Source organism: Pempheris klunzingeri, chromosome 19 (assembly GCF_042242105.1).
Source record: "Pempheris klunzingeri isolate RE-2024b chromosome 19, fPemKlu1.hap1, whole genome shotgun sequence".
Lineage (NCBI taxonomy): Eukaryota > Metazoa > Chordata > Actinopteri > Acropomatiformes > Pempheridae > Pempheris > Pempheris klunzingeri.
The window spans coordinates 19,312,615-19,364,970 of record NC_092030.1 but is presented as its reverse complement, the minus strand read 5'-3'; the positions used below and the strand labels follow the sequence as shown (position 1 = coordinate 19,364,970).

The window sequence follows — 52,356 nt, the reverse complement described above, 5'->3', positions numbered from 1 at the left end:
TTGCTTCACTTGAGTTTTTCCATTTCATGCTACTTTATGCAGCTATGTCACTACATACCAGAGAGAAATGCTATACCTCTTACTCCGCCACATTTATTTAAGAGGAATGTGGGACTTTAACTTTTTTTACTCTGGTACTGCCACTTTTACTTAAGTAAAGCATCTGCGCACTTCAGCACTGGCTGTATTTCCATTTTATGCTATTTTAAGCCCTTCACTACTACCCCACTACATTTCAGAGGTAGATATACTATTATCTTATAAAGTACAATACATTTTTGCAGATTAAATTTGTGGTTCTTCAACCAAAAGCAATGTGTAACGGCCTTTTGTCACAAGCTCCACCAAAGAGTCACTTCAGTATGCAGTGTTGTGCAGTATCTTATGGAAAAAACTTAGATTATTGGTCGCAGTATTTAGCATTTAGCACACAACATAATGCCATACTTAGACACTACTGTATTAGTGTTAACAAGCATCAGTTATCTGGGTACAGCACAGAATTCTTCTCTTTAATTTCATCATACAGGCAGTTCAGTTTTGATGAAGACCTTTTTAAACGGTCCCACTTTAACTGAATGATGTCATAGCAGATAATAGATTTACTGCTCAGGTGTTACATGTGATTCATTTTCACTCAAACTTTTTATTACAACAGTGATCATGCAGGGGCACATTTTATGCTACTGATGATTGCCATCTTGTGGACATTTATTGATACAGCCAGTAATGATGTAAACAGCAAAGAGTAGAAATACTCTTCAAGTAAAGGTCCCGCATTCAATGTTAACTACTTAAAACTTAAAACACTAACTGACTGTTGTAATTTTAAACATTAGTAGTATTTCTGATATGATGTTTAATGTGCGAGTAGCATTTTATCTCATATTATCTTCTGCTCATTCTGCTACAAAGTAGTTTGAGAGGGATAAGCTTATGGGTAGCTTCCCATGTAAGAGCTGATAAACAGCGGTGGAGGACGTTGGACTAATATGATGTTTATTTCATCCAATAATCCACTTCAGTTTTCTAAAAATCTGACAATAATGAGAAAGTGTCCTTAAATTTATAAAAATTATTAAAGAAAAGCACCAAACTCTCATATTTGAGGAGGTGGAACCATGAAATGTTTCACATGAAAAAATTACTCATGTTTCAGCTGTACTTGTACAGTTACATGGATTTATGACAAAACAACATATTCTCAAGTTTTATATATTTTGTGCAAAATACTTACTTTTTAAAGTGACTAAAGCTGCCAAATAATTGTAGTGAAATAACAATTACATTCCCCTCTGAAATGTAGTGGAGTAGAAGTAGAAAGATGCATGAAAAGACCTCAAATTTGAACTTACAATACTTGAGTAATTGTACTTAGTTCCATTCCAGCACAGGTAAAACCTTTGTGTTAGTGAATGAGTGTTTACTGTCCAGTACTACTTTAGTGCAATACGATGTGTGATACATAAGCTGATTAAGGGAAAAGCACATGAATAATACGAGTACATTTTTACCCTTTTTGTCATGTCCATTTGTGTGAGTTCATGATTTACAGAGGGTAAAATAAACTAGCTTCACCATGAGGGCAGCTTTAGCCCAGATACAACCTGTTGACTATAAGCAGCTCCTCCAGTCTTTCATTTCCCATGTAGTATCCCTGTCACGCTGCAAGACGGACATAAACAGCTGTGAGGCTGACATTTTCAGGGAAGCGTGGATCAAGAGTGAAGAAATATTGCAGCGTATTGTGTTTCTAAACACAATATGCTGAATTTATTTGTATTATTTGTACTTAAAGTAGCACATTAGCCCATAAATAGTGGTTATTGTTATTTTCAAGTTTCCTCATTAGTTCAGTGTCAACTATTAAAGCTTGATATCGAATATTTGTTTGATACTTTTGATTGATAAAAATGAAACTAAACTAAACACAACAATCTTCTCTGCCTGTGACAGACTTACAGACAGACTCATGACATTGGACTTAAGCTACAGCAAAATATTATATTTCAATCTGGCAAGAGAAATGAAGTATTTACTTGATGTTGCTGCATTATTTACAGTTAAAAATTCAACACAAAATACAACTAACTAACCCAGGACAACCTATTCATTGTATATGCCAAATGCAAGGGTTCAGCCCGTGTGAACAGATGACAACTTAACTTCCCTACATGTTGCAAATGCTTCACATGAAACACTGGAAGAGCAGTTTTCTATTTCAAGATTACGCTGAGCCTGAAAACTCAACTCAAGCACGCTTGCTGAGAATGTGATCAACAGAGCAGCGCTGGGTTGTGCTGAGAGGCTAAAGCAAAACCATAAACATAAACATATTACAACAATGGACGCCTTGACAGAGGATTTGGCACGGTCGGATGTGGACACTGAGATGACGGTGCTGACACCTGAGGATATTACTGAACAAAACCTCGAGGCCAGCGATGAAGTGGAGCACCTTCGAAACAGGTACAAACCAGGAATTGTAATATAATTGTAATATATGGATAAATACAAGGTTTTCTGTGTTATGAGGTTTGATTTATTGTTTTCAGAACAGTAGAAAAACAAACATTTTCAACAAATCCAAAGTCGCTCATAGACAGCAGTTTATTTCATGGTAACAAACGTGAATTAATGGAGGAAATTCAATTTGTGGCACAAACCAGTGCATGTGTTTATAGGTGTGTCTGTGAGAGTTGTTGTACACATATAGACACACACAAATGCCAGTTTATTAGGTACACCAAGCTAAAACTAATGCAGTGTAACACAGCACTTATGCAATAAATCCTCCCTTCATGAAGAAGAGGTGCTGATTTAACTTCATGATCAAACCAGCACCACAAATTATGTCCTAAAAAAGGATCTCTCTAAAACAGTTTGAACAAAAACTGAACATCTTAACCTTCATGAAGGCAAAGTTTGTTACAGGACTGTTGTATTGGACTGCATTGCTTTTAGCTAAGTGTACCTAATAAATTGGTATGTAATGGTACTTTTTTTGTAAATACATTTTGTGTATTTTGTTCTGCACAGAAAACAAACAAAAAAAACTTAAATGTCAGAAAAGCTAAACCAGAAGGGTTTGAAGACACGTGATAAAACTGAGACTTAAAGCTGCCTCTTGGGGCTGCTGTCTTGGCAGATGCTGTGTAGTTTTATCTGACTGCCATATTGTTTCTCTGTCTCCCTGCTTTCAGTTTACGTGAAGCTGTCCATGATGAGAACGTCCGGCCTAAGATGCAGTGCCTGATGATGGACTCCTCCTTCTCCATGGTGACTATGCAAGGCGAGGACAGCGGGATCGCGTGGGAGACGACCCCTAGTCGCTGCACCACGCCGTGGGCATCTGAAGCTGGAACCCCAACTGTGGATCTCAGCTCTCCAGTTGCAATACAACCTGCAACACCTGGATCTGTTCCAGCAGGAAAGATTATCTTTTTCATGGACGAGGAGCTGATGGTGAGACGGAAAAAACCTAAAGGCCCGAAGAGTAAGGCAGGCAAACAAGTCCTGGTAGAAAGTTCAGAGGACATCTCAGGAAGGCCGGAGTTAGTAGAAGTGTCACAGCCAAACATGAGAAGCGAGGGAGAAGGAGACGAAGAGGAAGTGACTGATCCTCTGGTAGATAGAGAGCAACAGCTATTCAGCTTAGTCTCTGAGGGCTCTGAAATCCTCAACATTGTTGTTCCCCCCAAAATGGCTACTGTGGATGAAGAGGAGAGCAAAGAAATGGTGGACAACCTCTCTTACCTGGAGGAGAGCCTTGTTCCTAAAGCCAGTGAAGAGACCCATGATTACGAGATGGTGAACTCAACAGCAGGATCAGATGCAGCGAGGGGTGAGCAGGTCAAGCCTGCACCTTCAAATGTAATGGATCCTCCAGGGGCTCCAGTGGCAAGACCTCCAGGCAGCGGAGCAGCTGGCCATGTGGACTACTTTGAGGCGTTCACCCTGATTGATGCTCAGGCTCCAGGAGGTCCAGGAACTGCTGTGACCGCACAGGGACAGGTGGAGGAAGAGGCAGAGGTTGCCACTGAGAGCCAGGACATTGAGAAACCTGCGCAGTCCAAAGACACAACAACGATTGTGGATAACGACAAGTCAGACACAATCAGTTTAGAGGAAATCACCAGCGAACTTCTAGATGAAGTCTTCTACGGCAGTACAGACAACTACCTCATGAAAGATCTGGACAGCGAGGCCGGAGGGGCTGAAGGTGTGCCCTCTAGGCTCCCTTCAAAACCCAGCGGTTCCACTTTGTTTGGAAGCCAGGAGGACATCCTGACTCCAATCTTTCTACCGGAGGGACCTCCCAAAATTATCGACCCCATTTTGCTGGAGGAGCCCAAAGCCATGGCCTTCCTTTACACGGACCTGTATGAGGAAGCAGTCGGCTGTCGGAAGAAAGAAGAAGATACAGAAAGCATGACCTCTGAGAAGTCTTTCCACAGCAGGCATTCAGACCGGGAGGCCAGAGGATATTTGGAGAAATATGTCCTTATAGATGAGACTCCTGCAGTGGATGTGGAACAAACTGATGAAGAAAAATGCCCTGTGGAAGGTCCTCGGATACTCTCCCAAGATTTGAATGATTTGGGCGATTTGCTGTCCAAGCCTGAAAAAGTCGAGATGCCAAATTCAGAGGAGGAAATCACAGACTTCTTCAGGTCCAGTGCCAATTCATCCCCATGTGATATAGAGCCTTTCCCTCGATCACTCGAAGAGGATGAAACCCAACCAAGCACAGAGACTAAAAAGAAAAATGTCTGCATCAAGGTAGAGAAGGTTGCTGAAATCCCAGTAGATCCGCTCAGCATCTCCGACTTCGAGTTTCCCTCAGAGGAACCTGACTGGGGAATCTTAGACGACCATCCTGCAGCTCTGGACGATAAAGATGTCAGTGTGCCTGCAGAGCAGGAATTGTGGAAGCACGATTGGGAAGTGCAAAAACCAATTGCCCCTCCCAGGAAAAAGGCAACCACCTCTCCCAAGGCATCCCTGGACCTCACACCTCTGACTCCAGTTGACTTAACTGTACAGGAAACAGAAGAGGCTGGTGGAAAGGAACAGAGGGAGGAGGAGAAAGAGACGGCATCACCAGCAGAGACTGCAGACGAGGGAGACGGAGATGGAGAGGAGACGATGCAGGCCTCTTTAAATGCTGCTCTGTCTGAGAGTGCGATAGCTGCAGTGAAGTCCCCACAAACTGAGAGTGTGACAGGTAGCAACGAAATAACTGTTACAGACGCAACGCCAGCTGTGGCTGAGGGGAAAGACACTAAAACAGTAGAGGAGGAGGAAACAAGCCAAGCTGAAGCAGCAACAAAGCAAACCGAACCAGAGGAGGGAGATAATAAGGCACCAGAATCGGCTAAAACTGAGGTTAATCCAGAGAAGCAAGATAGTTCAGCTGCTATTCCAGTTGTACCAGCTAAAGACAAAGGACAGTGTATAATACTTTAACTGAATTTAATGTCATGTGCCTTGCTGATGTGTCCTTGTTTAAGGTCTTAAAGTTACAGTAGAATTAGTCTACAATCAACATTTACTATATAAAGAGTGCAAAATATTGTGCTCATACAGCATGAATTCAACAATCAAATTTACAGAGGAGGATGTTTTCCTATGTTTCTCTAGGTTAACCAACTCTCTCCAGAGTGGACGGGTGGTAATAGTGCATGAATCATCGTGTCTTTGAAGGTCGCATGTGTGAATAAAATGGTTGAGGGTGCATGTGTCTGTGTTAGGGTACATCTTAAACTATAAATAAGCCTCTGGCTGTCAACCCGACACCTCGTCTCAGCTTGGAGTCTGTGTCCCCTCTTGTAAACAGTCCCAAAAAAATTGTGTAATATGTGCAAACATTATTTACACATCAACCTTTACCAGACCTATACCTTGTAAATCTTTATGTAATCCTTTAATCCTTGATGTTTCCCACATCTGATACGACTACACTTTATGCTGAATTAAAGCATTTTAACTGTGCGTGTACCTGTTCCTTAATTATCCACACCGACTATCAGGCAGGACACTGGATCCTGTTTGCAGATGGATGTCTTTTAGCCAGTCAGACGGGACCTGTTTGTAGACAGACTGGACAGTGCAGTGTGTACCCTACACATGTGGTCATTAAAGCAGCTTTATGTTAAGCATTATTTGCAAAAAGCCCTGAATCCAACAGTCCCATCTGGAGCTCAGCAGTGATCCAGTGACTGCTGACCTTGATGAGGAGACTGACGAACACACTCCCATATACTCACATACACATGCACAAATGTGAGATACAAAGAGACGTAAATGCATTGTACAAGATTGGTATTTTGTTTTTTTGCAGGATTATAGTATTGTTTAAAAGCTTGGGCCTGTTGGTGACATGCAGCCTTTAAAAAAATTAGCATTTTATTTTTTATTTTTTAGTGTTTTATCTTATTAAAAATCATCTTTTTGCCTCCACATCGACAGGTGGCAGCTGTGAGTTAACAGTTTACCATTAACTTACCAAACAAGTCTACCGGTCATAGAAATACAGCATGTAGAGCGCACATGCCGAAGCACACAGCTAATAAACATACATATTTTTCACTAGTAAATTCAAATTAACTTGTTGAAATCAAGATTCTGACAAAATATCTTCGCGACTCACTAGAATTTGGCAAAATAAGGGAACTCAAGCATTCCCCTGATATTAAAGCTAACTGACATTTAGCTAACATCTCTGTAGGCGTACTTAAGCTAACAATAATTAGCTGCGGGTGTTTGGAGCTAGCATAAATGGTATAAAGAGAATGGATTAAACCAAACTCAAGCGGTGGAAATCACTCTTAAAAGAATAAACTACCTACTTTTAGCTAAATAAACCGGTTGTCTGACTTTCTAGTTGGTGTATTTCTATGCTACAAGTCCCTCGTCGGCGCTGTGTTTGACTTCTTGGACAAGTTAGCTTTTTGCTAACTCCGCAATGGACAATGTCCCCAGTTTCTGCCCGTCAGACACCTCCGAAGAAAACGGAGCAGAAACCTACGACAACCCCTCGATGGAGGACGGATTAGTCGACGCTTTTGGCGACCTGGCTGCCCTCCCGGTCGAGGTCGGCGAGAGAAGACCGACGTGTTTACGGTGCCGGTGAGCTCAAATTAAAGTGAAGCTAATGCTAGCTAGCCACGGTAGAGTGGTTGGACCATGCAGGAAAGAAACCCTCCATCCCCACCTGTCTCCTTCCTCCTCTCCTCCTCTTCCTCCTCCTCCTCTTCAAGTAACCTGGCATGCTTTGATGAGGGTACAGATTTGTGTCGTTACAGAAAAAAAAAGCTCTCAAGCACCAGCTGAAACAGAGAGATGGAGTCAAGGCTGGGAAGTAACTGGTTATTCACAGCTTCACGTCTTCAACTTTCCTCCCATGTAGTCGCCCCCAGAAGGTGTGTCTCTGTCCTTTTCTTCCACCACAACCCCTGGAGGTCTCCACGTGTCTGTACGTTGTGCAGCATCCTGCAGAGGTGAGTTAGTGACTGCTTATCCTAAAAGAGATCACTTCCTAATGCACCTTGAATATGAGTAATGGGGAACATAATAGTTAAAGTGAGGCTGGATATCTTGCAAAGTTAAAGTCTTATTAGTTCATATTTTGCAAAAGCACTAGTTTACATTTATGTTTATGATTCTCATTTGGTTTCCAAGTACATTTCTGGCTCCTCCCTGGTTTATTTTACATATATTTGTACTATTGCAGTGCAAATGCTGCACATTAACTTCCCAAGAGAAAAAGAAATTACTACCTTATCTTATCCTGATACTGTCCCTCGGCTAAAGCGTGGTGAGCTTGGAGGATACTAACTTGATTTGATTAAATCAGACTCCTTTAGCCTCACATAAGCTTCAGAAAAGCTTTGGGAAATATTTGCCCTGAAGGACGAGGATTTTCTCCCTCATCACTTACATATTCAGCAGCATATTCAGAAGTGATCTCTTCCACTGTGAACAGAAGGAATGATCAAAAGTCAGACACCAAAAAACATGAATTTATCCTTTAATCAAGCCTGTTTTGTCCGCCACCTCCTGCCCAAGGGAGTCACGTCCACTGGAGACTCTCCCTCTAACTTTTTGTCCCTTCACTTCACCAACTTCCCTCAGAATGAATAAAGTTCTAGTTCATCTTATCTTTGCCGTCGCTGTTTAATTTGCTGATTAAAGTCTCTGAGCAGTGACCTCTGACCAGATAAAGAGGAGAGAGGAGCTGATTATTATGACACACTAATATTAAGCGTCGTGAGCAGCAGCAGCAGCTAGTTATGGACTGTTCTTGCAGCGGGCTTTAAAGGACAGGTTTAACCTAATGACATTACTCAGGATTTCTAACGTCACCTACTTTTGCTGGAGGTGAAGATGCATAGATGTAGATACGGTCATATTTCAGTCTCTTTTCAATTTTCATGTCTTGTTTTTTAGACGTTTTTAAAAGATTGATTTTCAGGTTTTTTTTTTTTTTATGTTTTTAAGGTTTGGAAAAGTCCTCAAGTCGAAGCTTCTTCTTGAAAAGCCTGATTTTCACACAATCCAGTGTTTATTCTACATAATCGCTTGTGTAAATAATCCTGATCAAAAAATATAACCAAAGTGAGCAGGAACAGCTGGTAAAATAAGCAAAGTGATAAATGCATTGATATCTGAGGGTATAAAGGAATTCTGTTAAATATTTAGATGTAAGGTATTAAGATGTACTTTGAATATGCTTGAAAAGTGACTGAATTTTGCTCCTGAAATGTTGTACGAATGCTGAATTTTATCCGGATGTGTGTTTGCTGAGTTGAAACGAATGTATTTAACTAAAATGCTTTGCTTTGCTTTACGCTCCCAACTTCTCAAACCAAATGTAAACCACACGTACATCACTGTGGGCACCATTTTCCTACTGCTAATGGCAGCTAATGGCAGTCAGTAGCACACGATTAGGAGAGGCTTGTGGTTATGATCAGTTCATCTAACCTCTAATGTGCTTTCAGGAGAGCAGAGTACTTCGGACAGTTCCTCTACTCGCTGCTTGTTTGCCACAAGGGAAATGCAACGTCATAGTAGGAAGGAGATTCAATGAAGAAAAGTAAGCAGCATTTCTGTACACTGATTTCACAATATTGCAATCCTGGCGTCACTGAATCGTCAAATGTGTAATTTGTTTTTGTCTCTGTTGTTTCGTCTTCTCTCAGGCACCCAGAGCTAGCTGCAGTATGTCGGGACAGCAGAACGCTGATCCTGTACCCGGGTCCCAAATCCCAGAACCTGGAGGAGTTAGTGCAATACCAGGAAGTAGGAACTGTGAAGCGTAATGTGATCATCATAGACGGCACCTGGAGCCAGGCCAAGAACATGTTCCTCAAAAACAGCCTGTTTCACCTGCCTAAACAGGTGTGTGTAGTTGTGTTATCGCGTTAAAAGAGGATGATGACTCATGTTGTCAGTAGCTGAACGGAGAAAACACTCCTTTGCTGCCCGTTGTGTCCCTAAGGCCAATTACAGGTGTCCTAGAGAAGATTTATATGTGAAAGTAGTTGTTTTTTTTTTCAAAAGCCTAAAGTCTCTCTGGAACTGAGAAGCGTGCCCTGTCCACCTGAGACTGCAAAAATTCCTCCAGCGCACCCGCTGCTGCACAAGCTACCTCACCCACATGAAATGACTAATTGAACTCAAAGCAAAGTAAAAAACGTCTCTTGAATGTGGGCAGGTGAACACTGTGGAATTATCAGCATTTTTTCTCTTCCCTCTCGTTTTCCTAGTGGTGTTTCAGCTAAATACAGTCATAGACCAACCACTTTTGGAAATGCTTGGTCTATAACTTTTGTGCCTTTGGTTCTTCAGTTCCTGAAGCTAGAATCCTTAACATTTCAGACCTGGTTGATTTGGTAACAACAAATGTGGAATAATACTACAGCTCCCAGAAATTTTGGGGCAGCAAAATCTCCTTAAGCACCTTTTGTTTCCCAGAAATACAACAGAAGAACAAGTGGGGTATCTGTTCACAGTGCAGCCAAACAAAAACATGTTGTTTTGATAAAGAAATAAGTTAATAATAATCAGATTTTATGCAAAGCCAGTTAAAATATGTCAATAATGAGCAGCAGCAGCTGCTGCAGGCAGATACGGCAGTAGATTAGATAAATGAAAAACATTAACACTGGGTTACACATATGCCTCATTTCCTGTGAATTCCTTGTGTACAAGCACAGATATAGTGGAACCTGCTCACCACTAACAATGAAAATCACTATATAGAGAAGTAATTACTGAATCTCATGCATTAAATGACTATTGTTGAAGAAATTCTGACCATGAATAGCATCAAAATTGGGTTTGATTTCATCCAAACTAAGGATTAAAGCTTTCGTCCATAGAATTCATTGCCTATTAGATGTCAACAGAGAGAGAATGGCGCACACACTGATCGCCTCTGCTTTGGTTTACCAGGTGCAGCTCAACAGGACTCTGTCCAGTCAGTATGTGATCCGCACACAACCCTCCAACATCTGCCTGTCCACGCTGGAGTGTGCTGCTGTCGCCTTGTCCATCCTGGAGCAAAACGACAACATACAAGAGGTGAAATAATTAGGATTACTGCATGAGAGTGTCCATCTTCTGTGCTTTTTGTTCATCAAACTTACATTAACGGGACAGTTAGGATTTTTTAAAATGGGGTTGTGTGAGGTACTTCTCCATAGTGTATGACTGGCAGTAGAATGAGGTCAGTACGCCCCCTCATTTGGAGGAGCAGGCAGGAGTCTCAACACAGAAGCTAAAGGATGTACTGCTGTGGACGGGGGCAGGAGAAACATGGATTGACCCACTTAAAAAAAAAATCAATATCAGTTAAAGTACTTGCTATATTTAGGATTTTGTGGCTGCTTTATATTGCTGTCAGAAAGCCCTTTTCTATGGGGAACTGAAGCTGTTCTCTCTTTCCCTTTCAAAGCCACCAGACTCTATTGACTAAAACAGTCATTTTACCTTGCAGATCACTTACTGGTTTACTTTGCTTGTGTTGTTGTGTGACTTTGATGCTTGAAATGGTTTGTCCGCAACTCTCCTTTTACCCTAGGGGTTTGGTCTCCACCAACCCCTGAGGAAAACATGTCTTTTAAGCTGGTAAATGGTTTAAGCTAGTTACTAAATGTGTGTGTGTGTTTGCTATTTGAAGCTGAACTAGTGGTATACAGAGGGATTATCAGTGCTTCGACACTGGAGGTGTCTGTCTATGTTGTGAAATGGGCAGATGAGAGCCATTAGTTTGAACCACAACCGTAAAAACCTAACCAATCAGCCAAAAGATGCTAGGATGAATACAAGCGAAATGTTCCTGTATATTTCATCACTTTTCCTTCACCATCTGTCTGTCCAGGTTCTGCTGAGGCCCCTGAAAGCTCTGTGCTCCTTCCAGCTGCAGCACGGCGCTCAGATCCACCACAGCAAGGAGCATCTACTGAAGAACGGCATGTACGACAAGCCCATGCCCAAGAACAAACGCAAGATAAAGAGGATGGAGAAACTCGTCACTGATCACAACATCTGCCCGAGATGAGGAAGTGACTCAGCAGGGAAAACGGGCTTGACTCATCTGTGAATACGCAGCGGTACACGCTGCACAGGACTGCATCATCAGGGCAGCGTCAGGGTGCAGGCATGGAAACCACTGGACTTTTTGGCAGTTTAGTTTTCTTTCTTTTGTTTTTTTTTAGATAATTTCTGTATGCTGACAAATATAATTTATGTAAGTTAAAGTTGTAGTGTCATGGTGTGACAGTAAATCAGGTTTCATTGTTTTTAAAACAGTTTACATTGCTCCTCCCCTGCACTTTATGAACATTATGGTGGGCCTGTTGTGATTGACTTTATATGGCTACAGCTGATCACACCTGGAAGGGCTGATTCCACTGATGTTTTTAATAACCAAAAAAAAAAAATTCATTTGGATAATGTACATTTCAAAATAAAACTATTTCTAAAACTCTTGTCATATTCTATGAAATCACCCAACACAGGATTTTTTCCTCCACATAATATAGACTGTTTTTCAGTCTAGAGGGAATTTTCACCTGTAAGTAGCAGTGAGCCCTCAAAGGCAGTCAAACTTGTACTGTTTGTACAAATAATGATCACATATTATAATACACAGAGACAGTGGAGGAGAGTAATTCAAGTACTATACATATGTCAAAATATAAGGTCATTATTTCAGTTTTTTGCTACCACGTCCACTACATCTCAGAGGCAATACTTTACTTTTTTCACTACATTTGTTTTACAGCTTTAGTTACCTTGCAGATTCATAAAAGCAATAAAGAAAATATAAGAAATAAATATGTTAACATATCAATATGGCTATATTGATCCCTTGGGGGATCACAAGGTACCTAGCAGTATGTACGGCAACCTATAATACATAAATTAAAATGAGCTCCACCTTTACCAGTGAGGATGGATGTATCAATGATTATAATCCTGTATTATTATGAAATGGGCCTTTCTGCATGACCACTGAAATGCTTACACACTTTCACACTTCAGCAAACGACTGTTACTTGTAGCTATTTCAACAATGTAGTTAATTTTACTTATGTAAAACATCTGAGTACTTTCTCTACTGCACATGGGATAGTTTTACTTGCAGCACGGATATGAGTAACAGTTGTATAAGCAGCTATGAAAATACATACTCTTGCAGGTTTTAAATCTTGATTTAATACATTTTGGGGTAAAAAAAAAAAATACTATTCCAAGAAATATGTTTTTGTCTTCATTAAAATTCTTAATCTAAATAAAATGATGCATGCTACCATCCTGAGAGCAAACTGCCAGGGTGAATTAAACAATAAGGTGCAAAGGAAATATAGAGAGTGCTGAAATAAACAAGTACAATGAATAAATAATTAATGCAACAGTAGATAATTAAATCAAGACATGAAAATCAGCACACGTATCTGTCTTTAAAGACAACAGAAATTCAGGCTTTCTAATGGTAAATTTGAGTTTGAATATATGAAACAACATTTATTGTAATTTTCTGTTGACAGTATTTTGTAACCTGCCTTCAAGCTGCCTTTAGCTAACCTACTGCGCATGCGTCTTTCGTATCGGCCCCGGTCGCTCCGCCATCTTTGTCGGCTACCCATTGTTCACTCTGGAGCTAACTGCGCTGCTAAATCAGTTCATACTGCGCAATAAAATAACTTGACGGTGCCACAGGCAGCTGCCCGCGACAGTCGTGGATTTGCTCTCAGGGTTGCGACTTGTTCTCGGCCAGCAAGTGAAACAGAATGGACGATGACCAGCCCAAAACCCTGTAAGTGTCTGTCTGCGTTACCGCTAGCTAACCGCTTGCATTCGTCATGTAGCTAACATGCTGCGGCGGCGTATTATCCGGAGCGTACTCAAAAATGTTCATTTCTGTGGCCTGGAGAGGTTGGACGCCCTACCCCAATATAAACCCAGCAGTTGTTTTTGGTTTTTAGCAGGTTTTTACTAATCTAACGCCTGGGATATTCGGCTTTTTCGTTAACGCCATCTAGCTAATTCCTGAAAAATCGCAAACTAACGCATCGGTTCGCACCGCTAGTGAAGGAAAACCCCGGTGTAAAAGTTGATTTATTATTAAAATGAATACTGTTTAGTGTGGTTGGTGTTTGCCGAATGAAATAGCGTCTTGCAGAGATTAGTCAAATATATTTAAGTCTAGTGTACATTTCAAATAAGTCTGACGATGTGCAGGAGGACATTGAACTGCCAGCTTTTTCTATGGAGTTATGTATGCCAGCACATCCAAATCGTTACTTGGGCAGTAGAATAGAAGTATTGCACAGGCCCAGGAATATATGAGGATAGTTTTGGTACCAGTAACCTTGCCAAGTGTTAACATGGGCTGATGTTGATGTCAAAACGGGTTCTTTTTGATACCAGGGTAAGATTAACTTAATTCTATTTAAAGCCAGCAGTGATGTAAGGACAAGGTCAATAGCTGTGATTTCAGTAACGTTGTTTGTCCCCAGCTGCACTCTTTGTTTGAGCTGGCTTAATTGTCACAAAAGTTGTGTAAATATGCACTTTAAAATGCTTTTATAGTTTGAATATGTAACCCCAAAAACACAGCATGAAAGGAAAGCGAGCTAACAGCATTGCAATCAGGCAGGGAAAGCTATTTGTTGTCTAGAGGCAAACTTAGGGAAATGGATTCAAACACACAACACAATTAAGAATAATGAGGCGAGCTATTCTGCTCTTACCTTTCCAAACAAAAGTCAGGGGAAGCAGCCACAACTTGACCTAATGATCCAGATAGATGGACTGCAAAGGCAAAATCTTTCCCACAGCTGCTAATGGAAAGTTAACAAGTCCCAGACTTTGAATGATGTTTATCTCAGAGGCTGGATTTTCATACACGGAGGATGGAGGAAATGTCAAATTACCACAAAAACAAAACCTTAATTTGAACTTTCTGTGTCTTCTGACCATTGTGTGTGTTCTTTGTTTGTTTTATTTATACACAGGTATGTGGGGAATCTGTCCCGGGACGTGACAGAGGCCCTCATCTTGGAGTTATTTGGCCAGATTGGACCCTGCAAGAGCTGTAAAATGATAGTAGATGTGAGTTTGTGTGTCATGTTTATCACTCCATGTTAGTGTTTCCCTTTTGCCTGGGGAAACAACTTTGGTAGGAGAGAATTCAGAGACAAATTTCTTGATCGTGATCTGATTTATCACTTGCTCACCAACTCTGATTTTCAAAATAATCTATCCACAACTAACACCCTATTTTTCCAGGGGGGTAGTATTGCTGCCTCCAGTTTTAATGCTAGATGATGGTGTCTTCATATTTATTAATACTTGCATAATAGCCACAGTGAAGAACATGTACTCAGCGTACATGTTCTTCTCTGGAAAAACTCAAGGAACCAAAAGAGAAAAACCTGTTTTTTTTGTTGTTTCACAATTTCCTATTTGGATATAATCAATCAAATCTAGCATAAAACATTAATGTTTGTGATCTATCATACAGAACAACAATCCACATTAGTTTTCCTGCTAAATTTTCTTAAACTTAAAAACATGAATGTACATTCTGTCCTGCAACTTAGCTTGTTGAACCAGTGACCAAACAAACATTCACGAGGAAGAAGTGCAATGCTAATGTCATTTTGCAGGTTAGTTAGCTTGTTAGCTGCACAGCTACACATTGCACACATTACACAGCATATTGAGGTAAATGTCTCATCAACCCGGTTAGATGAAGATGTCTTCAATATCACTAACAACAACTGTTTGCTCATGGCTTGTAGGCTACGGCGCAAATGTGTTTACTTTGTCTTTTGTTCCCCTGCTTGGGATCAGCCTGCCAGCGGCTGGCAGTCGGACATAGATATAGCACTCCAGCCGGCTGAAATGAGGAGTAATTCTCATATTTCTGCAATTACCTTTTTTTTCCCTTTTGTTTTAATAAATAAAAACTATTAACAACATATTGATATTATTTTTGACTATTAAAAAACAGGATGGTTACATGTGATTTCAGTTGGACTTAAATAATTGTGTCTCCTGTCCACTCCAGACAGCAGGTCATGATCCCTACTGCTTTGTGGAGTTCTATGAGCATAGACATGCCACTGCCACAATCGCAGCCATGAATGGTCGGAAAATTCTGGGTAAGGTAAGCTATCATATCTCCTGGGTGAGTCTACTACGGCAAGACTGGGTGGGCGGGCTTGAAATGCAGCGGCGGGAAAACCTTGCATCTTGTTAAACCTTATCTTCCTGCTCCACTTCACTTGAATTGTTTTATTCCCCATGTGCACTTTATTCTTTCGTGCACAATCTCAAATGAGCAGGGTGGGAACACCAGACACTGATCACTGTAGTTTAATTACTTTTGTTTGTAATTGTTTCCTGGTTTCTTGTCAGTAGATCTGTCAAGTGATTACTATTTATTCAAAACAATAAAGCCTCGATAGATTACAAATATTAGATGGTCAAAGTGTAGCATAGGTTGTTCCTCACAGCTTAGGAGGCTAAAAGATTGTTTAAAATTGTTCATATATTCTTCCATAAAGGCAAAAGAAAAGCAAAGACAAATGTTGTGTAGGACTTTTTACAGACGTGTAGTTTATTAGATGTTAAATATCATTATTATATTTACAAAGACACATGCTTATGTTTTGCACAGGCACTTAAGATATGAATATTTCAAGTGATATTTATCTTAGTAATTAGAATTAGAATTGTGCAACAAGATAATTGAAGGTTGTGTACACACAGAACTGAAGTTTTCTGTTTTTAAGTCTGTTTTTGCATTCCAGGGCCTTTTTTTGTAAATTAAAAAAATTAACTGATGCCATTGTTCAATGGGCCACAACTGATTTGTCTTTATTATAGATGAATTTGTTAATTATTATAATGTCAATTAGTGGAAAAAGCCCAAGTTGACATATTCAGTTGTCTTGTTTTGTCAGAAAAACAGTTCAAAACAATACATTTTTGCAGTCGGCCATGATTTTTCTAATATTCGTTAAATTATAACGAATAGTTCACATGACTATTGTCTTGTATTAAAAAGTATATTTTCTTTTGTTCTTACTGGCACCCTGTAGTACGCCCGTCTGTAACTATTCGAATAATCTTCAAATAGTATTTTTGCTTGTAATGCACTTCCCTAATAAATATTTACAGCTTAATATGATAGAAAACTATTAATTCAGCAAATATCTACATTGGAGAAGCTGGAATTTGTGCCTTGTCTTTTTCTTTTCATATTTTGACATAGTTTTTTTTTTTACCAGTGAGCTTCTGAAAGCATTTTTAAAACCCAATTTACTTGTGTGTTGTTATGGTAGGTTGTCATCACACTAACACACATAGTTGTCATAACCACAGTGCACCCTGTTCCACCAAATACTGAACATTACAAGCTGGATCGTGTGTTAGATGACATTACAGGCATACCTAATAAACTCATAAGTTGCTTTGCGTATTTACACAGGCGTAAACAAAGTGCTGTTGGGTTTTTTTTTTTTTGTATTGTCACTTCATGCACCATGCTGTCTCTGCTTTAATTAAGATTTTCCTTAAGTGAGTTTTCCATCTGTGTATGAATTGATTTAACATGGCCCTGCTGTGTAATCATGCTACGTGTAACATTCTTTGATCTACTTTTAATTGATGCTCTTCTGTGCCCCTACATCTTTACTGTTATGTGTTCTTTTGCAAAGTTATTTCCACATAGAATCCACATAAGAGCAACTTCAACAGAAATACATTCAGTTGAAAATATTTTATCCTCAACAGGTATTGAAGGACCATTTGAGGAGTATAACAAGTTCGTAAAAATCACTTGTTTGTAAGTCCCTTGTTATTTGGACCTTACTTCCTACAGTTTTGCTCCAAATTTTTACTAGACTGAGACTGAAATGTTCCTGATTATGAAGGTGAAATCTTGATATCCCTTTATATTCTCCACTGTATTTTACTGTTTAATTAATTAATGCCAAGGTATGTAAAATTAGATAATAACAATGGAACAATTTGTAGTGGTGGTTTAAGAACCCAAGTGTGACATACAGAGACCACCTTATTAAAAAAAAAAAAGTTCTCAATCACAAAATAAGTAAAACTGGTGTGTGACAAGACCTCTAATCAAAGAAAAAGCACCTTCCTCTCCTCTACAAGCATACTTCACTTCTCACCTTTTTCCTCTTCCTCGTTCTCTACAACTGTCTCTCTTGCAGGAGGTCAAGGTCAACTGGGCCACGACGCCAACCAGCCAAAAGAAAGACACAAGCAGTAAGTAGTTAATCTCGGTGTCGAGCTTACGTGGTTTCTTCTCTACAATAGTTTCTTTGTCAAGGTTAGATGGAGTTCAAGGTAGAATTTATTGCCATCTTCTCCTCATACAAGACTCAGTATTAAGGGGCTTATCCAGGATTCAGGGGGACAAAATTGCCTTCCCTTACTAGGTGGGTTTCCATCCACCTGTTTTTATGTGTAGTTCTTAATGTGAGCATAAAAAACCTGAGTGGAAAAGCTGAAAATGTGTGGGCATAAAAGACGAAACGTCTGAGCTGAGACAATGGAAACAGTTTCAGCAAATAAATCATACATGGATCATGGGCCTGAAACCTCCACTGAAGAGACAAAACAAACTGTCATGTCAGTTCTATCTTGTTTTCCACCATCTGAGGTCTGACTCGTATTGTTGCCTTCTCTTCCTTGCCGTGGTACCTAACCACAGCATTAGCGCCACCTACTGCTTATCTCAATGAACCAACTCCTAATGTAGGCATGAATTAGCATTTTCTTTGGTAGATATTCTGAAACTTCTATTACAATTTGGGCTAATTTAACCTGGTTATTACTACAACAAGAACAGTTCTAATGGATGAAAAACTGCATTAAACATTAAAATAGAAGGCATAAAAATGGCAACAATTTGTTTTTAAGTCATACGTACACCGTCAGATAGGAATTAATATAATTGAATAATAAATAGTACAAATCCTTCTTGCAGATTATCTGTAGTTCATACAAACAGCAAGTTAACAAAGTAAAAACCACAATATGACTGTTTTTCTTTTGCTTTTTTAGGTCACTTCCATGTCTTTGTTGGAGATCTAAGTCCTGAAATTACCACAGATGACATAAAAGCAGCTTTTGCTCCATTTGGGAAAATATCGTAAGTGTATTCTCATGATCATTAACCAGTGTGATTCTTAATTTCATAATATTTTCCAACTTCACCAGCTCGTCTGTGACTCTGAGCTCCAAGCCCACTGATTTCTACTGAAGACGTAAAAGCTTAAGAACGGGTCACAGCTGGATAGTGTAGTTTTTCGCAGACGTTACTAAGTGTGTGTCACATCTGTCCACAGGGATTGTCGAGTGGTGAAAGACATGGCCACAGGTAAATCTAAAGGCTATGGCTTTGTCTCCTTCTTCAACAAATGGGTAAGTGTGCCAATAGTGCCCATGTGTTAGAGGACTGAGAAAACATTAGTAGGTTCTGATTGTTGACTTCATTTTGACATCAACGTGTACAGTTAGTGTTGTGTTTTTGGTGTCGGTAACTCAGGAGTTTGCACGTTTCCTCTGTATGATCAGGATGCAGAGAACGCCATACAGCAGATGGGAGGACAGTGGCTGGGAGGGAGGCAGATCAGGACCAACTGGGCCACAAGGAAGCCTGCTCCTAAAACTACGAATGAAAGTAAGCCCACAGTAATGAGATATGTGATTAACTGGACTGTATCATCGCTCCCTTAGGGTGCTATCACATGGTTTTGCAGGTATTTATAATTAGACGCCTGCAAAACAAATGACTTTCCCCTAATCCTCAGCTTTACTTTGTGTTTAGTGCTAATCTTCCAATTTAGCATGTTAAATTAAGCTAAATTAAGATGGTGAACATGCTCAACATTATACCTGCTAAACATCAGCACGTTAACATGGCTTTTTCTTAAGAATGTAGGATGTTTGCCTTTAGCAGAAGGCTTAAGCACAGACCTGCTAGCATCGCGTAGACTCATGTGCTGTGTCCCAAATCATGCTACATACTTATTCCATACAATTAGACAACTTTATTTTCCTTTTTTGTTACTTCAGTGCAGTATAAGCAAACAGTTGTATTATAAGAGAAATATTTTCAGAATGACAACAAATGAAATAAATGCTTCTAACTTTTTTTTTTTTTTTTTTTTTTTTTAAAGCAACCAATACCAAGCAGCTGTCTTTTGATGAGGTGGTCAACCAGTCCAGCCCCAGCAACTGCACTGTCTACTGCGGGGGAGTCACAACAGGTCTCACAGGTGAGTCCCAGTTTGTCCATAACATTAAGCTGCAGGTTTAAAAGAACTACTTGCACATGGAACATAATCATTTTATGTTATTTTGTTTATAGAGCAAATTATGAGGCAGACCTTCTCGCCTTTCGGCCAAATCATGGAAATCCGTGTTTTCCCAGACAAAGGCTACTCATTTGTGAGGTAAGCTGACTTTCTGATTGATTTATTCAAGGTTCACCTGTCACATATGAACCGCACTTATATGCAGGACAAGGGTGGGTGATGCAGTCTGATATTAAACAACTCTTTCCTGTGTGCAGGTTCAACTCCCATGAAGCAGCAGCTCATGCCATTGTTTCTGTCAATGGCACGTCCATAGAGGGCTATGTAGTTAAGTGTTACTGGGGCAAAGAAACAACAGACATGGTTAGCCCAATCCAGCAGGTACAGATGCCACAGGTAAGCTCCACGATCATCCCCAACACAACTCACAGTTTGTCTGTTAACGTTGGATGAAATCCCTGCTGGTTGACTGCTACAGTGCTTCTTCATTCTACCTTGAGATCTTAAAGCTACTGCTGCAATGTGATACTCGGCGTCCTAAAATATTCTTCTGTATGTCAGCAAAACGCGGTGAGCTTCGCAGCGCAGCCCTACAGTCAGTGGGGCCAGTGGTACAGCAACACGCAGCAGATTGGTCAGTATGTGCCCAATGGATGGCAGGTGCCGAGCTATGGAGTCTACGGACAGACCTGGGATCAGCAGGGCTACAAGTGAGTACCACAGCTGTCCCAAGATCAAGAGAGCGACAATGAAGAAATATTTTTCTGTTTCTTGTAGATCTTCTTTTCAACATGCTTCAGTTATGTTCACCATAGTATCCCTGTTTACATGCTTCACTCACTTACATTACAAACAGCGGGAACGTCTGCCTTGTTTTATAACTGAAAATCTTGTGCAGTCGCTGTATTTGCATTGTTGGCTCATGCCCTTTTTACACTTGTCGCATCAAACGTCTCGCAGTTGGAATTTAATATACTTAAATTAATGCTTCTTGAGGTGCATTTACCAGTTTATCCATCTTCTCGAGACACACAACGTGTAAACAGGGTCTCTCTGCTTCCTCGCTTAATTTGACTCCATTTGTCTGACTGCATGTCTGTCTGCTGTTTCAGTCATTTACATGCTGGTGCCGGATGGACAGGCGTGGGTGCTGTGAGCAACGGGGGCATGGTGGAGCCCGGGCAGGGAGTCAACGGGACGGTGCTAACCAACCAGGCTGGCATGAGCACTGCTGGCTACCACACCCACTGATCACTGATCACAGTAGCCCTCTCTAAGCCTCTGAGGCCACAATGATGATACTCTACCGGGGGAAACGAGTGCATTAGATGTGCTCTCTCTGTTACCACACACAGTTATTCTGTTAGTGAGGCTGATTCGCCAACCTCACCAGTCCATAACCTCACCCACTGCCCAAATCTGCAAGTGTAAAGAAAACAGTCCACTCCAGAACACTTCAACACTGTTAACACAGCCATTGCTAATGCACCTTGGATTCCTGGGCCCATTTCATTGTTTGGAGAAATTTTCTAATGCCTGCAGATAACTGGCCAAATGTAAATTATTCGACCGTGTCAAGATATTTCTAGCACAGCCACGTTTTAGTTTTAAAGGAAGAAATGTTCAGCTAATTAAATCCATAGTAAAACATCAGATTTTGTTTGTTTTTCAGCCCCTCAGAGCCAAAGAGCAAGGGCAGAATTTTATATTATGTAACAATCATACAGGGAGAAGAGGCCACCAACTAAGTACTCAACAGTCCATAGTAAAGCAATGCATTGAGTAAGGGGTGCGATTTTTATTTTTTTCTCATTTGGAGCCTCTTGCTCTCACTGCTGGTCTGTCCACCTGTTACTGAAGTGAAAAACAAGTCCAAGCAAGTTCTCAGGGTGTTGTTGAGAGTCATTCTGTGAAACGTAGCAAATCACTGAGTAGAAGTAGCCAGGTTGAGGGAAAGCGGACGCCACAAAACAAGTAAATTTCTGCACTCCTTCACTTCATCTCCCGGAACGGACTGAACAGGCTGAGACCCTCAGTCTGTGGATAGGAAACGCGTGTGTGTGTGTGCGTGTGTGTGTGTGCGTGTGTGTGCATGAACTGATGCTTTTACACACAAGACAAAGTCCAGTTCATCTTCCCCTGAAACAAAAAAGGACTACGCCATCTTTTTTTTTTTTTTTTTTTTCCTGTCATTTTCAAGTGTTGTTTCCTTTCTTTAAAATGCTGACGTTGTACAAAGAGCTTTTGCCTTTTTGTGTTTCATTTCGGGACTGTCTTATAAAGAAATGTTGCAGTGACACCATCGAATCATGTGACACGTGAGACCTTTTTTATTTTTGTGTATAAAGCATTAAGTGGCTGTCAACTGTCAACTTTATTTTTTAAATTAGATTTTCAATATCTAAAATAAACCAATTGCAGGGATTACTGCCACTCTTATCTTACTCATAGGCAGACAAATATTGCACAAATACTTAAGGCTATCTTTTCACAAAATTTGAAATACTAGGGTTTTTGTTATGTTTTTGCATTCCACTTTCTTTTGTAATTTCCTTTGGAAGTCCTTTTTATGTAACAGTCTGTTCAATTGTACTGAATCTGTATAAAGACACCATGTAAAACAGAGGCGGGCGAGCTTCTGGTTGGTTTAATGGACTTCAGAAACGGCTGTTTGACAGTAGCATCCCTGTCCAGTGCTGGTCCGTGTACAGTAGAGACAGTGCAACATGTGATTCTTCCAGAGGCTTGGAGGACAAGCAGCATTGCTATGCAATGCAAAAGCCTTTCGATTGACAAATAATACATAATTTAAGTTATTCTGTTGTAAACCTAAAAAAAAAAAACGATTGTTTTTATAGATTTAAGGAACAACCTCATGAGGATCAGATTTTTGCACTGTGGCCACCATCATTTTTAATATAGTTGGAAAAATCCATTGTGTTGCCTTATTATCAGTGAGTTTCTTTTAATTTAACCAAAAATCATCCAAGAGTAGGCGGTGCCTAAGAATGTTTTCAACCTATGTTTTGGCAAGAGAAGTTCTGTTGATGCTTCAGTAAGATGGTTTGAGTTTTTGCTTTGTCCCATTAAAATGCTGATGCTTAAAACATCTCCCTGGTTGCACTGACTGTGTCTTCGCTCTAAAACCAGGTGGCATGTGAAGCGCGGAGGGCAGAAGGCATGACAAAACTTCAATTATTGTGGTCGACTTTTATTTACAGTCCTGTGGAGGCAGAAATGTCAAAAGATTTGCCGTTCTTTTACCTCCCTGGAGTCTCTGTCACCTTGAAACACGTCAGTTATACAGTATAGGGCTAATGATACTAACTAATGATACTTTTCATATCAGTGAATTTTCTGATTATAAACTGCGTTACTCATTTTAGTCTACTTGTGAAATAGTAGTTTAATGCTTTCTCCCACTAATATTCACTTTACTGTCATATATATCAAAGAAAAGCAGAAATTTTTCACATTTAAGAAATTTATTGTCTTCCTTTATACAGACTATAAGTACAAGTACCACATTTTTCTTACCTAAATATAATATTTTACAATACAAAAATCCTATTAATACTTAAAAATACAATGGTTGTTGACTCATAATACTGTTTTCATGCTTTCTTGCTTTTCAAAAGGCAAAGAAAACGCTTAAGAACTCAAACACCCGCCCGCTAACCTACATAAACTACACTTCCCATGATTCAGCGCTTCCGGGGAAACCGCCAACCCCCTTTTGTACCCACGTGATCGCCTCCGACCAATGAGGAGTGTCGTTACAGGCGCAATGCGGTTATCTGGATGTAAGGAGGAATGGCGACGGTCGAGGCGGTTTTGGAGGCCTGAGTCGAGCTGAATTTGACCAAACAGAAGCGGATAACAGGTAATTTAAACATTAGCTTCAAAAAACCCACACAGTTGAGATGGTGTGTGACTCAAGTGGTGCGTTTTAAACAGATAAGCGGTGTGTTTTAAACAGGAAATGATAGATTTTGAAGCATTATGTGCAGTGGAATTGTTAGCAAAACTTAAGAAGGCAGTGTGATTTTAAATAAAGTTTGATACTGTTTTTTTAATTTTGTATAAAATGAAGTCACATGGGTCACCTTTTCCAGTAATCTCAATTTATGTGTCTTTTCCCCCCTCTTTCTCAAGGTTTAAATCTCCTCATCTCCAACCAAAACTATTGATGAAGAGCCCCGAAATGGATACTGAAGTGAAAGTCTCCACCTCCTCAAGCATGGTCTCTTCCACCTCCACACAGACCTCGACCACCCAGGCCAACCTCGCAGCCAAACAGAGAGACAGCAAAAAGACCACATCCACGACTCCGGCCTTCCTCTCCAACCTGGGGAGGGCCACCCTGCGGGGGATTCGCAAGTGTCCGCAGTGTGGCATCTACAACGGCACCCGTGGGCTCAGCTGCAAGAACAAGGCCTGTGGGATCTCCCTCAGGAATGCGTCGGTGCCAGGCAAGAACAGCAAGAAGTGTATGGTGGAGGTGGTGAAAGTGATAATAGACAGCGAGGAGAGGGGGGTGAAAGAGCGTGAAGGCGGAGGAGTCCTGGTCGGTGGCTCAGGTGGAGGTGTGCAGGTGTTTTCAGTGTGTCACAGAGGAAGAGGAGCCACAGCTACCCAGCTGGGCTTTGTCGAACTCGTCCCCACCGATACTGCCATAGCGACGGGCGACGGAGCCACCCTGCTGACCCGCATCAACCTGGGCCGCTGCTTTTTGCCGTCTTGCAGGCAGGGTCAAAGGTCAAATCAGGGCGGGTCAGAATCAGCGGATGCTGGTTCCAAACAGTCGTCCGACAGCCTCTGCATCCACATAAAGCAAGCCATAGAGTGTCGGAGCCGTGCGACCCCGCTCACCTTAAAGAGCTCTGTCTTGGAGGGGCTGCAGGCCTCCATTCAAGCCAGGGAGGAGCTGTGGAGGCTGGCCACGGAGTCTCCAGGGCCCCTGGTGCAGCGCGTCGCAAAAGACACACTGGTGGTGAAGTGCCACACAGATTCCCAGCATCCTCTGGGGCTGCTGCATCTCACCGTAGGTGCAGGCGGGCTGTCTGAGGTTGTAAAAAGTGAGCGAAGGGGCAGAGAGCAGCAGCAGCAGCAGCAGCTTGGCGTTTTCCACTGTGCCTGTCAGGTTGGCAGCAAAAGAAGTAAACCGGGTGCAGCAGGTGGACCCACTAACTGTCATCCTCCATCACTGTTGCCCTGCCTTCACTTCTACGCCTGTGTGTGCGCCTTTGCAAGTGATGTGAAACTGGCCTCTGAGTTTGCTGCTTTCATCAACTACACCCACAGTGGTACAGTCACTGAGCCTTTCTGCCAGTTTTTAAGGGCGAGTTTGACATTATGGAAAATGTGCTCAATCGCTTTCCTGCTGAGATTTTCATGAGTCTCCACTGGTTGTCTGACAACCAGCGGCCCCCTTAAGTGCAAACCCTTCTCAATGAGAATTATGACACTTTTTTCTCTCATGTTTCCCCTCTAAAGAAACTGCCTTCCCACTCAGACCACATCTGCACAAAACATACAATATTTACACTTAACTCACCATCATAGAGTCCTTGTCCTTACAATTAAGGTCCCTTATATGAATTAACAGACATGAAGAAGAAAAACAACCAAAGCAATAAATAAATTGACTTTAATAAAGCAATGATTAACACATTAACATCAGTGACTCCTTTTGTTGACATAAGCAACAAAAAGACTCCTGATGTAAAGTTTAGTTTGACAGAATATCAATAATGTACAATTCTCTCAATCATCCATTTGTTCATGGGTTAATATTACAGAGCCAGGCTAACACTTTCCACCTGTCTCCAGTCTTTATGCTAAGCTAAGCTAACTGACTAGTGGCTGTACTCTCAGCAAGAAAGCAAATAAGCTTGTTTGCCAAAATGTGAAAGTATTCCTTTATTGGGTGCTTTGGTTTAATAAGACCTGTTTCAGATGATGTCTCCATGCTTTTCTTTTCAGGTGTGCAGCAAGATGCCACAGGTAGTGCAGTTAGTCTCGATGAGAAGCCTCTGCAGCCGGCTGAGCTGGTCAACTCTCATCATAAAACAAAGAAACTTCGCCTGGATGAATCTCTCTCTGGTGGTTTCATCATAACTCTTTGTTACAAACATCTATCCCTCGTTAATTGTGAATCTTGTCTGAATCTTCCATTCTCCTCCCTTCTCTTTCTATCTTTATCTTCCCCCAAACTCTTGTTTCTTTAATTTCCTGCCTCTGTGGAGCCCCCTCAGCGGCCTCACCCTCTGGGGTGGGGAAAGAGGGGGTGTCGGCCTCCGGCCTGAGGAGAGCTGGTCAGAGGAAAGCCCCTGGTGCTGGTGGTCTGAAGGCTCCAGGTGCTGCCTCCCTCCCTCCCTCCCTGCATGCCTGTCTCCCCTCCCTGCCTTTTCATCTTTCTGATGCCTAAATCTGTCTGTTAAAGAGCCTTACGTCGTCTTAGACATCTGTCTCTATCTTTATCATTCCTCTGTCTAATCCTGCAGCACTAATCCTGATCCACTATTGAAAAGAACAGGGTCGCACTGTAGTGGACGCGGAGCATATTTTAACATTTAATTTGTGGCCGACAAAACATTTCCAAGCCTTTTAATTAAATGTGACACGGCAGACTTAAAGACTAAATATGTAGCTGGTGGGTGGTCCACCTAGAGACAAAGCACGTAATGAACGAGTGTCTGCTGTGCTACTGGATTTTCTAATCTGTGTGTTGCATGTCTCAGGGAGTACCCAGTTTGTGGATGAACATACAGTGACGATGGGCTTCCACCAGTGGCTGGCCAGCGTCACAGAGAGGATCCACCACACAATGCACTACCAGTTTGACGGTAAAGCTGCAGCTTGTTTAGCGCGCTGCATGTTGTTTCAGCTAAAGCATTTCACCATATACATGCATGTCTGGGTCAGAGATACTGAAATAGTTTCGGGAATTATGTTTATTGGAAGATATTGATGCTGCTCTAATGTCCGAGGGTGGTATCATCTTCTCATCTAACTCCCTGATCTTCTAGCATATATGTGTATCTCTTTTTTCCCCAAAGTATTCCTGTAATAAATGGGCTTTGGGTTTTAGATTTCTCACAATCTTAATGTTATTAATTATTAATAACTGCTCTGTACTGATCTATAAAGCATTGTAATGCATGATGATGTATTCACCATTCATAAAACTATCAGTCACAACTTGCAGAGCAGAAGGTTCATTATATGAAGGCACTCTAACCTGTGCTTTTCTGCAGCATTTGGTTGCTTGTCACACACATAAAAAAAACCAGCTGTCGGTGTCGATGTTTTTCTGTCAGGGAAACCACAACCTCTGGTGTACCACATTCCCCAGGAGTTCTTCAACGCTCTGCAGCATCGTCTGTCACTGGGCTCCAAGAAGAAGAGACTGCCCAACTTCACGACAGGTGGAGCAACATCATTTACGGCATGGTGTTGTAGCAATTCTTATCACACTGGAGAGCTACATGTGTCGGTACTTCATCACTTAAGTACAATTTTGAGCCAAGATTTGACATAAAAAAGAAATCATATAAAGTAGAGTCATCATTAAAGTAAAAAACAATAGTACAAAGACAGCAGTGACATTTCAGGTGTGTTAACAGTCCCACCAAAGCAACAAAAAGTATCCACATTTTCTTCTGTCCGTCCGTCATTAATCACATCGTGACCCCTCAGATTTATCTTGTGACCATTTGGAGAATCTTTCTACACAACTAGACTCATGAAGTAAATTCTGCTTACAATCCGTTTGTACTTTTAGATTTGAATGAAGGACTTTTACCTGTAATGGAGTACTTTTACTATGATATATATTTTTCTAAAGGATCTGAATACATTGGCTAAACAAATACGGACTCTCTCTCTGTCTCTCTGTCTCTTTGTGTGGCTTTCAGCATTTGTGAGAAATGATGGACTCCCTCTCGGCTCTTTCTCCAAGTACACCTGGCACATCACCAATCTCATGCAGGTCAAACGTATCTTTGACACACCAGAGGTAAATAACCCCCCCCCCCACCCCTCTCTCTTTCACATTTTCTTAGTAGAACCTCTCTGAACATTGTTCTCTTACACCTCTCTAATGAGAGAAGATAAAAGTCACCTCTGATGCACACTCAGTCAAACAGTCTTAATCAGAAACGATGAACACTGTTTTTTTTTTTACCCCGTTTTGTGTTGTGTCCTGTGCTGATTGGAGCCTGAGAGTAACAGCCAGCGTGCACAGCATCCGTTATACGACGATGTTGCTCTCATGAACATATTTTTATGTTTATGTTGTCAGACAATCGAACGAGTGTGAAATTTGATAGCGGCTCATAAATACAAAGTGTTGACCAGCAGCCGTTACTAAGCTGCTGCTGATAAAAGCCTGATTTAACAGTCACAACATCTTCAGACGAAATAAAGAGAAATGAATCCAGGTTAATGACAGCAGCTGTGATATGAGATCAATTCCCATATTGACATTTAAAATGAGTGATGACAGAGAGAGGTCGAAGAGGGTTGATATATTCAACACAGCCAAAGAGCATCTATTACCACATCTAACTGAACAGCAAACGTGTCAATGCTTGTAAAACATGGACAATGAAAGCAAAAACGGCCAGATGCTGTATATAAATAGAATAAGACTGCAGACACCACTCGGTAAAGCGGAACAGCAGCAATTTAATCTATTTTTAACTCACATTTCTAAAAACACACAATTTAACATCAAACAAATTTAAGACCGTTAAGGTTCAGTGTTCTTTGTAGTGAAAATGCAAAACCAATATTAGCTAATATCAGGTCTCTAAGGAGGATGTCAATTATGATTTCAAGTAGGATTAATACAGTAGTAGTGAGTGATGACCAGTGTCAATAAGCTGTATAGATGCAGACTTGTATAAACTTACACCCAAACTCACTCACTTTCTGTCTCTCTCCTCCTCACCGTCTGTCTACCAGTTGCCACTGGAGCTCTCGCAGAGTTTTGTTAAGAACGTCGACGGCTCTTATTCACGTTTCCGCTGTCCTGATCTTCCGCCTGAGCCAGAGTTGCCGGAGGGATTCAGGACAGATCGGCCGCAGGCTATACGGCCGATGGAGCTCCGCACCTTCCTCAAAGTCGGTGAGTGTCTGTTTCCTTCAGCCGCAGCAGCACCGAGACGTCAGTCTGCACAGCTGTATGTACTCTGTGTCGTGTATCTGTGCAGGACTAGGCGCAGCAGATCAGAAGGAGGTCAGTCCGTTTGTGATCGAGTGGATCCCCGACGTTCTCCCTCGCTGTCAGATGGGAGAGCTCAGGATTAGCTTCGAGTTCGGCCACCAGCAGAGCGGTCAGCCGGAGTACTGTGAGAAAACGAGTGTGTCAGAGAAAGGAGGTCGTATCAAGTCGGACTCAGTGCAATCCAAACACACAGAGGCTGTTGAAATCCTTCAGGTTGTTGTGTAACGACCCAATAATCAACTTTAATTGCTTCTCTGGGCAGTTTGTCATGAATCATTGACAGTATGTGACTTATATATCCAAGTGATATTATACAACGTGTGGATAATCAGTTTCCATATGATTTACACAGTATAATGTTGATCAACAGCATTTTTAGACAATCTAGTCCGTAGTGGAGCTCTTCATGATGCCTTTTCCTTAGTGCTAAATATTTATAACATCAAAGTCATAAAGTACAAAAAAATGACACAAAAAAGGTGTATTTTTGGAAAAAATATCTATTTTTAAAACGTGGCCTACACATTTTTATTCTACACAGATCTTAAAACCAACAGGAACAAAAAGAAAAAACAATAAGCACATAAAACAAAATAAGAACTTTTTTATCAGTTTGATAAAACTTTCTTAAAACCAGTAAAATAGTTTGACGTGTTGGCTCCGATGGGAGTTAATCCACTGTGTCCTGTTTCCTGTGTAAAAAACCATTATGTGTGTTAAAGCCTCTTGTTTTGCTATGAAAGCATAAACAAAATAAAACATATTTAATGGATAAAATGTCTCTTTATTGGCAGAGATAAGTAACCCTCTCACTAAAATAGGAATAAATGTCTCTTCCACATTTTTCTGGGGAATCACAGTTGGGCTCAATCTGCCCTTTGCGTCGCTTCATGGGGAGTTCTGTATAAAGTACTATAAAGTGGATGTAGACATTTCCACCAGCAGATGGAGGCACAGGTTTGCTCTTTCACCAGTGGGGCTGGTTTAATGTGACTCTTCAAGCAAACACAAGTGAAGAATGTGAAATGTATGAAAGAACTATAGAAGCTGCCATACTTTTAGAGAATCAGTGTAGAAAATGATTTAATATAGAATAAAATTAGGTGTTTAACTGCATTTCATAATTTGGCTGGGTCTGTCTTCCTCCCCTCTGGGCATCACAAAGCAGGAATTACACACTTGCTGTGAGATATATCACTGGAAACATCACACATGCTTCCGAAATGTGTCCAAATGTTCATGAATTAATTAAGATAACAAGTTAATACCATGAGAACATCACGCCAAATTATATGCACTCCTCAGAATAGCAGCTTGCACACTGTGTATCTACATCAGGGGTGTAGGCGTATAAGAACAGTGCCAGCCCCCGGCCTCGTTCCTCCCTCACAGGCCCCCAGGACATCAGTGTTAGTACAGCCTATGCCTGCACAGGGGGCCCGGCTGCCAGACAGCTCTGAGCTACGCATTTAGCTGTTTATGTAGTCTGTCAGTCACAGAGACAGGAGACGCATCAATTCTCTCCTGGAAGGAAAAGCAAGCACATTGTGACAGAGAGGCTTCCTCCGGTCGCCTGAAAGATGTGTTACAGACAGAGACGGCAAAGGTTTAAGAGGGGAGGGGGCTGTGAGTAAGAGTGGAGGGAAAAATGTTCAGGAAGCAGCAAAGTTATTTAGCAAACACACTTAAGGCCTGTACCAGGAAGTGGTTCAGTGAACTTAATCTGCATGTCTTCACAAAGTATTTGGGTCTAGATTACAGTGACCAGACATCCCACTTTGTCAGGGACTGGCCCAGTTAGAAGCTGGGTGTCCTGAGTCCTGACAAATATCTGTAAAAACAGTAAAATGTCCCAGTTTCCAACGTTCACTACTAATTTGTCCCAGTTTTCACTCCATAATTATATTATTATACTTGATTTCAGCACATTTATCATGTGCTTCCTCGCTCATTACTACCAAACCCATTAAAAGATAGAAACATGGCGCCATGTGAATTCAACACTGATTGATCCATATATGTGTCAATCAATGTGTCGTTGTCAAGGCTATTGCCTCATAGGACACAGACACATTCTGTCAGTGTGCTAATGGTCAGCTGTCACGTCCAAGGAGCTCCAGGAGGCTCCTTCCTTTGTTCTTATGGCGTTCCTTGTGTAGCTCTGTAGTTGTGCTAAGTTGTGGATCACCACCAAGGATGCTATTGATCAGTGACACAAATTTGTGGGTCATTGTTTGTGTGAAGTTTTCACATCAAGTATAACTTTGGCAGATTTACTTTGTCCACACAAGTGAATGCCAAGAAAAGAGGAACATTCATGGGATTCATCCTCTCGGGACCATGAATGCCTGTAGAAACTTTCACGGCAATCCGTCCAATATTAACTGAGAAATTTCAGTCTGAACCAAAGAGGTGGAGTGACACACAGTCCTCACCGTCCCCGGAGCCACGACGACTGCATGGCTAAAAAGAGTTCCGTGAATAAAGACTGAAAGATCAAATTTAGGTTTAAGCTGTTCTCACAACCACATGTCAGCAGGAATGTGAAGTTCATGGCCAAGTCAATCCCGTCCATCCCTCTTATTATATGATTGAGTGGAAGCAGCCCAGATACAACCAACTATGACTGCATGTCTGTCAGCACCAGGCAGCAGACACGCACTGAGCTGACAGCTCTGTTGTTCCACATTTGCCTCCTGGATCGGATAAATTGCATTCACTCACACACGGGTTTTGATCTAACTGTACCTTTCTCCTTTGTAATTACATCGTTTTGGGTTGAGAGCAGGTTACGTCATTACAGATATTTGATTTCAGTCATGGCACACTTGTGTGTACGTGTACATTGTTCATTGCTTTCATCATCTTCTAAAGACTAATGCACATTACAGTGAATGAAGGAGGCTGATATGTATTTCTCTTGATATACAGATTGTTTTCCCTGTAACCTTACAGTGAACTTTATCCCTCACTGTGTTTGTTTTATGTTCTTTTGCTTCACTCTCGCTGCCCACAGAGTGTTTACAGATGCAGCAGGCGGCTGGTTTTCACCAAAAGTTGGCGGAGACCAAAAACAGAGCTAAAAGGACAGTGATTATTGGACTTGAATTCATCAGATGGCTGGAAACAGGAAACATGTTGCTTTGTATCTGCAGGATGTGTAAATAGGCAACTGTTTGCTAAAACGAAGTAGTTTTGCTGCCTAAATCTAAACAAACTGGGACAGTTTCACAACATGAACTAAGTGTTTACTAGTGTTACCTTGATGGAGGTCTGTTTCCATGTCAGACAGTTTCCACGGTGCCAGCCCAAAAGTTCAACATCTTCTGTGCCACTGTAACCATGGTGATGAGATCAGGTTGAATACTAACCATGTTCACCATCTTAGTTTAGCATATTAGCATGCTAACATTTGCTACTGAACATTAAACACAAAGTACAGATGAGGCTGATGGGGATGTTATTAACTTTGCAGGTATTTGGTTAATAAATTACTTGATGGTGGATGATCACCAAGGTTACAACATTTAATCCTCAAACCTTCAGGTGTATTGACTTTAGATTGAATGTATATTAAGATAAAGATAAAGATCATTAATGTGAAAAACATATCACTGGCAGCTCGTCTCTCTGTTGTACAACACAAGCTTATATCATAGTCTCTTCATTGAAACACATCTGTGTTACAAATTCACATGCAAAACAACAAAAGCCTTGAAATGTTTTCCATATACAAATGAACCGAATGAGGACATCTATTAACTGGCTGTGCACATGCCTACCATTATCATTCACCCTCATGTAAGTGCACTGCCAAGACATCTTAGGCTGAATAAACTCAACTTCAGTGGTCTGAGACGAGGTAGTTCCCTAAATGAAAATGTAAATTATCCTCTGTTTGTGTCTCCACCGTGGATTCCTCCAGTGAGGGATCAGTTTAGTCCTATCTGGATAGCTGTGGTACCTTGTATTGGTGTTGTACTTTAAATGTAGACAGTGCTATTAAATCCTAGAGGGTACAAATCCATTCTTACTTCCACTTTGGTAGCTTGTTGTTGCAGCATGCTTGGACATAGAGTTACTGTAAATGGCTGAGAATCTCATCACCTGAGTCAACCTTGTAATAAAAAGGTCAGAAAAGTTACTACAATCTGCACGCAATAAGTAGACGCTGTGCTTTGTATCTGTGAATCTGAGCAAAAAGTAAAACATTGAAAAGGGAAAAACCTCGAGGAAACGCCGCTCATCAGTTACAGAGGTCAGCGCTTTCGGAGCCAAACGAACAAGGCAAAAACACATTATCTGAGCCTGGCTGGCAGAGTCACACATATTAGATATGCATACTCAGTGCACCTGCACTCAACGCACGCACTAATCTAATGTGGTGCCCTTCGGTGTAAGACAAGGGGGAAATAGACCTGCCAACAAGTAGTCTACCTGCCAGCTGGAAGAGCTAGAGGCAGACTGACAGGACTTGTCGACACATCCGTGATGACTGACGACACACCGTGACACGCAACATTTCCACAGCCTCGATACAAACTCCACTCAGCCCGCCTCAACAGAAAGTCATTAACTCATAGCCGGGCGGGCTGAGGCAGCACCAGAGAGACAGAGAAAGTGATCAGCAGAGGAGGTCGGTGTCACACCCTGGACGAGGAGCCGATAGACCACCTACCCAACGACCTCTAGACGCCGCCTGTCAGTCCTTGAGTCAACCAACCAAATCTGGTGTCAGTCGCCTGACAATCCATATCTAAATTCCCCACTGTTTGTCCTGATCGCCACTGACGGCACAGCGGCTCATATTGACTCATATTAGCAGGGTTAACTCACCCCTGAATGATGGATGAATTTGTGGAGTTTGTCGATTTTGCATTGCATTGTGCCGGTACGACTGAAACCTTAACACCAAGTCTGCAAACTGAACTGTGCTGGACGCCACAGTCACTGATCAAAGCAGCAGATCTTAGACCATCAGATCATGAAAGACAGAAACAATCATGATGCAGCAACTTTACTGCAAATAATTGGCTGCTGATCCATTAACCTTATCAATGGTCCTGTGTCGGCCTGGTTTGCTTGAACAAAGCAACCAAATGAACTCACTACTGAAATGATGCTATGTGTTTACTTTCTGATGTGTTACGTACTGAACCTGTGGTGGGGTCTCTTGGATTAGAAAAAAAATGACCCTCATCATCAATTTAATGCGTTTTCATCTAATTAAATTTGAAAGTTTTCCAGATTTTTCCTTCGTTTGAGATGCACTTTACTTAATTACATCATCTCGTTTAATGGCACACGACTGGAGATTTATCATCACCAACTGTTTATTTTGATGTGTCTGGCAACTTATAGTCAAGTGAGTATTATTTATATAGCCCAATATCATAAATCACCATCTATATATTGAAAACATCCACTTCCTCATATTTACTGAACAGAAGTGGATAGAAACATGCGTTGATTTTCATTTTCTTTAGGCGACAGTCTGGAAAATATGTTAAAAGTTGTGCTACATTTGAATAGAACTTGACCAGCGACTACAACTATCAGAACTGAAAGGAAAAGGAAAAGGAAAGTTCCACCAGTTTTTGGATGGATCCCATTCTGTGCAACTTCCCAGCTTCCCTTAGAAACCAGTCTGCAGCATGTAAACGCACCCGTCCTGCCGTCCTCATACATGCATCCTTACTGCACATGCAAACTTTCCCTCTTCTCTCATTCTGCCTTCGTCCCGCTGCTTCCTGATTGTTGGGCTGAGCGGAGTCATCATCAGATCCATCAGTGTGGAGTCATTGCCTGAGGAAACATGGGCCAATTATGGCCATAAATAATAATGGGAGAGCGCATCTGGCATGATGACTGATGGGCCTCTCTCACAGCTCATTTACATGGCTTTTGTGTGGCCATCAGCGCTTCGCTCTAATGTAATGCTCAGCAAATGAGCCTTTTCACAGAATATTGTATGATTCAAGGGTGGAACCGCGGCACCAGGATGGTGCTTATCGCCAGAAACACGGATCTGAGACAAGGATAGAATGAGGAAAAAGAAGCACTGAAATCGGATACATTAGCAACAAGACTGAGTTTTATTTTCGCTCTACGTGTCGCCAATCATGCACAGACTTCCTCTAACGTGTATGCTTGTGTCTCGTCTGTGCGTGTGTGTTAGAGAAAGAGAAGTCCATCCATCAGCATCAATTACCGTGACATGGAGGGAGATTGATTGTGTCTGTGTGGTCAGGTAACAAACCAAACACCTCCAACACTTGAGCACACACTCTGCAGATACCTTACATGTACCTATCAGGAACCTGCCCACTTGCACTGTCCTCTTAATGACTTCCATATAAGTTTTTAATGAGCTAAGTGTAAAATAATAAGAGTTACTTCAAAATAGAGATTAGTGGTCACTTTTTTAATTCATCAAGGTGGTGTCAGCGCTGCTCAGGGAATACTTAATCTGTCCTTTAGGTCGTGGCAGCCTCGAGCCAGAGAACAAAAGGCTACAGCATGCTGACGTGTGTCCTGGGAGCTGATAAGCCTGGTTGTTAATGGTGTTAGGGTAGATTTCATTACCCCCTCCAGACTGCTCTCATTAAATAAACATCCTCCTGTCACATCCCTCACCCTGCGAGTGGAGGAGCAGGAGGGGTGAAGGGTGAGGAGGTATGAGTAAGACAGACAATAAAGAGGGATGTTAATGAAAAACTTGTCAATCAAAGTCAAATCAGTGGCAAAATTCGGGTTGACGGTCTTAGCAGCACAATAGCTTTCAATCCTGTTTTTCCTGAAAGGCTCAAGGGATGGAAATGTTGGCCTGTTGGTACAGCGATAGACATTCATGTTCCCCAGTGGATGAATCACTTTTGGTGATCCACTGACATCTCCTGTAGTGCCGCCACAAAATATCTAGTTTAGTATTTAATATCTTGACAATTATTGGATGTTCTGCCATGAAATTTGCTCAAGCTCAAGGTCCATAGAGGGTAAATTCAGTGAGTAGCAGAACTATCTACAAGACATTCTTGGTTTTCAGAGGGATCGTGCAGATATACAGAGGTGTCGCTGTGTCACCCAGTCATGTCTCCAATCCAGCTCCCTGACCCTCACTCAGTCGCCCCTTTTCCACTCCATCACCTCTTCAATCAGCCTTTCCTCTGGTTCCACTCTCCATCCCGTTCCCCTCCTGCCGTTAGCTTTCACCACAGTTTTCTTTGCATCCGACCCTTCCTCACCCTCTCTCAGACCTCTCCTGACCTTGCGTGGACGTTTGTTTCCCTCTCTTGTCCTCTTCCTCCCTCCCTCTCTCCTCTCTTATGCTCTGCTCTGACTAATCTATGCCATCATCCTCTCTTCATCTATCAGGGTGCTCTCATTGTTTTGACGTCTAGTTAATTCTCGGCTCATGATTTATCAAATTCTTATTACCGCTTGCTGAAAGCCTCATTCATTGTCCTGATGTATGGTAATGATAGTCCCGGTGTGGCTGCCTGAATCGCAACAAACCCACTCATTTATTTTCTTCTTCTTCTTCCTGTCTCCTCCCTCCTTCCCTTTATGACTGCCTTTCCTATGCAAACTGTTTTCTTTTTACTTTGTCCTTGTAGTTGTCTTGGCCCGTCTCCCAATAATACACACAGGCATTTGCATCTTTGCACGTACACACAAGAATACATAAAACTGTCTTTCTGGAAAGTGCCATGACTACAGCCTATAATAAAATTGACAAACCCTTTTAAACAGTCATGTTTACTACGTGGCATGTTGTCAGTGAATTTAGGTAAATTAGAGCTTCTTTGGTGCATTTGTTAATTGTTGACAAGCAGTGATTATTTTGAAAAAGACATACAACAGGCTTCTGCTACAAAGTTTTTGTTAGAGATTGCTTTATTGTTGGTGAAGTGTATTTAAATGTCTTTGTTTTATACAGAGAAAAGACGGAAAGTTTTGTTATTTTCACTTTTACAGCTTTGGCTCGACATGAAACTCTCCCGCTTGAACAGAGAGAGAAGAGATAAAAACAGGTTCTTTGATTAAAAAGTGCAATTTTCAAGGCCGTGTACAGAAAACTTCAAGGTCAGTGTTCATTACGACTCCCAAGGTGCATTTCAATAAGAAACATCCAGTCACAGAGTTTAAAATGTTGTGAAATGCATCACTGACGATTAAAGATAAAAGTGTCGAGCAAACTGAAAAAACAATCTGAAGCTTAAATCAGTTTAGTTTCAAACTCGGGCTCGACTATGACGCCAAGTTTTGCTCTGAAGTGTAAGAATCAAGTGTTTAAAATTTGCCACCACACTGGACTGGCCTAATCTCCATGGCAACTGCAACTGAGGCTCATGGGTATTGTAGTATTCAGACCGATGCACCATGCCAAAATGACAGAAACTTAGTTGAGATGATTAAAATTGGTGGCCATAACATAAGCCAATAGTATTGTAACACCCTAGTAACCATACAAGACACCATGGCAACCACATAGCAACCACCGAGTGACAGCCTAGCAACCAACAAGTAGATAAAGAGAATATCTGACTCATCTCATGAGCCGCTTATTGAAACTCTTCCAACGTAGCCAAGCAATAACTCTTTATCACAGTTATAAGCATAAATATGGACATTTTCAGTGATGTGTTTCTCCGACGAGGCATCTGTAACTGGTTTAAGCTTCTTCAAAATAACATATATTATATTATATTATATTATATGATATTATATGATATGATATGATATGATATGATATGATATTATATTATATTGTATTGTATTATATTATATTATATTATATTATATTATATTATATTATATTATATTATATTATATTATATTATATTATATTATATTATATTATATTATATTATATTATATTATATTATATTATAATTACAGATGCCTTAATCTGTTCATCACTTTAGTGTTGCAGCCGGTAAAGATGAGGCTAAATTTGATTAATTAATTTACATTGCAGTAAAATAAAAAGTACAATATTTGCCTCTGAATTGTTGTTAAGGACAAGAATAAAGTAGCGTAAAGCACAAGGGTTAATGTACACATCATACTGTATCTCATGGCCTTCATTACCCATGGAGTTTACTCACTTTATAAATAAATAGTTATTAATAAACATAGCAAACCAATATTTCATATACATTCCAGTGTGTTAGTGTGTTTATAAAATGTATTAAAGCACGCTGTAAGCTAAGCACTACATTTAACCAGATTCCCAACAACATTTAGATTACATTTTGCAGAAATTGGATGTTCCTCGCAGCAGCTGCCTGCTTCATGCTGCCAACAGTGAGGCTGCTCCTCTTTTCTCTTAGCCAAACACAGTGGCACCGCGCCTGGTACATCTCGCCACACATTTTTTTAGGCTGTAGTTTAGGTATACCTTTCAATATGATGCAACACAGTGCATCAGCTGCACAGAGAGTGGCCTCACAGTTTAGTAGAGTTTAATCAGCACTGTTGTCATCTGAGGAGGAAGGTCTAATAAAACTGTTGTTCTGAAAATAGGAATATCTTAGAGTATATACAACTTTAATAGAAGTTATACTAAATGTATTTTGATGTTTTTATTTATCTCTTTTATCTAATATTGAACCCTCTGAGCCTCCATACTTTTCGTGGTCCCCCTGTAACATAGGACAGCACACCAGACTAAATACATTAGTTTTCTAACTTGCAGTGTTTTTTCCGACAGGTTGTTGCTGTGAGAAATGTGCATCCATTACAAAGATGGTCAAACCAAACCCGTGTGCTAATAGTCTTTATGTAGGCATTGTAAGTTATGGCCTAATACATGGTGAATAAATCAGCTTTATAGGTCGCAGGTAGTGGAAAATACAACAAGGTGTCCAAATGTAATGACAGCAGACGTCGTTTGTCAGTGCTGTTTGTTTTCAAACCTGTTTTTGAATCTGTTTAATGATGAGACGACTAGGTTTGGTCAGGGTGCAGGAACAAGAACGACTCTTAGATTTGGGGAAACATTATGGTTTGAGTTAAAACCCACCTAAGTTATTAATAAAACCTTCCAGTACAGAGGCACACGAGACAGGATGTGATGTAGGATGAGGCTGTCGCTTGAACAAATCCCAGAAAACTTGATTTATTTCATCTTCCACCGACTGATCACTGTGCTGATGTAGTGCCACGAAAGCCGGTTATCCCCTCAGATCTCCTTCTTTCTTCCCCCCTTCAGTCGAGGTGAAGGACAGACGCTGAGGTAGAGGAGGTCAAGCATTAGCACAACTATCTAATCACATACCTCTCCTCTTTTTCCTCCTCCCTTCCTCTGACAAGTCATCTGTCAACAGGCTGGCGGCTCTGGCCTCTCCATTAGGCCAGTGGCACCTGAGTATTTCTTAGTCCACACACACACACACACACTTTTCCATGCATCTGCCTGCCCAGACAGCCCCCCACATGTGTGTGTGTGTGTGTGTGTGTGTGTGTGTAGGGGTGGGATCAATGCTGCTAGCTCCATGCATCATTTGTCACACCGCTGCCCTTTCTTTAATGAGCTCGTCTGGCTTCAGCTCCTCCTCTTTTTTCCCCTCATCCCTTGTTTCCATCTTTTAACTTGACTTTCCCCCTCTCGTCCCACCTCTGACTGCTCCTCCATTTAGGTAACGATAGATGCGAGAAGTGTGCTGCTCTCAAGTGCAGTTTTTAGGCGCTTGTACTTCTTCTCCACTACATTGATTTGATAAATTTAGTTACTAGTTACATTACAGATTCAGAAGACTAATATTATCGACAAACCAAGCTACCCAGCAGTATGTAAATATTTAAAATGAGTTCCATCTTTACCAGCTGCAATGTGGGAGTGACACCTGCATTAATCTATCAATGATTATAATTAATAACCATTCTTGTGAAATTAACCATTCTGCATTTTACTTTCATTTCTTTCAGTATATTTTCTCTGTTTAGTATTCAGCTCATCATTTAAAAACTTGACTTCACTTAAAATGAATAAAACTTATATATTTATGTTTATAAATGTTTGTGCATGAAAATGACTCAAATGATTCTGTCAATAGTTTTCTGTCAATCAACTGATTCAAAGTATGTGTAGCTGTCAAATAAATGTCGTGGACTAAAAAGTAAGATCTTTTTTTCTAAATCGTAGTGAGGTAGAAGGATGAAGTGACTTACTTGTACCAGAGTACATATACTTCCACCTCTGCCTGTGGGTAACAGTGCTGGATGGTCTGCAGTCGCACTGCTGGGTCGCTAAATTTGTGACGGCAGTAAAACCTGCTCAGGTAATGATGGTAGATGTGTCGTTGCCGTGGTGCCTGAGCAACTAATCTGTCGTAGGAAGACCAGATGAATGAGCTGTGTGCCAGTCTGTGTGTTTGAGAGACAAATAAAAGAGGGAGGGAGGAGCTGTGAGTGACACTTTTAAGAGATATGTGTTCCCACTTATTATCGGGCTGCCAGGAGTCACCTTACGTGTCCCACATGAGGTGATGCATGGGTGCCAGGAACCCAGACACAACAGCCTCATCACATACTTGTGTACAAGTGTTGCTTTTCTGATGCCATCATTGCAGAGACACTGTGTTTTATGAAGACAGTCTTTAGTTAATATTTCTTCTGATCCAGAATTAATCTAAATATGCATTAATTAACTTTCTTCACACATTGGTGGAGCAGAGAGAAGCGGTAAACACAATGTTGTCACATTTTTAAAGGTACTCTGTGGAGGTTTTGGCCTCCAGTAGCTCTACGGGGCAGCGAGTCATATGATAGGGTCACGATAATGATGATAATATCACAATACAGCTGATTCCTAATCCTAATATGTTACATCATGATATCTGTGCAACTGATTTTTAGTGCTTTTGAACACTGAGGTAATAAAAACAAAAGCCTCCAAGTTTCACAAAAACTGAAATGAAATAACTTGAAATTAGATGTCATTGAGAAGGTCACCATTAAATAACCCTGCATGGTCAAACACATGACTTAGAAACCTTTATTTTTAACAACACTGTACGGTCTAAGGTTCTTGCAGACGAAAGCAGCATTGGCTCTTGTCATTTTATGAAGGGGAGCTTTCCAACGAATACCACATCCATGTATATCAGCTGGTTTACTGCTAGCTGGTGTCTCTAAAAGAAAAGGGTGACGATGGACGATGTGGCCGTGCATATTCGTTGTATTTCATCTGAGAGATTTTACACATCATGATTTATGTGTTTACTTACTGTAATGAATGAAACTAGTTCTCATTTTGATTGACGCATGAAGTACTGTTATTCTAAGATAATGGTCAAGGTTTAGGGTTAATGCAACATGCAGGAAATGCATTCTAAAACTTGATGTTTGTTTGTTTATGCATCACAGAAATAAAGGTGATTATATATAGTTATATATATGTATTATTTGGCCCACCCCTGGTGTGTACCTGTTTCCCACTGTACACACTCCACCATTCCACAGGTGGCGCTAATGCACCAGGAACCACAACAATGTACCATGAAAAGGCACCAGGGAAGAAGACTTCAGGCTTTTCAAGATGGATGTGCACAATGCAGGTTTCCAAAGGCAGACAAGACCTCAAGGGTTCATTTTGGCGAGTAATGTTGGTTGTTTACGAGAAAGCTCCTTGATACTGACCAGCTTCTGAGGGAAACATGTGGCCTCGATGTTACTAAACCAAAGACTGCCTGGACGTGGACCCTGGTGCTCTGGTGAGTTTGCTGCAGTCACACGAGCTGCCTGTATCTTGTTGACGGACTCTGTTTGCACTCAGCAGCTGTGTAAAGACAGAGTCAGCATGGAGAACAATGGCGTCACCACCAAGGCAAAGCAGTCACACGACTGGTGGGTTGGAAGTGTCCCATGATGCTGACAGTACTGCAGAATAGCAAGACCTCAATATGAAACTCTCATCATGCACCCTCAACAGTGCAGCACGTCAAGGGCCTCCACGGATAGTTGGGATTCATCCATGCTGACTGCTTTTAAAACTGTGCTGGAGAGACACAGCTTGTTGTATTTATGCTTTGGTGTCATTCCAGCCCTGAATGAGTTCCAAACAGTGATTTATGAGACATATGAGGGAATCGAAGGCTGGAAATTGCAGCTATAATGGATGATGTCCTGTGGATACACATACATAAAGACCGGCAAAGCTGGATGCCAAATACAGCAGAGGAGTGAGGCTTAAGGGGAGCATTTATCCCTTAGAAACTATTTAAAACGCTTTAAACAACAACTTTAACTTGTTTTGATTGGAGCCATTTTAATATTTATTGGTGTATTTATCTTCACTAACGTGATGTCTAATTGAGATATCTCGAGCACATTTCAACATATTTCCAGCCACCAAATACATCAACGGCTGTCACTTCCTTGGAGTCAAGGAGTGAGGCCGTCTTTTCAGACTCACATTTTGCTTCAGAATGAGCACTGAAAGAAGGAGATGCCATATTCTCCACTAAAAGTAGCCTCCATTTGCAATGCAGCAAAGAGGCTAGACTGGGATCTGAGCATTTGATGATACACTCCAACAGATTTACCATAAAAATAAGATGATTTACAGTGTAAAGTACCAATAAGCAGCAGTGTGAGCAGAATATCAGGTGGGCATTTCACTTTGAAGAGACTGGTCTGCTGGCACGAGGGGATGTCTCTGTTTCGTTCAAGTTTTCCGTGGAAAGATTTGCCGCTGGAATGTGGCAACGGTGCCAAACGATAAACAGAAGACTACCTATCCCTTCAGCTGTAGAGACAATAAAAAAAGAATTTGGCTACTGTCAGCTTGACGGGAACACAAGACAGACGATTCCACGCGCTAATGTTTAGATTTTACAAGTGTCTGAAAGTGTCTGTTCGTGATCGGTGCTTCACTGGATGATGGATACAAATGTAGTTGTTATTGGTCAAAGAACCGTTTTTAAGGAGTACTGCACTGTTTGAGCATTACTTTAGCATTTAACATGCCGGACTCACAGAGGAGAGTTTAAAGATCAGGGCAGCACCTGTGGCGATAAGTGGTAATTGCAGATGTGTTTACGTTCTTCTGAACGTAAAATTTCTCTTTCTCCTTGGATTTGCACTTTGCATTTTGAACTTTCATTGTCTGTAGTCATCTGTCTTTTCTTTGTTTGTTCGGCCATAGCAACCGTTGTTGCCAACCGTCAGCAGCAAATGGAGAAAACAGTACTCCGCATCTACAAAGAGGCCGCTTCCATCTGAGGGCCATAGGCTCAGTCACCAATGTGATCACTCATTGTGATTTAACACACATTTATTGAACTGAAAATCTTCAAGATTATAACTTTAAAAAAAAGCAAAAAAAAATGGATGCGGCAGAATCACAGATGTCTTTTTGTTTATTCCATGCATTCTTCTTCCTTGTCAAAACCTGGCATCTACATGACCTACAATGCACCAACGAGCTTTTTAGCATTTTTTGGCTCTTTGTTTTGGTTTTACAGCCCAGACTTTTAGTGTTTTTGGCTCACTCACAGTGCTCTCATCAACTACATTTCCAGCAGCAGCAGGCAGCTGTTTTCAGAGAGAAATCTCTGATAAACACACTGTGAAACACAACACCTGCCCTGCACCAAACACCACACCGAAATCCTCTCACATTAGGTCATGCACACACATTTCACACCTCAAAGTGCAGACGGACCATGCAGAGAAGTTCAGGTGTCTGACTTATTTTATAGTTTTATTCTCCCCATAGGTCCTTAATTCTGAGTGGCCGCCATCTTTTGCTGAATGCTAAGACTTTGTCTTTCAGTGATGTACTGCCCCATCTCTCATTTAACGAGTAAAACCTTTCTTTTGGCAAACTAAGCACTCTTTAGTTGCCAGTATGGGTCACATCTCATTGGAGGTGATTCAGGACTGTCTGTCAGTACTTGGCAATGTAAGGACAAGCTGTCATCTTTCACTGGTTCCTCTAAAAGAGTGAGGCCGTTTTTCAAGTGGAGCTTGATGCAGGAATTTTGCTGCATTCGCTGCTCTTGCAAGTTTTGTGTTACAGGCTGGATCCTCACTCTGAGTTCAGTTTCCATTAGGGGCAGTGACGGAAGCCGCATCCTTCCTCTTTGGTTTTCAACAACACATTTTGGGATGCCAAGGGAATCAGTGGTAACCTTGCCAAGATTTTGCTTTGATTTCAATGTCGTCCCATCCCCAAACAGTGCTTACATTTTGTCCACTTAATGATGAAAGTCATTGTTGTCATATGTTATGTGTTGAGGAGTGTTCATGGTTTGACTTCACACGTGAAAAAAGCTGCTCACTTGTCCGTTTTCTGTAGATATTGTCATCAAAACCTCTGAAAAACCCAATGCACAGTACCTGCTCAGCACCAAACAGGAGACAGACACAGTCGGTGACAATGTGGCGAATATAGTGGAGCATTTCGCGGCTAAAGAGCCACATATTTCCACCAGGAGTTGGTAGAGACCAAAAACAGAGCTAAAAGAGAGTGAATATTAGACAGAAACACGAAGGATAATGATGCTCTGTGTCTGCTGGTTGTGTAAATATTGCTGTGATGCCCCCAACTGGCCAAATATGACTTACTGCTGCTTTAACAGATGCTTTTATCAATGAGTTCATAGATCATAATTTTAGCTAGCAGTAGGCTGCACCGCTATAGACTGCATCATTTTGTTCCATAATGAAATATCTTAACAACTTCCTCTTGTGACACTATGAGGCTGAAATTTTTGGTTTTGAGTGAAATGTCTCTAACTATTGAACGGACGGCTCTGAAATTTTCCGATCACTTTGGTGTTACCTTAATTCTTCATCTAGCGCCATCATCGGGTCGAATCTAATGACATTCCCATCATCCTCAGCTGTGGTTTGCGTTTACACTCCAAACTGGTAATCTACAGTTTCTGGTGTTAGCAGATCATTTATCCTTCCTCACTGCTGCTGATTGGTTATAATTTGGCTTCTCCTGCACTATTAGCTCATTACCAGGTTGATGAAGAGAACCAAATGATCATAACTTGTCTTATGTATTTCTCAGAGTCTCATTGCTGCCCCTGCCTGGTCTTCAAATGGTCCGTCCCTCCTTTCCTCCCTCCTCCTCCCCTCACTCCACCAGCTGGCCCATTCCTCAATGTTATTATTGGATTTCAGAAAGCCGGGAGGGGGCATATATCACATCTCCCTTCGTCACCCCTCCCCTCGTTCACACTCATTCTTTCATTCATCTTTCTCCTTTTTAATAACTCCCTCTCTGCTCTTTGGCCATTAATAAAGATGAACTCACTCTGCTGTCGCCTCCTGCCCTCATCTCTCTCTCTCTTTCTGTCTCTCAGTCGTCCTCTTTCCCTTTGCACTTTATTGACCTTCTTCCTAAAATCTCCCCCGTCTCACTTACCTTCCTCCTTACATTTTCCTTGATGTCCTTTATCTCCCGCCCCGCCAAACCTCACGTCACCCTCTTCCTCCCAGTCTGTAAAAAGCTCTTGTCTTCCCTCCGTGCCCCTCTCCTCTCTTTTCTCCTCCAATTTCTCTCCGTCTGACACAACAGTCCATCATGTGCTGGGCTCTGGACACCGGCCTCCCTCAGACGCTCTCATTCATCAGGACTTTGAAAAGCAGAAATCACTCTCTCCTCTCCTCCGCCGGCCGCTGCCACTTATTGCGCTATCCATCACACCTGGCGGATGATCAATACGAGCCCTTCCCGTCTGCCCCTCCCTCACCCCCTGCTCCTTTCTCTCACCACATCTCCCCCCTCCTCACCCCACCTCCTCCTCGTTTACTCTGCACTGTACGTCTTTCATGTTTGGCTCTCTGCAGCCCAGGTTTATGTGAGAAAACTGAGCTTGTCAGCCTCTTTACGTAGTGCAGCTGCTCCTGAAACATGGAACAAGACCAGAATGATATACCAAGATCAATACATTATTCTCTTTGACAAGGACATGCAATTCAAATAGTACAAAGGGTTCGTTTTTAGGTGAAGATGCACTGTATATCAAACTGTACCACAAGCAGCCTTTCCACCATTACTGGCAGGTATTGTTTTAACAGATGTGACCTAATACTCACCCAAAGCACTCATTTTCTTTATTTAAGTGAAAGTAACAATACCACAAGAGCTCAGCACAACTCCAACCTGAGGCGGTCTAATCAGCAGCATAGCTGAAAACACCTTTAAAGGTTTGTGGGGTTTTTAATCTACACAAAGGCATTGTATTAATTAAGTTGATCATAATTATTTCTAGGCAACCGTTTAGACTCCATAGACTCCATCATAAATCTTGACTGCAGCTATTCATTTCAATTAAATCTGCATTTTCAAATGGTCCGCATTGTTATTTTGCAAAGCATCTTTAACTGACGCTAAAGAGATGAATGGAAAACAGACAAAGATCTGGCAGGGTTAATAATCATCAGTGTTTCATCGTTTACCACTTTTACCATCATAATTAGCATATAAGCATGCTAGCTTTTGCTAATTAGCACTAATCTCAATCTCACAATGTAGCCAGTTTTGCAAGTAGTTGGTAACAAACCAAAGTATTTGGACAAATGAATGTTTCAAATTTCATTTGGCATCAGAGGAAAATATGACTGTCTATCTAAGAGTGGTGGATCAGATGCCTCTAGCGCTGCTAAGTCATCTTTTTGTTAAAATGAGCAAAAAGAATCGAGCCAGAGGAGCCGTGTTTCATTGCAGGAGAACTTTTCCCAGGGACCAACTTGCAGTCTGAATTGATGGTGTTATTCCACCGATCCCTCTTCAGGTAGGACCCAGTTAATGGGGGCAGGCAATAAGAGTGTGTAACAGTGGCTATAATTCTGCTGAGAGCAGCTTTGCTTTGTAAAACTGATTTGTTCAGGACAGAGGAGTCGTTAAGCACCGCGGCCGAACCTCCCAGATCCTAATGCCTTTCTAATCTCCTTTGGTATTGCTAATTCTTTTCGTTCTATACTGCCATTAAACTTTTTCACAGGTTCTTGGCAATGAATTAAATTACACTGGATGTACTGAGCATCCTAACCATAAATTGGCCTTTGCTACCCTCGCTGGTGTAGGTGGGAAGCTGAGAACACGCTGGTTAACACGATGCTTTTGTGCTGCAGGTGCACAGCAAAGAAAATCCAAGAACTCCTGATACACAGACTCCTGCATGTTTCACCTTGGTCCCAGTGTGTTCCTCTCATGTATTATAATCATATTCCAGCTAAGAAATACCTGGTGATCTCTGAAAACCCCCGAAAATCATTTGACAACACCTACTGTTGTTCTGACGGTGTTCCAAAACCCTCAAAGACTCTTCCAAAGATATGTTGTCAGCTGTTTGATGATAAAGAAACTTGTTTTTCCATCAATTTGTGCAATATGAAGTTTAATTCACAATTATTTGTCTATATTGATGTTCATTTTCGAAATCGCATATTTTTTCTTGTGTCATACAAAATGAGAAAGGACATTTGTAATTTCCAGCTACGTGGATACGAACTAGGAAAACAAGTCAAAAATTATTTTAACTGTGCAGCTGAAGGAATATTTCTTTTCTTCATTCAGATAGTAAACACAGCCTCAGAAATAACTCCAAAAACAGAGTTTCTGATGCTCAGCTCTACAGTTTGAATGTAACAATGAGCGCTAACTCCACCTTACTGACACACATTCATCAGCACTGCTTCCAGCGAGGCCGTGCAGACTGACGTGACCCCAGAGTCACAGATCTCGACATACAGTAAAACCAGGCAGGCGAAGCTGCCAGCAGCTCAATTATCTGTCATTAGCAGGCAGCGGAGCACAGGCGCAGGGTAATTTGACAAGCTAAACTGGCGCTCTTTCATACTGGATTGCTTCATTGAACTTGAGTAAATATATTCTCAGGCTAATGCATATAAATAGAAGAGGTATGTTTGAACAGCTGAGAGAAAGTGAAGGACCAGGAAGAGTGGGTGGCAGACAGAAATAAAGGCTTGGGTTTGATGTGAGTCAGGAAATTATGATAAATGCGGACAGCCTAAATGTGCCACCAAGCCCAGTGATACCATCTCAGTACACATAGCGGGGGTTAATCTCCTGTGAACTACCTTTTCTCCCAGAACTGCTCGGCAGCTTTTAAACTGAAATAATCCGGAGGTCACGGCCTGTTTCAGCTATCTTATCTCTCTGGCTCTCTTAATGATTTATTCATGATTTGTCTGCGTGTGCGTTGGACAACAGGCAGGTGCTGACTTTCTAGCACCCAGTCTTAACCCTCTTTTCCTTTGCTCTCTGATCTTCTGGGCGAGGAAGACATCCCAGAAAATGACAGATACAAGAACGTTTGCACTGTATACATATTTACATTCTTGTTAAGCATAATGTAAAGTGATTACCCCTTTACATACACACATACCGTCTTTACGGCACATAAAAACTCCTTTTCTGCTCAAAACTAGCTTGATTTGAATGTGATGTTACGCCGAATTCTGACTTCTGTAATGTCACAGGTTTATTTTTTGACCAAATCATTATTATATTTAACATATGCTGCTACATTGATATTTCTAACTGTCAGTTGAGACAAACAGCTAGTGGCACTGATTTTCCAGTGTCATTAAACCTTTGCAGAGGAAGTGAGCGCAACGAGCACCAGTCAGACTTCTGTAGGAAATATGGCATTTATATTTGTTTCATTGTTAATGATTATGTGAGGAAGATCACGGTTTCTTCGTCGCTCCACGCAGATCTGATGCTGATCATCTCCTCAGTGGATGTGCTTCATGATTTAGTTGCTGAGTGTGTCGCATATTAACGCACTGATTGACCCCTCGATCAATAATGTCTTTTTATTTCTGCACGTGACCCTTCATTTTTTCTTTCATTCTTTTAGTGATGTATTTAAAGACAATTGAGGATGACAAAAATATGAACCCTCTTGTCCAACTCACCCAGAAGACACATACACATACAGACAACCAGACAAAAGACAAAACACAAGAAAACAAAAGTGGAAGAATGTCAGCGGTTTGTCATTGAGCCAGACGCTTATAGCCTCTAAAGGGATAAGTTCCATAACACTCTGAATCCAGTGTGAAACCATTGGGACAGAGTCTGAAATTGCATTCTCTAGGACTTGTTCGCCTCCCTGGATGAGAGCTGGGTCATGGCAGCTGCCTTTAATCAGCATTCAAGCAGTCCTGCTCAATCAGCTCGTCAGCCTGTGAGTGCATACATAGACCGTTCCCTTCATCCGTTAGTGCTGCCACTGGGTGTCCAGGTGGAGGTTTTGTCAGGAGTCTTTCTCTAACCTTTAGTAAAAATCCTTAAGGGCGCTTTTAGATTCCTAATCCTTTGTTGTACTTGAGAGGGAGCATTCTGGCAGCAATTGTGAGTGTAGTTAGGAAAGAAAAGACAGCATAGATGGAGGGGGAGATAAACAGAGCGGTGTCACTGTGAGCCGTCCCCGCTGCCCTGCTGTCTGTCACCTGTCAGGACGCAGAGACTCCTCTGTCTGACACGTGGGGATCAGGTGGTGGTGGAGACATCAGGGGAAGTAAAGAAACCGAGTGACAGAGAAACAGGAAGTGACACAGGAGGGTGAGAGGTGTTTCTCAGCCTCTCATCACCTTCGCCGCATCCTGTGAGAAACCTCGTTTGAGAGTTAACGGGTTGGACACCGAGGGCGGGAGCGATCTGAGTGAGGACTGTCAGTCTGTTGAATAAGGTGTAACTGTGTCCTGACTGCTTCTGACTGAGCTCACCTCTTAATTTGTCATCAGCTGACATTCGGCCTGGCTTTCACTCACAAATTCATTACCCCACTCTATAAATGCATGAAGCATCTACAAGTTCCTGGGTTGTGAGGAAAATACACCGGGATGCTTAAGAGGTAATGTTGTGTGCTAATCTGTGCTAAGGGAGCCTGGAAAGGTTGAGTGTGTCTCAGAGAAGAAAAGACAAAAGTGTGATGTAGCAATAACAACTTTTATCTCTCTAATTGATCAGGAAGGATGGACCACTCGCTTTTAGCAATAGTAAATGTTCAGAAACTGTTAAACACACAAATTGATTTGGTCCACATGCTTGATAGTTTTCTGTTTACTCCTGCTCAGCATTGTTGTTGGAATCATTTCATTTAATAAAGAGTTATTAGCGAGCTCACACGGTTTATTTAAAAGTCAAATTTGCACCATCGACTCCTGTCTCATTACTGCAAACCATCCCTGCTTTGTGCAGCAGTTTCTACTCTACAACTGCATCAATCTTGTTGTCATTTTTGTGGCCATTTCTCTGTTGCTGTGTCTCCTGGCAGCAGCTATACTGAGCACGAAGATGACATTGACACTCTTAATCCTGCCCATAAGACTTAGACTCTTTTTCTCCAACCAGCATCAATGTGCATAACCGCACATTTGTATGAATCCCTTTTTATAATAAATATGAAACGCTATAAAGCTATGAAGCTATGAAACATCATCCCCTGTTCCCAGAGGCTAAACCGTCACCAGACGATAGCTGATCAGAGAATGCACATCAAGTACTTTGGATACTTTCAGTACATTTTGCTTCTACTTTGAATGGAGGACTTGTTCTTGTAGTGGAGTGTTTTCACAGTGTGCTTCCACCAAAGTAAAGAATCTGAATAGTACTTCCACTACTGTTGAGTGATGTGTCATTCCTCTCCCAGAGGTCCTCTGTCCTTTGCTTCCCCTCCTGATGACTCCTGATACTGTGTGACATACAGTATCATGAGTGATGCAGTGCTCAGGCTGACCTGTTGATCCTCACAGTCTTAACACAGCCCAGGATCATTCCTCTGGCTATCCTGGCACTGACACTAGGAGCTATGAATACTTATTTCTAAGCCTGAGAATAACTTGCCTTTCTCTTCGTTCTCCATGTTGACCAACATTAGGGGGTTTTCTACCTTTTTTTTCCCCCACTGAGAACATGTGGCATCAATCGTTGTTTTTGGCGAGATTCTTCCACTTTAATCCTTCTTCTTGTGAGACAGTGCAGAGAGGAGAAAAAGAAAGATGGGAGTGTCAGCGAGGAAGCACACGGCAGCTGAGGGTCATTAATCACTGTCACGACAAAGAGGATGAAAGACATGAGAGATGGAGCGCAGCAGACATGGCAGGAATCTCTCTCCAGAGATGAGATGAATCACCCTATTCAGCAAACCGTCGCTTTGTTGTCGATATGAGACTGTGACGTCACATCCTCCTCGAGACCAAGCGTCCTGCTCAAACATCTCTGACCGTAGAACACATATGGATTGTGGATTGAATTACTGCCAGTCCAGCAGCTCCCAGAGGCCCTCAGATATTTCACGATGAAAACTGGGTTATGGATCACGAAAATGTTCAATGGGAAAGCCAGCTTATCAATCCTGACATGCAGCAGTGGTGGAAGTAGTACTCATATCTTTTACTGGGGTAAAAATAGCTTTACCGCTCCTGTGAACACACTGAACTGTACAAATGACACATGAGCAGCATTTTAATGTTACAGCTGGTGAGCACAATGCATTTTAACTACTTTATGGACTGCTGGAAGTTTATTTTATATCAAAATAACCTTTTTTATTTTGTTTGTAAAATCTTTATCTGTGAAGTAGCCTCAGCTATATTTAGGACGTACTATAACTTAAACATAGTCACCATTACAGTAGTGACACCTAACTAGTAATCCTCATAGGAAGCGTTAGTTGTGTGTCTTATTGAACAGATTTAGTTTCATTTTATCGACGTCTCATGTTTCTTACATTTCAAGTCTATTTTTGTGGCATATAGTGCACAGACAGCTGTGACAGTCATACAAATATCCAGCTGTTGATGTATTTTGAACTTAATAATCATGTCTCCATTTATTGGTCAGAGCTCCCAGTCAGTCTGGGAGTTGTGTGTTACTAAAATAAAACAATAAATCAACTATTTCTTCCCATGGAGCTGATATGAAAGCTATTTTGGTTCACTAACTCTCTGCTGCCAGTCAGCCTGGTGAAGGCAGGTTAGCCAGCCGCCATCCAGGAGCTCCCAGGTAGAGTCAGTGTAGATTGGACAACAGAACGCTAATACGCTGCTCACGGCAAGTTTATGTCGCACATCCTGTGTAGATTCCTAGTAAAACTGTAACACCAATGATTTTATCTCAACATCAAACTCCATCAGGATTCTGATATATGCACCGCTCTTGTAGGGCTGATCTTGAAAGACAAAGACGATGCCTTCAGGCTTGAGGTAGAGAAGTCAGTCAGCTGCTCCAGGGAGAACGACCTGGTCCTCCCA

The 52,356-nt window shown here is 41.4% G+C and overlaps 4 protein-coding genes across 6 annotated transcripts; all 4 read left to right on the top strand.

The window, feature by feature from the left end:
- The first annotated feature begins 2,295 nt into the window (after positions 1 to 2,295).
- LOC139219332 (cardiomyopathy-associated protein 5) lies at positions 2,296 to 5,994 on the top strand. The gene is made up of 2 exons (XM_070851157.1): positions 2,296 to 2,469; positions 3,204 to 5,994. Exons 1-2 carry the CDS (start codon positions 2,345 to 2,347, stop codon positions 5,467 to 5,469), a joined length of 2,391 nt encoding a protein of 796 aa, XP_070707258.1. The 5' UTR covers positions 2,296 to 2,344; the 3' UTR covers positions 5,470 to 5,994.
- A 947-nt stretch (positions 5,995 to 6,941) lies between these two features.
- Positions 6,942 to 11,988, top strand: dtwd2 (DTW domain containing 2). Its single transcript, XM_070850769.1, has 6 exons — positions 6,942 to 7,131; positions 7,412 to 7,502; positions 9,006 to 9,100; positions 9,207 to 9,405; positions 10,462 to 10,590; positions 11,390 to 11,988. The coding sequence occupies exons 1-6, from the start codon at positions 6,968 to 6,970 to the stop codon at positions 11,567 to 11,569; spliced, it is 858 nt and encodes a 285-aa protein (XP_070706870.1). The 5' UTR covers positions 6,942 to 6,967; the 3' UTR covers positions 11,570 to 11,988.
- Positions 11,989 to 13,136: 1,148 nt separating this feature from the next.
- Positions 13,137 to 22,982, top strand: LOC139218682 (cytotoxic granule associated RNA binding protein TIA1-like). The gene is made up of 12 exons (XM_070850341.1): positions 13,137 to 13,330; positions 14,532 to 14,628; positions 15,590 to 15,688; positions 17,760 to 17,814; positions 18,616 to 18,703; positions 18,900 to 18,975; positions 19,129 to 19,234; positions 19,734 to 19,832; positions 19,925 to 20,009; positions 20,129 to 20,267; positions 20,433 to 20,581; positions 20,984 to 22,982. Exons 1-12 carry the CDS (start codon positions 13,305 to 13,307, stop codon positions 21,120 to 21,122), a joined length of 1,158 nt encoding a protein of 385 aa, XP_070706442.1. The 5' UTR covers positions 13,137 to 13,304; the 3' UTR covers positions 21,123 to 22,982.
- A 723-nt stretch (positions 22,983 to 23,705) lies between these two features.
- On the top strand, positions 23,706 to 29,823 carry c19h2orf42 (chromosome 19 C2orf42 homolog). Of its 3 annotated transcripts, none has more exons than XM_070850692.1 (9): positions 23,706 to 23,754; positions 24,027 to 25,177; positions 25,857 to 25,976; positions 26,129 to 26,230; positions 26,615 to 26,719; positions 27,194 to 27,301; positions 27,791 to 27,891; positions 28,842 to 29,004; positions 29,090 to 29,823. In XM_070850692.1, the coding sequence occupies exons 2-9, from the start codon at positions 24,061 to 24,063 to the stop codon at positions 29,326 to 29,328; spliced, it is 2,055 nt and encodes a 684-aa protein (XP_070706793.1). In that variant the 5' UTR covers positions 23,706 to 23,754; positions 24,027 to 24,060; the 3' UTR covers positions 29,329 to 29,823. The 3 variants fall into 3 exon arrangements, with proteins under 3 accessions (XP_070706793.1, XP_070706792.1, XP_070706795.1); XM_070850691.1 differs by having other exon boundaries at positions 26,120 to 26,230; XM_070850694.1 differs by lacking the exon at positions 26,129 to 26,230.
- Positions 29,824 to 52,356: the final 22,533 nt, after the last annotated feature.

Excerpts from the sequence above, each read along its gene's own strand:
- LOC139219332 (XM_070851157.1), top strand. The coding sequence starts at position 2,345 with ATGGACGCCTTGACAGAGGATTTGGCACGGTCGGATGTGGACACTGAG. Across the intron at positions 2,470-3,203 it reads GTGGAGCACCTTCGAAACAG|TTTACGTGAAGCTGTCCATG; the intron begins GTACAAACCAGG and ends CCCTGCTTTCAG.
- dtwd2 (XM_070850769.1), top strand. The coding sequence starts at position 6,968 with ATGGACAATGTCCCCAGTTTCTGCCCGTCAGACACCTCCGAAGAAAAC. Across the intron at positions 9,101-9,206 it reads AGGAGATTCAATGAAGAAAA|GCACCCAGAGCTAGCTGCAG; the intron begins GTAAGCAGCATT and ends GTCTTCTCTCAG. Across the intron at positions 10,591-11,389 it reads AAAACGACAACATACAAGAG|GTTCTGCTGAGGCCCCTGAA; the intron begins GTGAAATAATTA and ends CTGTCTGTCCAG.
- LOC139218682 (XM_070850341.1), top strand. The coding sequence starts at position 13,305 with ATGGACGATGACCAGCCCAAAACCCT. Across the intron at positions 15,689-17,759 it reads GTCGGAAAATTCTGGGTAAG|GAGGTCAAGGTCAACTGGGC; the intron begins GTAAGCTATCAT and ends TCTCTCTTGCAG. Across the intron at positions 18,704-18,899 it reads GCTCCATTTGGGAAAATATC|GGATTGTCGAGTGGTGAAAG; the intron begins GTAAGTGTATTC and ends ATCTGTCCACAG.
- c19h2orf42 (XM_070850691.1), top strand. The coding sequence starts at position 24,061 with ATGAAGAGCCCCGAAATGGATACTGAAGTGAAAGTCTCCACCTCCTCA. Across the intron at positions 25,178-25,856 it reads CATCAACTACACCCACAGTG|GTGTGCAGCAAGATGCCACA; the intron begins GTACAGTCACTG and ends TTTTCTTTTCAG. Across the intron at positions 26,720-27,193 it reads AATGCACTACCAGTTTGACG|GGAAACCACAACCTCTGGTG; the intron begins GTAAAGCTGCAG and ends TTTTTCTGTCAG.